Source organism: Elephantulus edwardii, unplaced genomic scaffold (assembly GCF_000299155.1).
Source record: "Elephantulus edwardii isolate Elephantulus edwardi_28Jun2011 unplaced genomic scaffold, EleEdw1.0 scaffold00055, whole genome shotgun sequence".
Taxonomy (NCBI): Eukaryota; Metazoa; Chordata; class Mammalia; order Macroscelidea; family Macroscelididae; genus Elephantulus; species Elephantulus edwardii.
In genome coordinates this window covers 12123035-12175925 of record NW_006399805.1, presented here as the reverse complement: position 1 = coordinate 12175925, position 52891 = coordinate 12123035, and the positions used below count along the sequence as shown (strand labels likewise).

At 42.4% G+C, this 52891-nt stretch overlaps 1 protein-coding gene and 1 pseudogene across 1 annotated transcript; both read right to left on the bottom strand.

Moving 5' to 3' along the window:
* Positions 1-17916: 17916 nt before the first annotated feature.
* Positions 17917-26091, bottom strand: PIP (prolactin-induced protein). The gene is made up of 4 exons (XM_006887249.1): positions 25997-26091; positions 23187-23295; positions 18449-18566; positions 17917-18044 (listed from the first exon to the last, which is right to left on the bottom strand). Exons 1-4 carry the CDS (start codon positions 26089-26091, stop codon positions 17917-17919), a joined length of 450 nt encoding a protein of 149 aa, XP_006887311.1.
* A 7445-nt stretch (positions 26092-33536) lies between these two features.
* Positions 33537-33850, bottom strand: LOC102872952 (annotated as a pseudogene).
* Positions 33851-52891: the final 19041 nt, after the last annotated feature.

The following is a 52891-nucleotide window of genomic DNA, read 5'->3' as shown; positions in this document are numbered from 1 at the left end:
AGATTGTTAATAGATCTTCCACCAATCCTGATGCCACACTTCTCCTCATAGAGCCCAGCCTCTCGGATAATCTGCTCTGCATACAGGTTGAAAAGATATGGAGATAGGACACATCCCTGGCGTACACTCTTCCCAATTTTGAACCATGCAGTGTTATCCTGCTCTGTTCTGACGACTGCTTCTTAATAAAAAATCAGAGAGTTACCTGGATACCCTATTGACAGTCATACACAGGCTAGATAGAAGAAAGGAAATGAAAAAATAAATAAATATATATATAGTAACAAAGTAACCACAATGTCCTGGAAGCAGCAGACATCAAACTCCACAAAGAAACAGAACAAGATGCCACCAAAAAAGAGAGACCAAAACACAAAATCAGTATTACAGAGACAGGAAAGCAGATGGAATACTTGGAAGAAGCCTTCAGACCGATGGTAATCAAGCAGCTAAACAGGATGGAACAAATGTTTGGAAAATGGAAAGAATACACAACCAAAGAGCCAGAAGAATGAAAAAAGAATGTGAGACAAAATTTATAAAGCCAACAGATTATTAGAAACTATGGAAAAACCAGAAACTATAGTCCAAAATAATAAGATCAGTGCTTTAGAAGCTATCAACATGTTTTTGTTGTTGTTATGTGCCATGTAGTCACTTGTAATTATAGTGACCCTATGTACAACAGTGCTAAACCCTGCTATATCCTGTGCCAACCTTATTGTCTCTGACACATCTACCCCTACCATCCTAGTGACTGAATCAATTCATCTCACTGAGGGTCTTTCTCTCTTGTGCTGTCCCTCCACCTTTCCAAGCATGATGTTCCTCTCCAAGGACTAATCCTTTCTTGCAACATGTCAAAAGTATGTCAGACAAAGCTTCAGAATTCTTCCCTCTAAGGAGAAGGCTAGTCTCATCCTCTCTAGGACAAACCTGTTTGTTCTTCTAGCAGTTCATGGTATATTCAATACTCTTCCTTAGCACCACAGCTCAAAGGCATCAGTTATCCTTCTATCACCCTTAGCCATTGTCGAGCTTTCTGATGCATAGCAAGTAATTGCAAAGACTATGGCTTGGATTAGGTGCATCTTAGTATCTAGATGGACATTGTTGCTCTCCAGTACTCTGGAGAGGTCCCTGGAAAGCAGACTTCCCAATGCAATTCATCTTTTAATTTTCTGGCTGCTGGTACCAAGAGTGTGGATTATGGAGCCAAGCAAACTAAAGCTGATAACAATCTCAATCTCTTCACCCTCTATTATGATGCTGCCAATTGGCCCAATGGTGAGAATCTTTGTCTTCTTGATGTTGAGCTTCAATCCATATTGAAGGCTGCAGTCCTCGACATTCTGTACCAAGTGCATCAGGTTCTCCTAAGTTTCGGCAAGCAGGCTTGTGTTATCTGCATAATGCAGATTATTGATGGAGTCTTCCTCCAACCCTGATGCCACATTCCTCCTCACAGAGCCTAGCCTCCCAGATAATCTGTTCTGCATATAGATTAAAAAAGTATGGAGATAGGACATATCCCTGGTATACGCCCTTCCCAATTTTAAACCATGCAGTGTTTTCTTGTTCTCTTCTGATGACTACCTCCTGGTCCAAGTATAGATTTTGTATAAGCAAAATCATGTGTTCAGAGATTCCCATTCTTCTCAGAGTCAGCCACAGTTGTAATCCACACAGTCAAATGCCTTCATATAGTCAATGAAACATAGATAGACATTCCTCTGGTACTCCCTATTTCCAGCCAAGATCCAGCTAACATTAGCTATACTATCCCTAGTACCACGGCCTTTTCTAAACTCAGCCTGCACTTCTGGCAGTTCTCTATTGATGTGTTGTTCTAGTTGTTTTTGGATAATTTTCAGCAGAATCTTGCTTGCATGTGATACCAATGATGTTGTTTGATAATTTCCACACTCTGTTGGGTCACCTTTCTTTGGAATGGGAACAAGCATGGATCTCTTCTAGTCACAGGTGGGAGGGATAAAAAAAAGATCAGAATTGAAGAAATGGAACATAAAAAGGGGAAAAAAGGAAATGGAACATAGAATCTGCAAAACTGAAGAAAAAGTCCTTAACAATAATCTACTAATGGAAAAGGAGAAACAAGAATGAAGGAAAATGAAGAAAGCATGAAATCAGGCGGGATACCATCAAGAGAATAACATGTATGATTAGAATCCCAGAACAGGAAGAGGAAAAAGGGAAAAAAATTGCACCAAGAAAATTGTGATTTATCAGAAGAAAATTTTACAGGTATCATGAAAACCAAGAAAATACAAATTTAAAAAGCTGAGTGAACTCCAAACAGGATAGACCTCAAGGAAAAAAACACCAAGACATTTCATAGTCCACCTCTGAAATAAAAGACAAGTACTGAAAGTAGCTTAAAAACAAAACATGAAAAAAAAAAAAACCAAAACAAAACATGAAGAGTTACCTATAAAGAAGAGCCAATAAGTTCCAATTTCTTAGTAGAAACCATGTGAGCAAGAAGAAAATTGGATGGTAGATCTAAAACTCTAAAAGAAAATGACCGCCAGCTAAGAATCCTGTATCAGCAAGACTGCCCATCAAATACGATGGATAATTAAGGGCATTCTCAGAAAAACAGAGGCTAATGGCATTTGTGAAAACAAGACCAACTTCACAAGAAATTATAAAGGAAATTATTTACACAAAGAACACAGAAATGTGGATGAATTAATCAGCAAGACCACACAAAATAATACAATACAATGGAGCAACAAAACCTTCCCTATCAAGAATCATACGGAATACGAATAGATTAAATGCACTAAAAAAAAAAAAATCAAAGGGAAAATATATCAAGCAAAAAGAAACAAAACAAAAATGGAATGGCAATATTACCCTCTGATAAAACTTATTTCAGGGTAAAAGCCAGCATAAGAGACAGAGAAGCACATTTATTACATAATGATTAAAAAGTCAACAGAAGGGGAACTCTGGTGGCCTAGTGGCAAGAAGCTGCAACTACAATCCCAGAGGTGCACGGTTCGAATCCACCAGATGCTCTGCCGGGGAAGGAGGGGCAATCTCCTCCTGTACCAGTCAGATCTGATTTGGCGGTACACGCGCACAAAAATAATAAAAAATAAAAAAAATTTTAAAAAAAGTCAACAGAACAAAAGGACATGACCTTGCTTTCTATCTACACAACAGATGATACAGCTACAAAATACACAAAACAAACTCTAACAGACTTGAAGAGTGAAACAGACAAAGCACAATAGTAGTAGGAGACTTCAATATGCCACTTACATTGTAGGACAATATGCCTAGAAGGAAACTCAACAAAGATGCAGAAGAACTAAGCTGCACAATTAACCAGGTCGACCTCATAGACACATACAGAACACTCCATCCAACCAAAGATCAATAGACAATCTTCTTCAGTGCACCTGGAAAATTCTCCAGAATAGAATGTAAGCGAGGTCACAAAACCTCAAAAAATTAAAAAATGTTAGAATAAGGCAAAACATCCTCTTAGATCACAATACTATAGCATTAGAAATCAACGAGAAGATAGAAGAGGTAAAAACTATGAACCTGGGAGCTAAATAACACCTTGCTTTATCACTATTGATTGGGTAATAGAAAAAATAAAAATGAAAGTTTGAAAAAAATCTTAAATGAGAATTAAAATACAATATAAGAAAAAATCTTAAATGAGAATTAAAATACAAAAACCTTTGGCATATAGCAAAAATAGTACTCAAAGTTCAGTTCATAAAAATAAGCAAATGCATCAGAAATGAAGAAAGAATGAAAACCTACTCCATAACCCAACAACTCCACAAATCAAAAAAGAACAGCAAGAAAACCCCACACCCTCTGGAAGAAAAGACATTATAAATATAAGAGCAGAAATAAATGGAATAGAAAATAGGAAAAATAATTCAAACTCTTGACAAGACAAGGAATTGGTTCTTTCAAAGGATCAACAAAATTAACAAAACAAAAAAAAAGAGAAGACACAAACAACTATAATAAATGAGACATGTCACATAGAACCAAGTGAAATTTAAAAAATATAATAATGTAATATTAAGAAGAGCTATACTCCAACAAATTTGAAAATCTAGAGGTAATGTATAAATTCTTGGAAAATCACACCCTACCTAAACTAAAACAGACAAAAGCATAATACTTGAACAGATTAGATCTATCACAAAAAAATAAATTGAAGAGGTTTCAAAAATACTCCCAAAGAAAAAAGTCCCTATCCTGAAAGTTTCATTTGTGAACTGTATAAAAAATTCAGAGAACTGTTACAATTCTATAAAAATTATTTCAGAATATAGGAAAAGAGGAAACACAGATTCCTACTATGACACATATATATCCTTGATACAAAAAAGGGAAAACTGTACACCAATATCACTCATGAATATACAAGCAAAAATACCTGACAAAATAGGTCATACATGTTTCCTATTGCCAAAAGGGCCCTTTCTGGTAGTGAGAGAAGCTCTTCACCCTGAAACCTACAGAGTCTCTTTTTAGCAGGAAGTAGCTAAGAGAATACGCCATCCCCTTTTCCTTATGAATCAGGGTGAAGTCTCTCTCAGGGAGGAGTAATAAGGAACGGGAAAGGACACACTGACAAAGGAGATTAATCAGAACTGGCTTTGACAAGCACTGTGGCAATTGGACAATTAAAACAGACTTTCGGGGGGAAGAAGAACGAATGGGGGAGGGGGGTAGAGAAAACAGTGCAACAATGAATGAATGAAAACCCAAAATCTCTGTAAATGTTCATTAAAACTAGTAAAATTTAATAAAAATAAAAAAAAAGACTTGCCCAAAAGAAAAGTCCTGGACCAGATGGCTTCACAGCTAAATTCTACAAAGCATTCAGAGAAGAGCTATCACCATTTATACTTAAAATATTTTAAAAAAATAGAAAAAGAGGGAATACTGTCAGAGTCATTCTATGAAGCAAGAATAATCCTAATATCAAAACCAGGCAAAGATATTACCAAGAAAGAAAACTACAAACCAATATCTCTCATGAATATAGATGCAAAAATCCTGGCCAACAAAATCCAAAAGCACAAATCAAAATATACAAAATACAAAAGCATCATGACCAAGTGGGATTCATAACAGATATGGAAGGTGGTTCAACTTAAGAAAAACACAATGTAATTGACCACATTAACAAAGCAAATAACCAGAAACATATGATCTTAACAATTGATGCAGAGAAGGCATTTGGCAAATTCAACTCCTCTTCCTGATAAAGACACTGAGCAAAATTGGAATAGAAGGGAATTTCCTCAACATAGTGAAATGCATATCTGCAAATCCAAGAGCGAATATCATTCTCAATGGAGAAAGACTGAAAACATTTTCCTTGCAAAAAGACCGAGGACAATATGACAAGAGAAAGAAATAAAAGGCTTCCAAATAGACAGATGCTTAAACAATCCCTTACAGTACGCACAGAAAACCCCAAAGACTCAACGAAAAAACTGTTAGAGCTAGTACACCAATTTAGTAGAGTGGCAGAATATTAGATCAATATCCAAAATCAGAGGGATTCCGCTACAGGAACAAAGAGAATTCAGAGAAGGAAACCAAGAAAGCAACACCATTTATAATAGCCAACCACAAATTGAGATACTTGGGAGTGAACCTAACTAGAGACACAAAAGACCTGTGCACAGAAAACAGAACATTTCTGTGAGACACAAGAAAAGACCTAAATAAATGGAAAAGTATTCCTTCTTCATGGATAAGAATACACAATATTGTGAAAATGTCAATCCTATCAAAAACAATCTACGTGTTGAACACAATCTCAATCCAGATACCAAATTCATTTTTCAAAGAGGTTGAAAGAGAAATTGTCAAATTTATTTGGAAAGTCCACAAATAAACAAAACACTTCTGAAAAACAAAAATGAAGTGGGAGGCTTAGCACTCCCTGACCACAAAACCTACTACACAGTGGTAGTAACCAAAACAGCATAGTATTGGTACAATGACAGGCACATAGGCCAATGAAACTCAATTGAAAACTCAGAAATGGACCAAGCTCTCTATGATCAGCTGATATTCAACATGGATATAAAACCTATCAAATGGGGAAATGATGACCTTTTCAACAAAGTTGACAAAACTGGACTGCTACTTGCAGAAAGCTGAAACAGGATCCACATCTCACACCATACACAAAAATCAGCTCAAGGTGGATCAGAGACCTGGAAGTAAAGCCCAAAACCATAAAGTTCATCAGAGATAAACTGGGCTCAAGCTTAGACAAGCTAGTCTATGATATAAAGAGACTGCCAAATATAGCCAGAAATGCAATCTGGAGAGGATAAAATTGATAAAAATTGATGAATGGGACCTTCTAAAGATTAAATCATTGTTTACATCAAAACATTTTGCAACAGTTAAAAGAAAACCTGACTGGTAAAAATATCTGGTGATATTTCAGACAAGGGTCTCATATCAAAAGCTAACAGAATCTTACAGGGCCTCCATAAGGAAAAGACTGATAACACAATTACAAAATGGGCAAAAGACATGGATAAAATTTTCACAGAGGAAGATATTTGGATGGCAAATAGACACATGAAGAAAAACCTCAAAATCACTGGCAATAAAAGAGATGCAAATTAAAACCACAATGAGATACCATCTTACTGCTTTAGCAGTGGCAAAGTTTAACAGGACAGCAAGTAATACATATTGGAGAGGATATGGAGAGATAGGAACTCTTATACATTGTTGGAAGGCAGTTTGACATTTCCTCAAAAAAGCTGACGGTAGAAATTTCATATGAATATACCCTGAGATCATGAGAACTGAGGCACAAATGGAGATCTGTACACCAGTGTTCTTAGCAGCATTATTCACCATAACAAAAACATGGAAATGGCCCAAATGTACAACCACAATCAAATGCACTGAGAAATTATGGTATGCTCACATGATGAAATATTTCTCAGCATGCAGGAGCAATGATTTTGAAAATAACTAACGTGGAGGGACTGGCAAGTATTTTGCTAAGTGAAATAATTCAGTCCCATAAGGACAAATACTGTATAAAACCATTATTGTAGAAATAGAAAGATAATTAGTAAAACATGTATGATGATCCAAGAGAGGAAAGGTAGGAGCAGAGGGGTGAGCAAAGGCAGGGAGGTAATCATAGGGTCACACAATTTGATGAGTGGAGGGAGGGGTGAGTCAAGGAAATGGGAAGTAGCTGGTGTGAAAAACAATGTATTAAAACTTAGTAAGCAAACCAGTATAAGATACAAATTTTATTTAAAAAATACTTGACAAAATCCTTAGCCAATAGAATACAATAGTGTATCAACAGAATAATTAATCATGACCAATGGAATTTGCATCTGGCATGCATGAATGGTTCAACACAAAAAATACAATCAATGTAATCCTCCACATTAATGAAACAAAGGGCAAGAATCACATGATCATCTCAACTGATGGAGAAAAGGCATTTGGCAAAACCCAATACCCTTTCTTGATTAGAACACTCAACAAAATAGGAATAGAGAGGAATTTCCCCAACATAATTAAGACTTTATATGCAAAACCAATGGCTAACATCACTCTCCACGGAGAGAGATTAAAAGTATTCCCTTTGTGAACAGGGTCTAGGCAGAGATTCCCACTATGGCCATTCCTATTCAATATTGTATTAGCTCATTTAGAGCAATAAGGCAAGAGAAGGAAACAAGAGGGATCTGAACTTGAAAAGAGGAGATAAATGCAGATTGGTATATCCAAATGATATACATAGGAAATCCTAGACTCAGCAGGAAAAGTATCACACCTTGTTGACCAATTCAACACATAGAATAGCAGGATGTGAGGTCAGCAGACAATAGTCAGTTGCATTTCTCAATAGTAACAAAGATGAGTATTGAAAAGAGATTTAAAAAACCCAATGCCAACTATAATTGCTAAGCATAAGAAGAAATGCTAAAGAATAACCAGAGACACACAAAAAAAATCTATGCAAAGAAAATTACCAACTACACTACAAGAAACAAAAAAGATTGACATAAATGAAACAATATACCATGTTCATGAATAAAAATACTTTATCATGTGAAAATAAAATTCTACCAAAGGCAATTTACAGGTTTAGTACCATCACAATATAGATTCTAAACCATTCTTTAAGGAAATTATTTATCTGGGAAGGAAAAGTACCTATGAATAAGTAAAAATCTACTGGAAAAAGACCAAAAAAAGTAGGAGGTATCACACTCCTTAATTTCAACATCTACTGCACAGCCATAAAAATCAATACAGTGTGACAGTGGTACAGTGACAGACATATAGACCAATGGAATATAATTGAGAACCCAGAAATCAACTCATTCCACTTATGGTCAACTGATCTTTGAAAAAGGGATAATACCCAGTAAGTGGGGAAAGGACGGCATCTATAGCAAATGGTGCTGGGAAAAGTAGACAGCTATCTGCCAAGAATGGAAACAAGATCCACAACTCATACCATAACAAAAAGTAACTCAAAGTGGATCAGTGGTCTAGGATTAAACCCCAAGTCTATAAATGTCATCAGAGAAGAATTAGGAACAAAGCTATGAGCCTTTATTTACACCATAAATGGGCTTTTAAACATTGCCAACATGCACAATCAGGAAAGGATAAAATGAATGAATTGTTTAACCATCCCTGTGTGCATCCAATAATTTCTTCAAAGAGAGCCCACCAATGGGGTAGAATATTTGTCAGTGACACACCTGATAAGGGACAACATCTAAAATGTATGAAGAGCTCAAACATCTTAAAAAGATAAAAGACAAACAATACAATTATAAATGAGCAAAAGATATGCAAATTCTCTTCACCAAAGAAGACATTCTGATGGCCAACAAATGCATAAGAAAATGCTCAGAACCACTAGTTGTTGTCGTTGTTAGGCATCAAGAGATGCAAATCAAAACAACAGTGAAATACTTGCTCATCTCAGCAACAAAAGCAAAGTTCAACAGGACAGCAAACAACAAATTTCTATCAAGGATATGGAGAAATTGGAACTCTCATGCACTGCTGGTGGGACAGGAAAATCTTAAAATCACTATGGAAGATAATTTGACTTTTTCTTAAAAAGTGGAAATAGTAATTTATTTGATTCATCTATCCCATTGCTAAAGATATGCTGTCTTTGTTATGTGCTGTTGAGTCACCTGTGGCCCATAGTAACCTTATGTACAGCAGCTCTGAAGCCTACCCTGCCCTGCGCTGAGCCAGTCTCACTGATTCCACTGAACAAACTCCCATTGCCCCAGTTATTGTACCAATCCATCTCATCTGGAGTCTTTCTCTCCTGCATTGTCTCTTCAACCCTTCTAAGCATGACACCCTTCTCCAAGGATCAGTCTCTCCTGGCTACATGCCCAAAATATGTCAGATGAAGCTTCAGAATTCTAGCCTCCAAGAAGAACCTTGGTTTTATCCTCTCCAAGACAGACTTATTTGTTTTCTTGGTGGTCCATGGTATGTTCAAGACTTCTCCAGCGCCACAACTCAAAGGCACTGATTCTTTTTCTGCCATCCTTAGTCATTGTCTAGCTCTCTGATGCACAGCAAGTAATTGTGAAGACCATGGCCTGGATTAGAAGCACTTTAGTCTCTAGATGGACATTGTTGCTTTCCAGTACTCTGGAGAGGTCCCTGGCAGTAAGTTTTCCCAATGTAATTAGTCTGTTGATTTCTTGACTGCTAATACCAAGAGTGTTGATGGTGGAGCCAAGCAAGCTGTAATTGTTAACAGCCTCAATCTCTTCTCCATCTATCATGGTGCTGTCAATTGGCCCAGTGGTGAGAATCTTTGTCTTCTTGATGTTGAGCATCAATCCATATTGAAGACTACCATCCTTGATCTTCTACAAGCACTTCACAGCAAGCACCTCAGGTCCTGCTCAGTTTCAGCAAGCAAGAATGTCATCTGCATAACATAGGTTGTTGACAAGTCTTCCTCCAATCCTGATGCTGCATTCCTTCTTATAAAGCCCTGCTTCCTGAATGATCTGTTCTGCATAAAGATTGAAAAGGTATGGAGACAGGTTACATCTCTTACGCATTCCTTTTCTGATTTTGACCATGCAGTGTTTCCTTGTTCTGTTCTGAGGACAGCTTCCTGATATGAGTATAGGTTTCATATAAGCACAATCAAGTGTTCGGGATTCCTGTTTTCCTCAAGGTTAGGCATAATTTGTTGTGATCCCCACAGTCAAATGGCTTTTCAAAGTCAATGAAATACAGATATACATTTCTCTGGTGCTCTGCTTTCTGCCAAGATCCATCTGACATTGGCAATAATGCTTCTAGTGCCATGACCTCTTCTGTATCCAGCTTATATTTCTGGTAGTTCTGTCAATGTAATGTTCCATTCATTTTTGGATAATCTTTAGTAGGATTTTGCTGGTGTGTGATAGAGCTGCAATACCAACAGATGCATGCACACCTGTGTTTCTTGTAGTATTATGCACAACAAAAAAGAGACAGAAGTGACACAAATGCCAATCAACAGGTAAATGGATGAAGAAACTATGGGACATTCACAAAATAGAGTATTATGTGGCATTGGAAAACAATGAAGAGCTCATGAAACACTACACAATGTGGATGAGTTTAGAGGACATTATGCTGGGTGAAATAACTCATTCATAAAAGGACAAATAATGTCTATAAGATCACTATTATCAAAATAGGACAGTTACAGGGAGAAGAGGAGAGCTAGAAATGATTGGATAGACAATAAACACTTAATTGAAATAGGTGAAGGGAAGACCATCTGAAATAAAGAGATGATCAGATATTTTATGTGTTGTAATTCACAATTTGTAACAGGATATGTGTAACTTATTAATTGAATGTAGATGATAAGGAAAACTTCATACACAGAAAAAAATTGTGGGAAGTTGACAGGGATGGGAGGGAGGAAAGGAGCTGAGATTAACAGATGGATGCAGAATGAAGAAAGAGAGGGTACATGAAGAATTTGATAAGATGTTGTAATAAGTGGTATTGATAAATTGTAACAAATACAGTAAAATAAAGTGTATAGGAATGATTGGATGTAAAAAAAATCTTAAAAAGTAAGGGCCAACGGTAATAAAGGAAGAAGTTCAAGATGTGCTGAAGGCATTGGCAAAAAATAAGGTTCCTGGATTAGTGAGACAATACTTAAAGAGCTTTAACACAGATGCAGCCCTGGGCCTCCTCACTAGTCTATGCCAAGAAATTGGAAGCCTTGGTGCTGGCCAACTCACGGAATAAGATGCATGTTTGTTCCCATTCCAAAACCCAGGGTGTATAAATTATAAAACAATAGCATCGTTAATAACACATTCAAGATAAATCTTGCTGAAGGTTATTTTAAAACAGCTGGAACACTACATCAACAGAGAGAATACTATAGAGAGGTATATTTAGCTTGTGAATCATAGCAAATGGCTACATTGAGAGGAATGGGTTACTAGAATACTTAATTGTGTTTGTGCAAAATCTATACATAAATCAAGAAGCTATTGTCCAAACAAAACAAAGGAAAACTGCATGCTTTAAAATCAGGAAAAGTTTATGTCATGGTTGTATCCTTTCTCCATAACTATTAAATCTGTATTGTGAGAAATTAGCTCAGGAAGCTGGGTTATAAGAAGAATGTGACATTAGGATTGGAGGATGTCATAAAAAACCTGCATTATACTATCACCTCAGGCATGAAAAACTCTACCAAAGCAATGCCATGAAAGAAGCAGGATACATTACACCCTACACAAACCCAAAGCAAGATGTCATTCCCCAAAAGTGGCACATTATCAATGGATTTCCTGAAGCCAGAAAGTCTGATGGAACTTTCTGACATAGAATTTAAAAGAAGAATGATTGCATATTTTCAATGGGTGAAAGAAAAAGTTGAAGAATTATAGGAAAATGCAAGCAAAAACCAGGAGGAGCTTAAAAAAAAATCCAAAACAATGCAGATAAAACAAGGCAGTAGAGGCTCTGGAAAAACAAGAAACTATGATCTAGAATACAGGGTCCAATGTTTCAGATGCTATCAACATGATGGAGGGACACGTGAACAGAGTTGAAAAGACGGAACATAGAACCAGTGAAACAGAGAATAGAATTGTCACCACTGATCTTCTGGAGCAAAAAGCAGGATCAAAAAGGAAGGAAAAAGAAGAAAACCTAACAAAAATGTGGGATACCATCAAGAGAAGTAACATTCACATCATTGGAATCCCAGAACAGGAAGAAGCACGTAAAGGCACTGAAAAAGTTGTGGAAGAATTACTAGAAGAAAACTTCCCAGGCATAATGAAGAATGAGAGAGTATATTTTCAAGAATCTGAGAGCACACCATATAGAATAGAGCCCCCCCAAAGAAAACCCCACCAAGACATATCACAGTCAAATTTGCTAGAATCAAAGATAAGGAGAGAATTCTGAAAGCTGCACGGGAGAAACAAAGAGTAATCTATAAGGGAGAGCAGGTAAGATTAATTGCCAATTTCTCAGCAGAAACTGTGCAAGCAAGAAGACAATGGAATGACATATATCAAACACTCAAAGAATACACTGTCAACCAAGAGCACTGTACCCAGCAAAATTACCCATCAAATGTGAAGGAGAGATCAAGATATTCCCAGAAAAACAGAACCTAAGGGAGTTTGTAAAAATAAGACTACTGTTGCAGGAAACACTGAGAAATGTCCTTCTTCCAGAGGTACCACAGAAAGCAGGATAGACCAAAGTAACTAGCAACAACACGAAAAAGAACTCAACAAAATTATAACAATAAAACTTTGTTTCTCAATAATCACACTGAATGTGAATAGTTTGAATACACCACTGAAGAGAAAAAGAGTAACAGATTGGAAAAAAAAAGTCAATCAGTATGCTGTCTACAAGATACATTGAGGTTGGGGGGGGAAACTAAAAAAAGATGGGATAAATAATGTATACTGCATTAAAACAGACAAGGGATATATGACTAAAAGGGATATATGATTAGGTATTATTGTTAAGACAAGTGTCCAGAATGAATGCTATGCAGTGGAGTGGACTGGGGTGGGGAGATTTTATAACAATGAAAGAATTTCTATTTTAATTTTTTTTTTTTTTACTTTTCAAAGCAAAAAGTGAACAGAGGGGGAGAGGTGTGCAGGGGAGAAGTATGCAACAATGAGTGAATGGAAATTCAAAGACTCTGAAACTTTCATTAAAATTAATTGAAAAAATTAGAAGCAAAAAAAAGTACCATAATTTCTCAATCTATTTGATTGCAGTTGGATATTTGGGTGGTTTTCATGTTTTTGCAATAATGAATAATGCTGCTATGAGCAGTAGTGTACAAATCTCCATTTTTGCCTCAGTTCTTGGGGTATATTCTTATGTTATTGGGGTATACTCCAAGCAGTGGAATAGCTGAGTCATAAACAATGTTTACATTCAGCTTTTTGAGGAAACACCAAGCTGTCTTGCAAAGTGGTTGTACAATTTTATAATAACACTAACAATGTATAAGAGTTCCTCTCTCTCCACATCCTCTCTAACATTTATTACTTACATTCCTTTTAACATTTGCCACTGCTACCAGGATAAGATGGTATCTCATTGTGGTTTGTTTGGTTTTTTTTTTGTTTTGGCGCTTTTTATTTTTTAATCCCTTTTATTGCCAGTGACTTTGAGCATTTCTTTGTGTGTCTGTTGGCCATTCAAATCTTCCTCTGTGGAAAGTCTTTCCAAGACATGGTCTTTTCAATGACTTAATATGTAAATAAAATCTGGACAATGAATGAGGATGATGAAGAGTATTGTGGTGTTGGTGAAGAGTATTGATTATCCCATGGACTGCCAAAAGAACAAATATTCTTTGAGCAAGTACGGTCTGATTTCTCCTTAAAAGCAAGGATAATGAGAATTCTTATCATATACTTTAGGTATGTTGTCAGGAGGACATCAGACAGTGAAATAGAGGGTTAGTGAAGGAAAGAAAATCCCTCAATAGGACCAATTGACTCATATACTGCCTAAAAGGGTTTAGCACAGGGGAAATTGTGAAGATAGAGCAGGATCACATAAGATTTCCCTCTCTCAATATAGACAGGGTTGACAAAGGAATGTCTATCTGTGTTTCATTGACTATGCAAAGGCATTTGACTGTGTGGATCACATAAAACTGTGTCTAACTCTGAGAAGAATGGGAATCCCAGAACACTTGATCATGCTTATGTGAAATCTATACTTGGACCAAGAGGCAGTTGTTGGAGCAGAGCAAGGAAACATTACATGGTTCAAAATTGGGAAAGGTGTCCGTCCATACCTTTTCAATCTTTATGTAGAACAAATTATCCAGGAGGCTGGGCTCTATGAGGATAAATGTGGCATCAGGATTGAAAGAAGACTCATCAATAATCTGTGTTATGTAGATGACACAACTCTGCTTGCTGAAACTGAGGAGGACCTGAAGCTCTTGCTGCAGAAGGTTTGAGGACTGGAGCCTTCAATATGGATTGAAGCTCACCATCAAGAAGACAAAGATTCTCACCACTTGGCTGATTGACAGCATCAAGATAGATGGGGAAGACATTGAGATCCTTAACAGCTTTAATTTGCTTGGCTCCACAATTCATACTCTTGGCGCCATCAGCCAGGAAATTAAAAGACTAATTGCACTGGGAAAATCTGCTGGCACAGTACTGAGGAGCAATTATGTCAGTCTAGAGTCTAAGGTGCACCTGATCCAGGCCATAGTCTTTGCAATTACTTGCTATGGATCAGAAAGCTAGACAATGACTAAGGATGATAGAAGAATTGATGCCTTTGAGCTGTGGTGCTTGAGAAGAGTATTGAATATACTATGGACTGCTAATAGAACAAACAGGTTTTTCCTAGAGAGGGTGAGACCAGGATTCTCCTTGGAGGCATGGATTCTAAAGCTTTGTCTGTCATACTTTGGACATGTTGCAAGGAGGGTCCAGTCCTTGGAGAAGAGATGAATGTCATGCTTGGGAAGGTCAAGGGACAATTCAAGAGAGGAAGACTGTTAATAAGATGGATTGATTCAGTTACTGGGGTAATGCGAGTAGGTTTGTCAGAGACAATTAGGGCTGTTATACACAGAGTTGCTTGCTTGATGGCACATAACAAGAAGAACAGCAAATGTGTCAGAACCATCTCAAAGGCACATAATTTTTCTATATTCCATGAGATCACTCTCATGGACAATTTTTTAAAAAAGAGTGTTATAATTTGAAATAATGTTGTTGTTGTTAGGTGTTATCAAGTTGACTATAACTCATAGTGACCATTTGAAGAACAGAACTGGACCATGATGTATCCTGTGCTATCCTCACCATCTCTGACAAGCTCAAGTCTATTGCTATAGTCATTTTGTCAATCTGTTTTGTTGAGGATCTTCCTCTCTTTCCCTGACTCCACTTTTCTCCGCATGATCTCTTCTAAAGAGTGGTTTCTTCTAACAACGTGCCCAAGGTGTAAGAACAAGTTTCATGATCCTTGCCTCTGACAGGTACCTTAGTTGTGCATTCTCCAAGACAGACTTGTTTGTTCTTTTGGCAGTCCATAGGAAAGTCAGTATTCTGTGTCAACATCACAACTCATAGATGATTCTTCTTATGTTATTCATAGTCCAACTTCCAGATATATATAGCAAGTAATTGAAAAGATCATGGCTTGGATCAGGCACATCTTAGTCTTTTAACTGACACCTTTACTGTTTAGCTCTTTTGAGAGGTCCTTGACCTCATTGGAACATGTTCTTTGGCTTCCTGACTGCTGCTACTATGAGAGCTGATTGTGGATCTCAGTAAAATAAAATCATTGACAACTTCAGTTTTTTTATTCATCTATTATAATGTTGCCTGTGGGTCCATTGATGAGGATTTTTATTTTTTTGATGTAGAGATGTAATCCATATTGAAGTTTATAGTATTTGACCTGTTGTAACGAGTGTTTCAAGCCTACTTTACTTTTCGCAAGCTAAGTTTTGTTATCTGCATAATGCAGGTTTTTTATGACGCCCTCCAATCCTGATGTCACGTTCTTCTTCTAATAACCCAGCTTCCTGAGTGAATTTCTCACAATACAGATTGAATAGACACAGACTTTTCCTGATTTTAAAGCATGCAGTTTCCCCTTGTTCTGTTTGGACAACAGCTTCTTCATTTATGTATAGATTTTGCATGAGAACAATTAAGTGTTCTAGAAACCCATTCCTCCCAATGTAGCCATTTACTATGGTCCACACAGTCAAACGTCCCTCTCTATAGTATTCTCTTCTTTCATCCAAGACCTATCTTTTACATCAGGAAAGATGCCATGGCCTCTTCTGAATCCAACTTGAATTTTTGGCAATCACCTGCCAATAAGCTGTTCTAGCCTTTTTGAATAATCTTTAGCAATATTTTACTTGAATGTAATATTGACGATATTATTTGATAATTCCACATTTGTTCTTTGAGAATTGGAACAAATAAAGATCTCTCCCAGTACGTTGGCCAGGTAACTGTTTTCTGAATTTCTTGGTACAGACTTGTGAGAACATTCAAGAAATTATTTTTTTTACTGAAACATGTCAGTTGATATTCAATCAATTCCTATGATCTTATATTTGATCACCTCATCTAAATTGATTGTGTTCATGCAAAACCTATACTTGGGCCCGGAGGCAGTTGTCAGAACAGAGCAAGGAAGCACTGCATGGTTCAAAATCAGAAAAGGAGTGCATCAGAGATGTGTCCTGTCTTCATACCTTTTCAATCTATATGCAGAACAGATCATTTGAGAGACTGGATTTTTTTGAAGAGGAATGTGGCATCAAGAATGAAGGAAGACTCACCAACAGCTTGTGTTATGCAGATGATACAACCTTACTGAAACTGGAGGGCCTGAAGCATTTGCTGCAGAGGATCAAGGACTGTAGTTTGCAATATGGATTGAAGTTCAACAATTTCAACTTGTTCCATTCCACAATCAACACTCTTAACATCAGCAGTCAGGAAATCAGAAGATGAATTGCACTGGGAAAATTTGCTGTCAGGGACCTCTCCAGAGTACTGAGAAGCAGCAATGTCAGTGTAGAGACTAAGGTGCGCCTGATCTATGATCTTTGCAATTACTTGCATCAGAGAGCTGGACAATGACCAAGGATGATAGAAGAAGAATAATTGATGCCTTTGATTTGTGGTGCTGGAGAAGAATATTGAACATACTATGGACTACCAGGAGAATGAACAGGTTTGACCTGGAGAGGGTGAAACCAAGCTGCTCCTTGGAGGCAAGGATTTTTGAGATTCTGTCTCACAGATTTGGGCATGTATCCAGGAAAGACCAGTCTTTGGATAAGGATATCATACTTGGAAGGGTGGAGGGGCAGCACAGAGAGCAAGACCCTGAATTAGATGGATTGATGCAATAAGTGGGGCAATGAGGTTGGCTCAGGATAGAGCAGGGTTCAGAGCTATGGTGTATGGGGTCACTCTGAGTCATAGTCTACTTGATGGCACATAACAACAACCAAGAGTTACACTGCCAACACAAAGGATGTGGTTTGAATCCACAGCTGCTCTATGGGAAAAAGATGGACAACACCCTCCTGTGAGATTTATTGCCTCTGAAAACCCACTGCATGTTTAGCTATGAGTCATTTCTGGCTCAATGGAACACAAACCCAATAACTGTCGATGTGGTAGATAGAGTCAAGGTCTCAAAACTTCCCAATAAAGACATTAAAAATGTTGGGTGCTCTGGAGCTCCAAGCACAAGGACACACAGGACAGAGAGATGCTTGAAGTTTATTTTCTCCTTCTCACAGGGGAGGAGTCAAGATGTCTCTTAAGATGTTATCCACAAGGTCTCAGAAATGTAAAAACGGTTCGCCTTGATTGGTATGACAGCCCTGTCTTCAGGGCAGATACCTGTCTGCCGAATAATGTCAGCTACTGCCCAAATGGTCACCGTGGCTGGAAGAGAACAAAGAGGAGCTCTGAATAACCCCTCCTCACATTCTGACCTGGTCTTAACTCCCCACTGGGCAACTGCCTTCTTGGTTTCCCCCTAAAACTCCTTCCTTTTAGAATCAGGGTGCAGGTCCTCCCCAGTCCCCCCACTCTCCTCTCCTTCTCCACTCCTAACTTCCTTCTCCTTCTGCTGCAGTTTTCTTGCCCATGAATGCTTGTAGCTCCACTGGGCATGGACACTGACCCCTCTACGGACCCTGTAGCCTCCTCCTCGTGTACACTGCTCTTGTAGTTTCCTTTTGTGTACACTCACTACGCTTTGCTGCTCTCCAGCCCCATGCACGCTGAGTTTTGTAGTTGTTCTTCCTGTTGGAAAGCCCTCTCCCCTGGTCAGTTTCTATACTTACTGTTGCTGCGAATGTCCCAGAACAAAGTTCTTGGGTAATCATCACACAGACAGGATGTGTAGGTATAAGTGTGAGAACTACCTTCCAGTTGCTTGTCGCTTCTGAGATATGTTTTCACCTGATGAGAACAAAGTGGAGTCCTCAGGGTCAGAGGTGGGAATGGGCCAGTGGGACCAGCCGGGAAAGGGAAGAGGTGCAGGCTCTCAGAAGGCAAAGGCAGGTGCTATGTAGGCAAAGGTGCAGTGGGCAGTCTGTTGCATTAACATTTCTGCCTTGACCTGCATCCACACACACAGCCAGACACTTTGCCAAGGGTCTCCTTTCAAGGGCAGGATGACTTCTCCTGTCTCTTTCTCTGAACATCTGTCCAGGCAGCTGAACGAGCTGGTTGTGCAGCAGGAGCTAATAGGCCCTGACTTTTATCTGATGAGCTGTAAGCTGTCCACTACTTTGTAGAAGCAAAAACCTGTAGCCCCCAAGGGAGAGGGCTCTTCACAGCCTGTGAGCCTGGTGGTTAACGTGACATCTGACCAGCTCACTTTCCTCACCTGCAAGATGCACCAACCACCTACCCACCCTGGGTTTGGAGAAACAGATGGAATCTGGAGCTGACTGGTGACGGCTCACTGCAATTTCAGATCAAGAGGATTGTCTCAGGGGCTCTGTGGTCAGGAAGCTGTGGTCTGCGGTGTGTTCAGCACAGGAGTTTTCTTCTGGAGCCCAAGGAACCTGAGGGGTCTGTGAAGAGAAGCTCTAACAGGAGACACAACATTGCATCTATACTTTACTTGTCTCTTCTTGGTATGATCAGTCTTTCCAATCAGAATGTCTTCAAAAGACCACAGTAGCTTTGGAGGACATGTGACGTGGTTCCCAGGAGAATCATGTTTGCTGTCACATCACAGATGTAGGTATCTGGAGATCTGGCCAGCAGTCGCCACTGCCTGGAATGTGTGGTGGTTAATCGGAGGGGCTGCGTGCTGCACAGCTGAGACTGTCTACCTGTTTCCCTCTCTATCTCTCCAGCTGAGTCCTAGCTCTCAATCAGGGAACAGGCCAGTCTACCCTGGCTGTGAGTTGACTTGTTCCAACAGTTGGGATGCTACTCAAATGCTTTGGAAGATCCCAGTGTTGGGTGTTACTTGGGAGAAGCCTATCTTTGTCGCCTTTACCTTTCCATTACATTTGCAACAGCATATCTTCATGAATAGTGATTTCAACACATGTAGAATAGAAACAAATGCAAACATGTGACATAGGTGGTATGTTATCCATGGGAGTCATGTGCTCACAGGCAGCAGTGATGACCATCACACAGAAGTCTTCCCCCCAAAACATGACTTTCCTGTAGTCATCTTACAGGTGGTGTTTTAATAAAAAATCACATATGTCTTGGTAGCAGTGATTTGGTTTTAATAATGTTGTTTGTTGTTTTATGTGCCGTCAAGTCACCTGCAACTCATAGCAACCCTATGTACAACAGCCCTAAATCCTGCTCTATCCTGTGCCAAGCTCATTGTCTCTGACATAACCACCCTGATTACTCTAGTCACTGAATCATTCTACCTCTTAGAGGGTCTTTCTCTTCTGCACTGTCCCTCTACCCTCCCAAGCATGATGACCTTCCCCAAGGACTGGTCCCTCCTTGCAACATGTCCAAAGTATGTCAGATGAAGCTTCAGAATCCTTGCCTCCAGGGAGCAGCCTGTTTTAACCCTCTCCAGGATGAACCTGTTAATTTTCTTAGCAGTCCATGCTATATTCAACACTCTTCTCCAACACCACACTTAAAGGCATCAATTCTCCTTCTATCTTCTCTAGCCATTGTCAATTATTATTATTATTTAATAATGTGATCACTTTTAATAAATATTGTAGTTTTCCTTTGTCATCCAACACATTTTATTTGTTCAGTTAAAAGTAATTTTCAGAAAGTTCCTGTAGATGTCATGGGATGAGCAAGGTGGTCCGTGGAAGGAAATGGCTTCATTCCTGCGCATTCTCCAAGCTTTACCTCAGCCTAAAAGAACGTTATCATCTAGTATTCAAATACGCAGTTGAGTCTCTAAAAGCAAGAAGAGTCCCACTGTCACTGAATCAACGGCAGCTCACTGTGCGTTGGGTTTCCAAGTGGGTGAAACTGTACAGGCCAATTGATGCCATCAGGGCTCCTCTCCATGTTATTGGGGCTGTGGCACATTTTGATTTTGTAATTGTGATTCTACACTCTCACTTTATAAAAAATTAACTACAAAACATTGCAATTAATGGAAACTAAGGATTAAATAAATGGTAGAACTTTTTATTCTATAAAAATTACATATTTTTAAAAACTCAACGTATGAAAGCATTTTTATATCTATATATTTTTGTTGCAATCTCCAAATAAAAACCCATTGATCAGAACTTACAATATTTCTTTCCTATAAATTCCCACTTGTTTGCAGTATTTTTGTGTTCATTGCAGTTTTTCTGATCCTTGGGTGGCATTTGGAAAGAGTGCTTTATTTTATTTATTTATTGTGCTGACATTATTCTTACAAACTTAGTTTTATCAATTTCAGGTGTAGAAAATCATCTCATGTGCCATTTTTTGTCATTTCCAGAGCAGCTTCTCAGCTTAGCATTTTTTCACATTTTGATCACCTATCTCAAACGACCTTGGCATAAAGCTCTATGTACCCATGCTCTTTCCTTCCGTCCCCCAGGTCAGTTCCCCAATGAGCACTCAGGGCTTGGGTTCCAGAAGAAGAGGAGAAAGGTTTTTCAGAGTTGTTGTGTGGTTCTCTGCTCAGTGCCCTGTTCGCTCACTCACGCGCTTGCGCTCTCTCTCTCTCTCACTCACACACACACACACACACACACACACACACACACACACACGAGACAGACCATCTCTAAAATGAATTTTAATTGGCAACACTGTCCGTGGCTGTTAATTCACGTTTTCACATGTGAATTGGAATGTAACTCAAATGCCTTAGAAGATTCTGGTGTTTTTTGAGAGAAGCCTGTCTTTGCCTTGGTAACTTCACCATTATGTTTGCAACCACATGTAACATACCTTTCTTTTCTACTTAGTATCTCCTGGCCCCTTATTTGAATCACAGACTATTACCATGGAAATCTTTGTGTCACCTGAAAGGGGGTCCCTCATGGAGGAAGGGAAGGAAGATATGTGGGGATTCCACTCCCCAAATCAAAACACTGTCACTGAGTTAATTCCAGCTCCAATTAATTCTGCTCTAAGTGGTTTTGGGATAGAAGGAGAATTGATGCCTTTGAGCTGTGGTGCTGGAGAAGAGTATTGAATGTACCATGGACTGCCATGAAAACAAACAGATTCATCCTAGAGAGGGTTAAACCAGGCTGCTCCTTAGAGGAAAAGATTCTGGGGCTTCGCCTGACATACTTTGGACATGTTGTAAGGAGAGACAGGTCTTTGGAGAAGGACATCATGCTGGGTAGAGTGGAGGGACAGTGCAGGAGGGGAAGACCCTCTATGAGGTGGATTGATTCAGTGACTGGGGTACTCGGGATGGGTGTGTCGAGGGCAATGAGATTGGCACAGGATAGAGCACGGTTTAGGGCTGTTGTACATAGGGTCGCTATGAGTCGCAAACGACTAGACGGCACATAACAACAAGAACAAGTGGTTTTGAGCCCCAGAGTTTCTAAGGCTGTAAGTTTTTCTCAAAGCAGACTCCCATAGAGCAGCTGGTAGTTTCAAACCGCTGACCTTTCAGCTTCTTTTTTTTTTTTTTTTAAATTTTTGTGTGAGTGTACCGTCAAATCAGATCTGACTGGTACAGGAGGAGATTGTCCCTCCCCTTCCCGGCAGAGCATCTGGTGGATTTGAACCGTGTGCCTCTGGGATTGTAGTTGCAGCTCCTTGCCACTAGGCCACCAGAGCTCCCCACCTTTCAGCTTCTAACTATGCTCGTTAAGCACTGAATCATCAGAGCTCCTTGGGACTTGCATAAGTACTCCTTCTTTACCCTTTCACAACTTCTGGTCTGGGGAGAAGCAGGAAGGAGTGTGGTTTTGTTAGGAAGGAAAGTCAGGACCAGATTCAGAGAGTAGAACAGAGGGAGACACAATGTAGATGTACCTGCTGTGGTCTGAATGTGGAGAGGAGCAACCGTACCACGTCCTCAGCGTCTCCATGACGTGGCCCTTCTCCCCACCTGCCTCAGCCTGTTCTAAAGAGCAACTTCTGAGAAGCCCCTCCCACTTCCTCCCAACCCTCTTGTCCTGGAACTTGGAGGGACTGACCAGCCCCCTCAGCGCCTACACTCCAATCTCTTTGTTTTTCCTTCATTACTCCTGACACCTCTTTCTCCTCCTCTCTGCATCTCAGTTTATTTGTGCAGTGAGAATGGCCACCTGCCTGAGCTCGTGCATTTCTTAAACTCAGCTGGTGTGCCATGGGTGAGGTTTATCAGTTATACAGTGCAACAGAAAAGTGAGATATTCATACTCAGGGAACCACACCTTTCTTACGTTTACTGCCCTGGACCTCTACGTAACGCCACACTTTTACCAGTTGTGACGGAGTCAATGAGTCATGTGCTTCTGTGTGTATCAGAGACCTGTGCCCTGTAGAGTTTTCGTGGTGTTTTTGGAAGCCAGGCACCATGAATTTCCTCTGAAACATCGCTAGGTGGGTTTAAACCTCCAGCCTCTATGTAGTAGCTGGGCCCAGTCACTGTGTGTACCGCTCAGGGGTTCTACTTACCACCATACACTCTTTCACGTCCGTACTCAGCCGCAGGGTCAAGGGGACCTCCTCGTTCACTTTAGCTCGCTTCTGCAACTGCAGACTCATATTCATCACACTCCAGCTGCTAAGGGAAGAGAGAGAAGCAGGTCACTGTCATCTGAGTGTCCACAGGAGAGAGAGCACGAGGTTGAGGACGGAGGGCTGGGAAGGCATAGGGAATGCCGAGGAAGGTACTGGAGTCGGCATCAGAATCTCTTGGACATGTCTGTCGATTGTTTTGAAGCATTTAGCTCCATTTAATTAAACAAGTTATGCATAAAAAAATATGGATAGCATTGGTAAGGATCAGAATTTCAGAACAATTAATTGTGGTCATGTGAAACCTATACATGGACCAAGAAGTGATCATTGGAACAGAGCAAGGGGATGTACGTGGTTTTAAATCAGGAAAAGTGTGCGTCTGGGTGGTGTGTTTTCTTTATATCTATTCAGCCTGTATGCTGAGCAAAGAATTTGAGAAGTTGCACTATATGAATAGGAGCATAGCATCAGGACTGGAGGGAAACTCATCAAGTTTACATTATGTAGATGACAGAACAGAGCTTAAATTCCTCACTGAAAAAAAAGGAGAGACCAGTCTTCCATACGGTCTATGCCTCAACTTGAGGAAAATGAAAATCCTCACCAGTGGGACAATGAGGACTATCAGGATAGGTGGGAAAGTAGAGTGTAATAATCTGCTTCATTTTACTTGGATTTACAAGCAACACCCATGACAGCAGAGATCAAGAAGTCAAGAGACATATTACACCAGGCAAGACTGCCTGCAAGGGCCTCTTTAACGTGCTACAGAGCAGTGTGCTTGTTTAGACACTAACGTTTGCCTGACCCAAGCCGTAGTATGTTTCACTTGCTTTACATTCATGAGAAAGTGAGCAAATAATAAGGAAAACGGAAGAAGAATTGATGCCGTGAACTGTAGTGTCGGAGAGGAGCACCAAGTAGCTCATGGACCGCTGAAAGAACAAACACGTATGTCTGAAAGGAGGTGCAACCAGGGTGCTCCTTAGAGGCAACCCGGGGACATTTCCTCTCAGATACTTTGGGTGTGTTGTCGGGAGGCATCAGTCCATCGGAAAAAGATCTCAGTTATGGGAAAAGTGGGAGACCAGGAAAAGCTCAGAAGACCTTCAACAAGAGAAATTGACACCGTGGCTGTAACAATGGTTGGACAGTGAGGACAGAGCAGGGCAGGGCAGGGCAGAGCGCCAGTAAACACAGGTTTGCTATGAGTTGCAGGCGTCTCAGTGACACTGTTAATAACGACAAAACAAGTTGGGATTTTTAAATGTAAAATTAAGCATGTTCTTCCAAAAAGAGAAATAGGATGCCTCCTAATTTCCAGCTAAAACCCTACATGTTGTGATGTGGATCTGCCAAGTGGGAGAGCTTGGGTCACACTAGGAGGAGAAAGCTCTATTAGCAATAGAATGGTCTTTGATAACTTTGGTAAATAATGAGTTGAAGGCTCTGTGTTAGAAGGAAGAGCCAGCCTCCCCGTCTTTGGCATCAACGTGGATGCAGGGGTTTGTATGTATTTAGCCCTGGAGAGAACTTACTCACAGATATGAGAGCTCTTTTTGCAACACCCCTGCTTCCCCGGTTCAGACCCTGTACCACTGCCCTGGGGAAGAGACGAGAGCCAAGGAGGTGATGGAGGATGAGACTCATCATCGAAGGGTGCTGAAGTCAGACCAGCAAAGCTACTTTCCTCCAAGAACCTCCCACATCCTTTGGTATTGGAAGAGATGAGATGGTTCAGTTCCTTGAGTTACAGATCTCTCAGCTGTAAATACACCTCATCCCAAGCCCAGCAGACTCCATTTCTCCTGCCATTGCTCTAGGAAAAAGACTGGACTGCAGGACAGGGTACCTCCAGCATGCCTCCTTAGGATGGAGGGATGTCGGACTAATAGGATGGCCAGCTTAGCTGGGGTGAGCTACCTCCTGCTTTGCTGGGAATTGACTGTTTTCCTGAATGATACCTTTTCTTGCTAAGATTGTGTAAGTCCTAGCAGATGATACAGCTAGTCCCCTCATCAGCACAGCTTGTTCTCAGCATCACGCTGCCTCTCATACCATGAGAGCGGACCTGGGCTACCACCCGCCCCATCTCCTGGCTGGTCAAAGTCCCACATGGTTCCCTCTGGACACTGTCAACTTCCCCATCCAGAAACACGCACCTGATGCTCTGCTCCTCTAGAGAAATCGATAGGACTTGGTGACTACTCTTATCACCTGGCCACATACCCCAAGAAGTTCTAGTTTCCCAACTTTGCTGCTCCTTCCCTGTTCTTTCCCTCCCTCCCCAGGCCCATGTGCTCACATTCACTCAGGCTTCAGGACAGGAAGGACGTGGACCTGGACCCTGCTGGCCTATGAGCCTCATGTAACCAGCAGTGCAAGTCCCTGACGGAATCCCAGCAGGACTGTGAGCTATTGGCAGAGCTCAACATTCTCTCCCAGGAGCCAGTGTGAGAAAAGGGTGTTTGTACAAGGGAATAGACATCTGAACAATGGGGCAGGTTTCAGACAAGACAGGACCCCTGTTACCGCAGCCTATATACATTCCGAGGACCTCGTTCCCAAAGAGCCCCATGGGGATGAGAGGGTCGTGATGAGTTCTGAAGGATGGAAGGGGGTCAGACGAGGCTCCCACTGAGCTTTCTAGACTGGAGCTTGGGAAGGTTTTCTGGGAGGGACGAGGGTCTGCAGGCAGGAGACGACCCCCACTGGGTGTTGGGGGGAGGGGAAATATGGCTCACGTGCTTTCCTGTGAATTGATGGCTCCCAGCTGCAGACAGAGAACCAGGAACAGGGAAACAGGGCCAGCCCCGAACTGGAACAGGAGCGAGGACATGGTGGCAAGTGGAGCGCAGCCTTGGGAGGACAGGGTCACGGGCGTCCTGAACGCTCCTTATATATAGACATCAAAGAAGTGGGCAGGCTGTCAGCTACTCAGCCCTCTTGCCCACACCTTTCTGTTGGCACCTGTTTGTTTTTCTAGGAAGAAAGTCGGCATTCAGCTGAGTGTGAGAGTCCCGGACAGGACTTCGAAGTCCTTCCTGTTGCTTCCTTATCAGGTTCTTAAAGGACACGGGCCCCACTCCCCATGCCTCCAGCCTTTGCCTGCTGGCCTCCCCATTGGTTCTCTCCAGAGCCCCTCTCGGTGGCAGGGTCCCACCAGCTGGCACACCTGCCCACCCCTCACAGTTCACTGGGAGGTGCTGAACCAGGAATTTCCTAGGTGCCAAGTGAGGAACGTGGTGCTGAGGGAAGAGCCCAAGAGAAGAGGGGCCACCATGCAATATCGGGAAGGGGTCTTAGGGCTCAGGGAGTGACATGGTGTCTGAACCCCCATGTTCATATATACACACTCAGTCACACACACACACACACACCATGCACACTACACACATGTTCACATATACATGCCTGCAGAGCTCACACATGCACCTACACACATACACAGTCACACACATTTTCCGGTACATTCACACATGCACACACACCCACACAAGCCTGCACACACAAACACACAACATACTTCCATGAATGCATCCCCTCACACACACTTATTCATGTGCATACACTCACACATATGCATGCACACACACGTCCCTCACAGAAGTGCAGGCATCCTCAAGCCCACACTCACACTCTGTCACATATTAGTACTTCCACACTCACACCCGCCCACACGTGCATCTGCACACAAGCTCACACATGTGCACACACATGCTATCATGCATGGTACACACATGTGTGAACATGTATGCACACTCTCACACTCACATGTGATCACATGTACACACACACAAATACGCATTCTCACACCCAGGAAGAAGGATGCTCCCCAGACCTCCCAGAGGCTCCGCAGGAGATCGCCAGGCTGCCTGAGGCACCTTGAAGTTACATGGAGTGGGAGGAAAGAGACTGGGACCTCACGGGCCGGGGGGCATGCTTGTGGATTTATCAGTTATGATTTGTAAAAGTTACACATGGAATACAGATATGGAGGCTCAGAAAGGATGTTTGGAACATGTGACATCTGTGTTTCAGGCTCTTGGGGAATTTTTGCTAGCTCTTTGGTATTACCGGCTAGCTCAATACCTCAGAGTAAAGTGTATACTCCATAGGATGGAAATGCTCTGCAATCTGTGGACGTGGACTGTGCAGGCAGCATATGGACCCCTGGAGTGATGATTGTGTTACACATCAGGGGAATGCTTATTCTGCATTTATCAGACATAATACTCCACATAGTAACCGTTACTAAGTAAACTTTCTTTTGCTGCTCACACAGTCTTAACTGTTAAGTCAGAAATTCTGTCAGTCATCTAAGACAATTTTGTCAAAGTATCTTTATTGTTGTTGTTGTCAGGTGCATCAAGTCAACTACAACTCACAGCTACTCTATGAACAACAGATTTGAACCTTGTCCTGTCCTGTGACACCTTTATTGCCTCTGCCCTGCTTACACCCATTGGTTCAACCACTGTGTCAGTCTGCTCACGGCTGAGCGTCCTCTGTCTCAGACCCTCTCCCTTTGCCAGCATGATGCCTTTCTCCAAAGACTAGTTTCTCCTGAAAACATGCCCAAAGGAAGTGAGATGAAGTTTCACCAGTCTTGCCTCTAAGAACCACTCTGGATGTACTTTCTTCAAGACAGATTTGTTTGTTCTTTGGAAGGCTGTGCTATATTGAATATTCTTCACCAATCACAGTTCAAAGACGCCAATTTTTCCATTGCTGTCCCTTAATTGTCTAACTTTCAGGCACATGTGACATAATAGTACCCTGACTTGTATCAAGAGCACCTTAGTTGTTGCTAAGACATCACACCAACATCCTTGCTCTTTAGTGCTTTGATAGGTCCTTGACAGAAGGTTTCCCCACCGCCTTTTCATTTATTGATTGCTATACCATGAGAATGGTGGACAGTGTTGGCTGGAGCTTCCCGACTAAATCAAGCCTGGAAGCAGAAGCGGCATCCATTTCCGAGATGACTTGCCTCTGGAAACTCTATGTACGAACAGTGCTCAGGCTGTTCATTCGTAGGGTCGTCTATGACTCGACGGCATCAAACAACAATAACAATGACGATGACCAAGAGAGAGCTACATTGGCCTAGTGGAAAGGAAGCTATGCTACCAAGCCAAAGGTGGGTGATTTTCATCTGTGGCCCTCGGCCAGCTTCAAATTGTTTTCCTGTCAAACATTCTTCTAGGTGGTATAGCACTGGTCTGTGTGTTGCTGTACAGAGGTAACTCGTGGTTGCTGTGATGCTGAAGACTGTGACAGTGATGTGCCAATTGTGGTAATGGGCACCCGTGGTGGACAGTGTTGGCTGGAGCTTCCTGACTAAATCAAGCCTGGAAGCAGGAGCAGCATCCACTTCTGAAATGGCTTGCCTCCAGAAACTCTATGTAGGAACAGTGCTCAGGCCGTTCGTTCATAGGGTCGCTATGAGTCATCTACAATTTGACGGCATCAAACAACAACAACATACCATGAGGAACATTCATTGATAGCATTCCTCTGTCAATTTGCTGCACTGAGGTAATCGTGGTTTGCTGTGATGCTGAACCTAGTACCACTGGGGTCTCAAATGTCATAATGGCTGCCCAGGATCAACAGTGTTTGGTGGAGCTCCCAGGTTTTAAGACAGGTTTGGAAGCAGGAGTGATAGCCACTTCCTACACCACATGCTTCCGGAAACTCTAAGAACTTGGAGAAACAATAGTTATAGAAAGGCTTCAGGTGTTTTGTTCATGGAGTTACTATGAGTCATGGGCCACTTGACGGCAATCAACAACAATATACTATGAGGCACTCTGATGACCAGTGAGAAGCTGTGCTGCAATCCTGAAGGTACGTGATTTGAGGCCACCAGCTGCTCCGTGGGAGAAGGATGGGCCATCTCCTCCCATGTGATTAACTGCCTCTGAAAACCTGTCAGAAGGTCAGCTATGGGTCATTTCCAACTCTACAGTACACAACAACAATTATTGACTGTAGATCCAAGTAAAATGAAATAATTGACAACTTTAATCTTTTCTCCATCTATTATAATGTTACTATTAGTCCAATGATAAGGATTTTTGTTTTCTTGATATTTAGATGTAAACCATTTGAAGACTATAGTCTTTGATCTTTCACAGTAAGTGCATGAAGTCTTCTTCACATTCTGCAAGCAAGGTTGTCATCTACCTAACACAGATTGTTAATGAGCCTCCTTCTACTCTGGACACAACATTCTTCTTCATAGAATCCACCTTCTCAAATATCAGCATACAGATTGGAAAGGTATGGAGAAAGGATACAACCCTGACACACATTTTTCTTGATTTTAAATTGTGTAGTGTTTCTATGAGGAGAAATGTGGGGTCAAGATTGGTGGACGATTTATCAACAACCTGCGTTATGCGGATGACACAACCCTGCTTGCTGAAAATGAAGAGGACCTGAAGCGCCTGCTGCAGAGTGTCAAGGACTGCAGCCTACAATATGGATTGAGGCTCAGTGTCAAGAAGACAAAGATTCTCACCACTGGACCAATTGGCAGCATCAGGATGGATGGTGAAGAGATTGAGGTTGTCCACAGCTTTAGTTTGCTTGGCTCCACAGTCAACAGTCTTGGCACCAGCAACCAGGAAATTAAAAGGCACATTGCCATGGGAAAGTCTGCTGTTAGGGACCTCTCCAAAGTACTGAAGAACAATGGTGTCTCTCTGGAGACTAAGGTGCGTCTGATATAGGCTATGGTCTTCGCAATCACTTGTTATGCATCAGAGAGTTGGACAATGACCAGGGAGGATAGAAGGAGAATTGATGCCTTTGAGCTGTGGTGCTGGAGAAGAGTATTGAGAATACCATGGACTGCTAGGAAAACAAGCAGATTTGTCCTTGAAAGGGTTAATCCGGGTGGCTCCTTGGAGGCAAGGATTCTGAGTCTCCATCTAACATACTTTGGACATGTTGTGAGGAGAAATCGGTCCTTAGAGAGGGACATCATGCTTGGGAGTGTGGAGGGACAGCGCAGGAGGGGAAGGCCCTCTATGAGGTGGATTGATTCAGTGACTGGGATAATTGGGATGGGAGTCAGAGACAGTGCGATTGGCACAGGACAGAGCGGAGTTTAGGGCTGTTGTACATAGGGTCGCTATGAGTCGCAAGCGACTCGACGGCACATAACAACAACAACAACAGCAGTGTTTCCTTGTTCTAGTTGGACTACTGTTTCTTGGTCTATATGCAGATTTCACATGAGTGCAATTGAATGTTCTGGGATTCTTATTCTCCTCAGTGGTAGCTATAATTTGTTATGATCCACACAGTCAATTGTCTTTATATAGTCAGTAAAACACAGTAAACATTTTTCTGATAGTTTCTGGTTTTAGTCAAAATGAATCTGACATCAGCAAAGATATTCCTTGTGCTTTGTGCTTTGGGCTCTTCTAAATCCAGCTTGAATTTCTGGCATTTCCCTGGAGATGTACTGTTATAGCCAGTTTTGGATAATCTTCAGCAAAATTTTACTTGTGTTTGATATTAATGATGTTGTTGTTGTTAAGTGCCATTGAGTCATAGGTGACTCATAGAGACCCTGTGAACGAAAGACCTGGACACGTGTATAACTTTCATCCTTTCTCCAGGTTCATAGGGTTTCCAGAGGCAAGCTATTTCTGAAGTGGGTGCCACTCCTGCTTCCAAGCTTGTTTTAATTGGGGAACTCCACCAAACACTGTCCACCATGGGTAACCATTCTTATATTTGACACATCAGTGTCACAGAGTTCAGCTTCATGGAAACCATGAGTTACCTCTGTACAGCAAGTGGACAGACCAGGGCTATACGACCTAGAAGAATGTTTCACCAAAAACAATTAAAGACAGACGTGAGGGGTGCAGGCTTGAGGGCCCTACAGGAATTTAAGCTACCGCCTGGAACAGGTTCCACAGGCTCCACCCTTACTGACCCTTAGTCTAAGGCTCTGGGCCATGCACCCACTTTTAAAGGGCAAAAAGAACAGAAACACACAACGAAAAGGACCCCAGAAACTTCCCTTTCCTTACTGCCCCCAAGACGAGCTACCATCGAGACACCAGCCATCCCGCCAATCAGCCAACCAACTTCCAGAGTGGAGCGATATTAATGATATTTTATAATTTCCATAATCTGTTGGATTAGCTTTTGTTGGTATGGGTATGAATGTGGATCTCTTTCAGTCAGTTGGTCCGAGAGCTGTCTTCCATATTTCTTGGTAGACACTAGGGAGCATATCCAACTAGGGCTGCATCGTTTCCTCAAACACCTCAATCGATTTCTAGTAATTCCTGGGGCATGATTTTCTGCCAGTACCTTCTGTGCAGCATAGACATCTTCCTTCAGTACTATCTCCATCACATGTTACTTCCTGAAATGGTTCTTTGTCAACCAGTTCTTTGTGGTATAGTGTATTCTTCCCATCTTCTTCTGGTGCTTCCTGCGTCATTCAAGATTTTCCCCACTGAAAACTTTAGTTGCAATCTGAGAGTTGAACTTGGTCTTCAGTTCTTTCATCTTGAGAAATAGCAAGCTCTTCTTCCTTTGGTTTTCTAACTCCAGCTCCTCACACATTTCATTATAATATTTTGCTTTATCTTCTTGAGCTGCTCTTGGAAGTCTGATCCACTCTCTTATCTTAGTATTCTTTCTTTCTTTTTCTGGTTCCAATTAAAATTTGAGTCTCTTCTGACATCCACTTTGGTCTTTTCTCCTAGTTTTTGAAGTTACCCTTTTCTTTCTACATGGATTATATCTGTGATGTCATCCCATAACGCCTCTTGTCTTCAGTCATTGTGTTCAGTGTATTAAATCTATTCTCAAAATGGCCTTTAAATTCAGCTGCAATACAGTCAAGGTTGTATTTTGGTTCTTGTGGCTTATTTTCGTTTTTTTTAATCTTCAGTTTGAACTTGCGTATGAGTAGTTGGTGTTCCACAGTCAGCCCCTGACCTTGATTTCTGCCAATACTGAGCTTCTTCTTTGCACAAATGCTGTCAATCTGATTTTTCTGTAGTCCATCACATGAATTTCATGTACATAGCCACCATTCATTTTTTAAAGAATATATTTACCATGAATAAATCATTCATTATACAAAAGTCTATCATTCAATCTTTTTTGTTATCTAAGTGATATTTTTTTGTTTCCAACTTTTGCATTCCAATCACCAATTATTATTAACACATGTGAATTGCATTGTTTTCTGATCAATTTCAACTGCAAAAGTTGGTAGAAATTATTTTTCCTACCAATTCCTAGTTTCTTTTACTTTTTTTGTATGTATATTTGAACAATAGTTTTATCAACACGACTTTCTTGTATGCATATGGATAGTATCCTGTCACTCAGAACTTTGTGCTGCAGTATGACCTTGAAGCTCTTTTTGATGAAGAATTCCATACCATTCTTCTTCTAATTGTTGTTCAGCATAGTAGAGCATGGGATTATCTGAAACAAAATGGTTCATTTCAGTTCATCTCAGCTTGCTACTGCTTGGATGGCAATCATTACACAGCCCATTTAATTTTTTACAACTTCTAACTTTCCTAGGTTAATATTTCATGCAACCCATGTTCCAAATATTAATAGATGTTTGCAGCTAGTTCTACTTATGTGCATCTTGTCATATCCCCAAAGAGGTGTCCTTATTTGATGAAAGCTTTACTTTCTCCTTGTCATTATGGTAGACTCTACATTCAGGAAGTAGCTTTTCGCAGTCACATTTGAAATGCCCTCAATCTGAGAACCTCATCTTCTGGCACTATATTCAACAATGTTCTTCCTTTGCTCATAGAGTTTTTTTTCAGACCTGTTCTTTCAGAAGGATGGCCAGCCCTGCGTCTTAGTCTGTTCTACTCTAAAAGCTCCACTGAAACCTGACCACTGGCCCGGCATTTGAAATACCAGTGTCACCATGTCTAATACCATGGAAACATACAGGCCACCCAACTACGGCAAACTCACAGAGGAGTGGGGAAGCCTCTTACTACCATCTTACTACCATTTTAAATTTGCCTATTTCTCCTTTGAAAAACGAAACAAAACAAGACAAAGTCACTGCTGCTATTTTCTTTCATTGGCTCTGAATCACAGTCATGCTATTTTATTTATTCTTAATTAATTAGTTAATTAATATGTTTGTTTATTTACTTTTTTGTGTGTCTCTAAACCATTTATTTCTCCTCACAGGGAGGTGGGCTGGCTTGGGACCTGAAGGTCAGGGCCACTACAGACCAAGGCAGGCAAGTGTGGCCCTCAGGTGAAAGTGGAGTTGCTCCAGCCCACATCGGCCGCGTTCATGTCACAGCAGTTGATGTAGACCCTGTCGGGGCTGATCTGCAGCCGCTGGGAAAGCAGACACACAGCAGCTTGGCGTAGGTCCGCCGATCGTGCCGATGCTGTGCGGGCTGCAGAGCCACCAAGAGCCATGAGTTGGTGTGGACCACGCGCACCGCGATGTCCTGGGTCGGTTTGCCGGTGGCCTGTGCCAGCTGCTGGGTGAGCTCAGAGGGCAGTCCGCTGGGCACGGATGCGCGAGGCACGTTAGTGTGGACCACAAACGCGGGCATGATGGCAGAGATACTCTGATGATGAGGATACTCACTCCTCTTTTTTGAGGCTGTAAATTTAGGATGGATATCCACACACACAGAGCGTGTTTCCAAAGCTGTGACTTTTTTTAGGTTTTTACTATGATTTCAGTGAAAGTTTAAAAAGCAGACATGTGTTTTGTTTTATTACATTAATTGTAATACCCACAACAGAATTGCATTCTATCCATTTTATGCTGTGGTTCTGGTTTGCAGTCATTCTTCCATCCTTCTTCCTGGATGCTAAACTTTATCCTCTGGGCAAATTCTTTTTGATCTTATGGGATGGACTATTCTAAGGAAGGGATGCCTCCCTGGTGGGATGGGCATAGTTTTAAATTAATTTTATCTTGCGAATCGATTTACACTTTCATTTACATTTTCTTCCTTTACTGCTTCTCTTAATGTCTACCTTGTTTGATAGAAATAATGATAATAATAATGATCATAATAGAAATAATTTTCTTTTGTATACTGTTTACATGATACCTGGTTTTGGTATTTCAATATACATATTTAATATACATAATTATGCACAAAATGTATCCTCTCAATACTCAATATAACATCTATCTCATTACATAAGACTTAAAGTGCATTTAGAATTAAAATGCACGTGTATTTATGGGAGGGACTGGAGAGCATTATGCTAAGTGAACTAACCCAGTCTCGTAAAGACTGATACTGTATAGGACTATTATTGTACAGTGTGTACGAGGATCCAAGGGAAGGTTTAAATATAGGGTGGTACAATTTGATGGGTAGAGGCAGGGATTGGTAAAATAAAGAGGAAAGGTCCAGTGTGAAAAACTAAGGGCCCTTAAAGGCAGTGCCCTCTCTAGCACGCCAACTGTGAAAGTGAGTCTCTCACCTGATTGCAGGCCCCTCACCCAAACTCTCTTGTCCTCTCTGGTCCCTGGGATGGATTTGCAGTATCAAGAATCCTCAAGGACAGGAATTTTCTCTAGGGGAGGCCCTCCCTCCCGAGGCCCTCCCTCCCCAACACCTGAGGTGCTGGCTCTGGGGTTGATTCTCTCACCTGACGGCAGCCCTCTCTCCCAAACCATATTGTCCTCTTTGGTCCCTAGGATTGCCCTGCAGACTATTTTAAATTGAAAATATATGCTAGAATCTCAGGTGCCAACTCTAAAAGAATGTGCAAACACCAGCAACAAGCTGAGGTCGGAAAAACATAGAATCACAGCATATAATCAATCCACAAAAGACAAGACAGAGAAACATAAGGAACAATGAAGAGAGGTCTTGAAGAAAAAAAAAATGATAGTTGCTTTAGCTACAGATTTATAGTATTTATATTTTATATCATGTCTTTGTAAAATCTTTTTAAAAAAACTCTTCTAATAATACAAAATTTCAATAAGTCCAGGAATCCAAAGAAACCAAGGAATTTTCATGTAGCTCAATGTGAGGACAGATAGGGACTTGTTCAATAATGTTCATTGTAGCGTTATCAGTGCTAAAGAGTCCCCAGGGGTCCACTGTCTGTGTGTCCACAGTGGGAGAGTGGATTTATTTTTTATTATTATTAATTTAAATGAAAGTTTACAGAGACTTTGGATTTCCATTCATTCATTGTTGCATTTTTCTCCCTGCCCACCCCTCCCCCTCCAGTTCACTCTTCTCTTTGAAAAGTAAAAGAAAAATTCTTTCATTGTTATACAATCCCTCCCGCCAAGTCCACTTCACTATGCAGCCTTTGTTTTGGACTCCTATCATGACAATAATACCTAATTATATATCCTTTTTAAACAGTTCTCTCCCTCATCTGTTTCAATGCAGTATATATTATTTATCCCATTTTTCTCAGTCTCCCCCTAAGCCCTATGTCAATTCTCTTTTACAACAGCTGCACTGTGCAGTATTTGTCCTTTTGTGACTGAGATATTTCACTCAGCGTAATGTCCTCCAGGGTCACCTATTTTGGGTAATATTTCGTGAGTCTTTCAATGCATTTGTTTTTCAATGCTGCATAGTATTCCATTGTGTGAATATACCACAGCTTCTCTATCCATTCATTTGTTGATGGGCCCTTAGGTTGTTTCTAACTCTTTGCTACTGTAAACAAAGCAGCAATAAACATGGGTGTGCATATATCTGCTTGGGTGGCAGTTATGGTTTCTTTGGGGTATATTCCCAGTAGAGGAATTGCTGGGTCAAATGGTATTTCTATTTCCAATTTTTTGAGAAAGCGCCATACCGCCGTTCCACAGTGGTTGTACCATTATACCCTCCCATCAATAGTGAATAAGGGTTCCAGTTTCTCCACAACCTTGCCAGCATTTGTTGTTTGTACTTTTGTTAAATTTTACTGTTCTTACTAGACTGAGATGATATCTCATAGTTGTTTTTATTTACATCTCTCTTACAGCTAGGGATTTTCAACATTTCTTCATGTGTTTGTTTGCTATCTGAATGTCTTCTTTGGTGAAGTGTCTGTTCATATCCTGTGCCCATTTTTCAATTGGGTTGTTTACCTTTATCTTGTTGTGGTGTTTGAATATTTTATAGATTCTAGATATAAGTCCCTTATCTGACATGTCATTACCAAATATTTTTTCCCAGTCTGTGGCTTCCCTTTTTACTCTGTTGGAGAAGTTTTTGGATGTGCATAGGGATTTGATTCTTAGAAGGTCCCATTCATCTATTTTATCCTCTCCTGGTTGTAGATTTTTCAGGATGCTTAGAAGACTGTTTATGTTGTGGATTAGGACTTCTAGAGTTCTTCCAAGCTTTTCTCTAATGAAGTTTATAGTCCTTGGTTTTAGTCCTAGGTCCATGACACACTTTGAGTTGATTTCTATGTATGGAGTGAAGTGTGGATCTTGCTTGAGTTTTCTGAAGATAGCTTTCCAATTTTGCCAGCACTGTTAGTTAAAAAGGCTGTCATTTCCCCACTTCACCGATTTCATCTCCTTGTCAAAAACCAGTTGACTATAGGTAGATGGGCTGATTTCTGGATTCTCAGTGGGAGAATGGATTTGTAAACTGTGGTGGACACTATGGTATAATTTAAAGCAACTGATTATCATGTGCACATTGCATTATATATGGTTGATCCCAAACTAGAGGGACAGTAACAAAGTGAGGGACTGAATAAGATTCACTGCAGAGCACATCCTACATTATAAAAAAATTAAATTCAAGTTTAATTTCTGTGCATATGAAACAGTTACATACTTTGAAAAACATGGGAAGGAGGCAACTCTGAAGGTAAAAGGAATAAGTACCATATTTAAATATCACTATGAAGGTAAAAGGTAAAGAAGTACTCTATTTAACAGAGGGTGCTCTGGTGGCTTAGTGGTAAGGAATTGTGCTGACAACACAAATGTACATGGTTCAAATCCACCAACTGCTTCATGGGAGAAATATAGGCAATCTCCTCCCGTGCGATTTACTGCCTCTGAAAACCCACTAGAGGCTCTGCTATGGGTTGGTTCCAACTCAATGGCACACAACAAACAGAATCAGGGATTCAGCATTTAGATGTACCATGATTTCAAGAAGAAAATATATCAGAGTATCTTATGTCATGTTGGAACCAGAAGAGTTGATAGGAGAAGAAGGTTTGGAAAGTTTTTTAGGCTTGGTGTGGATAGGCTTACCTGTATGGGATAATGTCTTTCTAAATAATATAAATATAATAACTATAAATATATAATATAAATATCTTTCTAAATTAAAAAGAAAGAGATAGTACTTTGAGGACTAAAGTGTATCTGATCCAAGACGTGGTATTTTTAATCACCTCACAGACATGCAAAAGCTGGAATAGAGAAGTCTGAAGCAGAGTTGCTTATTTGCATGTGGTGTTGGTGAAGCAGATGGAATAGCTCACAGAGTACTCTGGTGGCCCAGGGAGGGAGCTGTGCTGCCAACTTAAAGGTGGGAGGTTTGATCCCACCAGCTGCTCTGAGGGAGAAAGATGAGCAACCTCCTCCTGTTCAGATTGTAGAAATTCACCAGAACCTGCTGAAGAGTCAGCCAGGCGGCGATTCTGCCTTGATGACAATGAGTTTTTTTTGTTTTACCTGATCAGTGGATAAATCTGTCTTGAAAGAAGTACAATCAGAATATTCATTAAGAGTAAAGCTGATGCAACTTCCTCTCAAATACTTTGGCTATATCACAAGGAAGGAGCAGCCACTGGAGAAGGACATTGTGCTTGGCGGAGCTGAAGACCAGCAGCAGAGAGGAAGGTCCTCAACGAGATGGGTTTACACAGTGACTGTACCAATGGCATCAAGGATAGCAAAGAATACGAGGATGGCACAGGACCAGAAAGGGTTCCATTCTCTGTGCAGAGGGTTGCTATGAGCTGGAACCAGCTTGATGACACCTAACAACAAGATAAATAAATTTACAAAATTTGGACCAGGAGGCAGTCAACAAAATACAGCAAAGAAACACTGCATGGTTCAAAATTAGGAAAGGCGTGTGTCCGGAATGCGTCCTGTCTCCATACTGTTTCAATCTATATGCAGAACAGGTCATTCAGGAGGCTGGGCTTTATGAAGAATGTGGCATCAGGATTGGAGGAAGACTCATCAACAAGCTTCGTTATGCAGATGGCACAACCCTGCTTGCTGAATCTGAGGAGGACCTGCAGCACTTGCTGCACAAAGTCAAGGACTGTCTTCAACATCAAGAATACAAAGATATCACCATGCATGGCAAAAAGATTAACTTTGTTAGTAATTTCAGCTCGCTCAATTCCACAGTCAACACTCTTGTTGGCAGCATCAGGAAATGAAAAGATAAATTGCACTGGGGAAGTCTGCTGTCAGAGACTGCTTCAGAGTGCTGAGAAGCTATGATGTCAGTCTAGAGACTAAGGTGCACCTGATCCAAGCCCTGGTCTTCGCAATTACAGAGAGCTTGATGATGATGACTAAGAATTACAGAAGAAGAAGTGATGCCTTTGAGTTGTGGTGCTTTAGAAAGAGTATTGAACATATCATGGACCACCAGGAGAACAAATACGTGTTTCTTGGAGAGGGTGAAATCCTTGAAAGCAAGGGTTTTAAAGCTTTATCTCACATACTTTGGGCACATGACCAGGAGGGACCAGTTCTTGGAGAAGAATACCATGTTTGGAAGGATGGAGGGGATGGGGGACAGCACAGGAGAGGAAGAGCCTGGATGAGATAGATTGACATGGTAACTGAGGCAATGGGATTAGGTGTGTCAGAGTCACTGAGACTGCCTCAGGATAGGGCTGGTTTCAGAACTGTTGGGTCACTATGAGTTGCAGGTGTCTTGATGGCACATACCAAGAAAAACAACAGCAATTATGAATACATTCTCATGTACGCTTGTCTTTTCTATACAGCTGCTTTGATGTCAGCCACTCATTCCTTTCTGTTTAGGTCTGATTCATAGCGACCTTCCACTGAGTTTCCGATGCTGTAAATACAGTGTCAGAGGCGACTGCCCATCGTTCTCCTGAGGAGCAGCTGATGGACTTAAACGGCCTTCGGGTCAGCAGTGCGGCTTGCTACAGGCTAGTCCACAGGGCAGCCTTCTGGCTAGTTCTTTATACACAAATACCCCCTCCTTGGTGTGACTTGGCCCCGTACAGTTCACACAGCCGCGAGGAGGCCCAGGTTGTGCTCTGCTTTCAGGAGTCACCCTCTCCTGAGTGTGACGTGGGCACTGGAGGCTGCCCGCCGGGAGCCGGCTGGGAGCCGTGTACTGACTGCAGACATATGTCCCTCCTCAATTCCTAGAGAAATGTCGACTGGCATATGCTGCTGCGCTTACATCTGGGGTGGGTTTCAACCCTTCCTGTTTGTCCTGAGATAACAATAGTATCTGTTCAGATGGTGTTCCTGTGGAGCGAGTGATGCAAGCGAGGCGGAAGGAACCGGCGCTGCACCCGGCCAGCAAGGCTATGTCTGTGACGAGCTGACATTTTCTTCTCCAGGCCACTTGCTATTCCTGTATTCTCTGGCAGTCTGCATATTTCTCTGAAAATAGGACGTTTTCCTTCATCCTCAGGATAGAGAGAACTTCAAAGCCCAAGTTCTAGATGTCATCACACTATCACAGTTTTGATCAACTCGCCGGTAGGAGCTTAGTGTTTGTGGTTGTTGGGAAAACCTACATTGCTGCCGTGAGGTGTATGGTGGTCCCTGGTTCCTGGAAGGAGGACACGACCAGAGCTATGTCCTCTGGGGTTGGGAACCTGCAGAACTCCTTTATGATGGAAGCTTGGCAGGCGCGTGCTACTGGTGAGACAGTCAGGAAGGAACAAGCTTCTGTTGGCACCAGCTCCTTTCATAAGTCTAATAAAGAAGTGTATCGTACAGGAAACTCTGGTGACCAAGTGGTAAAAAACTGCTCTGCAATCCCCAAGGAAAGTGGTTTGAGTCCACCACCTGCTCCACAGGAGAAGGTTGGGCCATCTCCTCCTGTGGGATTCACTGCCTCTGAAAACCTGTTGGAGGGGCTGCTCGAGTTTGGCTCAGCTGTGGAATGGCACACAACGACAGCATCGTACAGACGAGGATAAATAAGCATGTGTCCACGCTGGCTTACCTATTTGTATGTGTCTGAAGGAATATGCTTCACTGCTGACTGGAGTGTCAGTGACTGGGACCTACGAGCTGCCCCAGGGAGCACACGAGGCAACTCCTCCCATCAGGCTGTGCAGCCCCAGAGACCCCGTCACCTCCAGTGGACAGCTGCTGCGACTCCTGTCTTTGTGCCTTCTCTTATCCTAGGCCGTTTACCTCAGGCTTCCTCCGCCTCCATGAACGTGCTTACACACACACTCCAGCCTCCGGGCCTTTGCACATGCTGCCCCCTCTGCCTGTCCAGGTGTGTAACAAGTGCCCCTGAGTAGACAAGGCCAAACCACTGGCCAGAGGTCCTGCTCTTCCCACTGCTCTACACTGCCCCTCCCAATCGACACCAGCAGATGGATTTGTGCCTGGGGATGAAGATGCGTCTCTGACCTGGCAGGCCAGCCAGGCGGACGTGGGTGAACAACCACTGTCCACTGGGTGGGGCAGCTGGGGTTGGGGCAGGACAAGGCGGTCAGTGGCCCCAGGCAGTTGACTGGCTTCCACCACATCCTCTTGTCATTTGCAGATGCCCTCTGCTGCAAAGCCAACAGCACCCACACAAGGACACACACACACGTGCCCCAGAGGTGCCCCAGGGCAAGAGGCAGACTGTCCTTCCTTACCCTACACAAGCACACACACACACACACACACACACACACCCCGGAGGTGCCCCAGGGCAAGAAGCAGGCTGTTCTTTATCCTGTTATGTGCCGTCTTTATCCTACAAACCAAATAAAGTCCTTGTGTCACTGGTCAACAGGATCCCGTGTCCTCACTCGCCTGCCATTCAGCTATTTTAATCACCAGAAACCATGGCCCCAAGCCTATCACCCAACCCATCTTCTTGACAGGATTCCCAGAGATAGGACCCTGGTGCTGCCTGAGTGAAGTCTTGGTGCTTTGGTCTGTTGGGAAGTGGTTGCTGGTAGAAACCCTATATCAAGCAGCCTGGGCTGAGAGCTCCCCACGATGTGGTTCTTCAGAGAATCTAGAAACAAAGCTGATGACAGAGCTCTGGCCCCAGGCTGTCATCTTTGTTCCTCCTCAGCAGGGGTGACCACCATCCACAACAATAGTTTCAGCATGAAAAGTCTTGAGTCCAGGAAGCCCTGATGTCCTGGGTCCCCCTCTCCACTACAACTCAGTTTCTAGCCACTCAGTTTTTCAGCTCATAGGGGAATCCCGGGAACTCCTGGGTTGGGAGTTGGGGTGCCAGGGCAGTACTGACATGATTTGGTCCAGAACTTCTCTCTCCTTTGGGCAAAATGCTGACAATTACCATCGGAATACTCAGATGGGGACATCCAGCTCAGGGTGGCACAGGTGGCCCTCTTACTGACTTGGTCCCCTCTCCTCCCTGAAGTCCATGACAGGATGGACGAAAAAATGAAACAGCAAGACAAAAGCTTCATCATAGCAGAATGAGGCAACCACACTTTTGCAGGGTCCTTTCCTTTTCTGTCTCTACCCTCAATTCCTCCACAGACTTGTTTACTTAGGCTTCCCTGCTTCAAGAGGCACCCTGCTGCTGAAATACCTCTGTCTCCAGCCCTGCCGTCCATCCACAGCCTTGGCCCTTCTGGCCCTGGTGTTGACGCCGCCGTCTGGACAAATCACTATTGGCACTTGGACTTCTGCATCTAAACCACATATTGCTCAAATAGCTCTCCCCACTTTGTCTGCTCATGGCCCATCAGAGTTGGCTGACTCTCCCCCCCTCCATCCCACCCACCAATCTCTAGATAATTCCTTCTAGATTGCATTTGTTCCCAAGCTGAACGCTTTACTGTGACGACCAGAACAGCTTCTGACCTGCGGTCTTTAGAACTGCTCATGTTCTCCCATCTCTTAAATTCCTCTTTCCACTTTACCCTCTCTGCCCCCAGTCTCATTATTTTCATGAGATCAGCACTGACTGTATTGTAATAATAAACGTTTCACTCAATGTGAAGTTGAATAGGAAGCCTGTGGCGGAATACCTTCTCTTGGGGAGGTTTTTGACTGTACTAAGTTAAAGCAACTTTTCCCCCCCATTTGCATGAACTTCCATGTCTGTATTTGTAATCTGCCTCATGTGTTTGGCTGTATCACATACAGTGAATCCTTATTTGTTCTGGACCCAATACTTTCCACCTTCCTTCTGTAGTGGCTTTTGACTCACTCACTGAGTGTTAGGTGGTGTTATGTGCTGTCGAGCTGGAAGCGAATCATAGCTGACCCTCCAGCGGGTTTTCAGAGGCAGGAAATTGCATGGGAGGAGCCTGAAGGTCCTTTTCCGAGTGCTAAGTGGAGGGTCGTTTACTGCAGGAGGGTTTTCAGGACGACCAAGTGGACAGGAAGGTGAAGTGAAGCCTTGTAGGGAAGACAGTGCAGTCCGTGTGTGTGCTCTCAGCGTGGCCTGCTGCTCGTGGACCCCGGGCTTTCAGTACGTCCTGTTCCCGTGAGTCTCCTGTTCACAGCGCAGAGCTCGGTGTGCCCTGCTCTCATTAGAGGTGACCAGGACAATAAGGGCATGTCTAATCTTTGAAGGCCTGAGTCATGCTTGCCCTCAACCCATGACCATATGGGCCTTGGAGAACAGGGATCCAGTAGCAGAAGTGGACAGAGGAGATACGTGGGGTCCAAGTGGAGAGCTCCCCACCAGAATCCTGCTCCTTTCTAGGCTTTGGGCATGTGGTCTGGCCGTGGTCCTACCCAGGGAGGCACGAGAACTCAGAGGGCTAGTGTACATGGTCCTACAAGCCTGCGGCAGGGTGGAGAGAGGACATGCCAGACCTGATCCACAGAGGACTGAAGGACTGACCTTGTAAGCTGACCAGTGTGAACAGCAACCGGACAAGGCCAGAGGGATTGGGGCAGGACTCTGCCTACTGGGAATTCCGGATTGCCATGGAACAGCAATGCGAGTGGATAACTCCCTCTTTATCCGAGTGTCCCAGCCCTGCTCTGCTTGACTGTTGGGCTGGCTTTTCCCATGCCAGTGGGACCCTGTCCTTGCCCACCAGCTGAGCCAAGGGCAGCTCAAGGTGCATACCTCCTTGCAGGCAGTGACTGAACCACAGTCCAAGGATGACCCCAGGTGCATGTGGCGGAGCTCTCGGAGGGGGCAGTCAACTGACTGTGTGTGCCTTGGACCACAGTAGTTCAGGCACTGAGAGGGCACAGTGGGATCCCAGTACGGGTGTGTGCAGGCTGGTCCAATGCCCTCTGTGTGTCCATGTGGTGAGAAGTCCTTTCAGCCACGGGCCAAGCATAGAGCGTGGTGTCGGAAGTGCACGTCCGAGCAGTGACACGGCTTCACCTCCCTCCGCGTGATGTCCCCGGAGGCTCTGACCAGCATCCGCGTCCTGCTGCTGCCGTGCCAAGTGATCTTGGGAAAAGTCACTGGTGACGTGAAGCATGTTCCCAGTGTTGATCTTGGAAGACTCAGGAGGTGGAGATGTCTGGGACAGAGCATTAACCTGTGCTTGCTGGTCAAGACCAGCTTCTTAATTAGCTCTTTCTCCTAATATTAGGTTGGGCCAACAACCCAGCCATAGAGAGCGCCCCTTCCAATCTCTGGATGAATAGCATGGGTAGACTTAGGCAAAGGCATGGTCTTGGCTGAGAGTTGAGGGAACTGGCTCTGAAGGAGAGAGAGGTGAGTGCAGGTGGGGATAGGGTGTGGTCTGCCATGGTTAGCTTTTCCAGATCACATGAGTAACAGAAAATGCGAAGGTTTGGAAGCAGGTGTGGCATCCACCTCCTTAACAGCATGCCCTGGAAACTCTATGAACTTTGATAAATGTCGATAGTTATAGAAAGGTGTCTCAGGCCTTTGGTTCATAGGGTCACTATGAGTCATGCTCGACTTGAAGGCAATCAACAACAACAAGGAACACTTTAGAGAAATGAGCTATTGTTGTGTGCCATTAAGTCTGAACCAGCCCATAGCTGACCCTCCAGCAGGTTTTCAGAGGTAGTTAATCACATGGAGGAGATTGCCCGTAGCTCTCCTGCACAGCAGCTGGTGGGTTTGAACCATGTGCCTTAGAGATTGCAGCACAGCTTCTCACCACTAAGCCACCAGAGCTTCCAGAGAAAAGGGTGGAAAATCCAATGAAGTATAGATCTGCCGTTCTCCTGCGACGTGGGGTCGCCATGCATTATGCTTGGGTTTATTGATTTGAGACTAGTGGGAGCTGATGGGGAGAGAGAGGACAAAGCCAGAGCCATTGGAGAAACAAGAGGAGGTGGGCGAGTCGTAGGAGGTGACCATGCCCAGGGTTCCTGCAGGACTAACATGCAGGCAGTCAGGGTCAGGTGACGTGCAGACACGTGCTTTCAATTCCCAGCCTCATTCAGGCTGTTACCTGGGTGGCTGCTCACAGGATTGGGCTCACATTCTCAATGAGGAGCTCCTAAAAACCGGTGCTCATGTCCTGTCTGTGGACACAGACCAGTCCCTTAGTCCTGAAAACACCCTGCTCTACTCTCCAACACTCACACGCCTGCTCCTTCGTGAGGAGCCATCTGGGTGCCACCCTGCAGGGCTTCCCTACAGCCCCTAAGATCTTCGCTCCTATCTTTATTACTTTCCACAGAAATAGTCATTTCTTGTTCATTGTCTCCTCTGTGGGTTTGAACTTACTGGGGAAGGTTATAAATACAATCTCTGATTATCAATCTCTGTTTAGAAATCTCTGATTTACATTTTAGCCAACATCTAACACAGATGTAAAACAATGCCTCACATCTCTTGCCTTTTAGTGGATTCTGCTTCACAGTGACCCTTCGGGGCAGACGGCCGGTCTCAGGGGGGTTCCAAGCTCTGGTGGAGAGGTTTACAGGGCACTGTGGCGCTATCCCAAAGGTGGTACCTTCTGGAAGTCTGAGTCACTAGCAGCTCCAAGAGAGAATGACGGACCTCACTTCCCGTGTCGTGGACATCCTTGGAAAGGTCGCTGGAGGGCAGCTCAATGACAGTGTCGCTTTTTAGTTTTTTAACTTTCATGGAAGCAGATTGTAACGTCCTTCTCCAGCCGAATGGCTGGTGAGTTTGAACTACTCACCTTTCTGTTAGCAACTGAGCCCTTCAGCTATGGCACCGCCAGGGCCCGGCCTCTAGGGTGTCTTGGTGTGTGGTGGTTTTTCGATGATGTTGGTTTGACTCCCCCCTCATAGAACAGAACCAAACACCGCCCGGTTCTTCAACACGTCCATGGCGAGCTTCTAATCAGAACACTGTGCTTGGTCACAGGATTTTCACCTGCTGACACCTGAGAGTAAACCACTGAGTCCTTTCTTCTGAGGCCGTCCCAGCCTGGAAGCTCTGTTGGAACATCCTCAGCGTCCTACTCAGGTCTCACTGAAGGCTGGTGGGGGCTGTGGACGCAGAGCATTGTTGGAAATCAAACGTAGGTCTCCCTAGAGCTGAGGAGTCCTCCCAGAGTGACCTGCTTGTTCCCCACATTTAGCACTTGCTTGGTGGAACTTTGTTAACTGAACATGTCCGTACTGATTAACTAGGTCTGGTTTTGCCACCTTTCTATCTTCTCACACCTGAGAATAGAGTAGATGATCTCAAAATTGGATCTACGGTTTCCTAGAGGTTTCCTCTCTGTCTCCATGAAACTCTTGCCGACTTTATCCTCTTCTGCCTTTTGACAGCATGATTTCACAAAGAATTTAATACGAGGCCAAAAGCACATAAAAGTGGTGAGGTAAGTAGTCCGTCCACCTGATGCTGTGCTGCTTTTTAATGGTCACATACCTTTGCAAATTAATGACTCCAACAATCAAAAGAAGCCAGTCCGTGAAACCACCCCACCCATGGGGTGTTGAAAGGTAGAGTAGGCCGTTGCTATGGCCAGACCGTTGTCTCCATGAACAGTGATCAGCGAGCCTCAGATGACTCCTGAGAATCTGACACTGGTGTCAGAAACCCATTTGCACACTTCGTTGAGCCAAATATGTGATGTCTGTAGCTGGGCCTCCATGGGCATCATGGAGACGTCATTACATAAAGGGATGCTTTAGACCCTCACCTGTGACCTTGGGATTGCTCATTAGGGGGCAATGGAGTCTGTGCTATTCTCACGACTACTGTCAAAAGCCAGAGATGACCAGCTCGATCGAGTATGTCTTTTAATTGAAATTTAAAACATTCCCTTCTGTTAGCAAAGGTGTGGTAATCCATTGGGCATTTTGCTGCTAGCCTAAAGGTATGCCTCTCTGGGGGTCTGAATCCACCAGGGGCTGCTCCAGAAAAAGATGGTCAATCTCTTCTTGTGTGACATACAGTCTTGAACTCTGGAGGGTCCGCTATGAGTGCGTGAGTGTCTACTGACAAAACACTTGTGTCCTCATTCTCCACTCTGAATCCCCTCCCCACCAGCAGGCTCCACTGTGCAGGTTTGAGTGTCCACTTTCTTGAACACTTTTCTTAAAAAACATATACTGATTCTTTAATATAAAAACTTTGTGTATAATGGCATCTTGTGGATTCCCCATTATAGTGACAGCCGAGGGGCCACAGCTGAGAGCACAGACCAGACACTCTCTGCAAACAGAGAATTCCGCACAGCTTCCCACCTGAGGAGATGCCGTGTCTGAACTTTGGTCTTAGTTTAAAGATTAAGCTTACCCATTGTTATGTTGGCAACACTTAAGTATAAGGAAAATATAGTCTCCGGAGAGTGAACTTTTTTAGGAGGATTGGCTTAAACGAAATAAAAACCATAGAGAGACTAAGAAGAGGGGCTTTTTCACAGTGCTCAGCTGTGGGAGGACCTCTGCCTCAGCCTTCCCTCTTTTTCAGAATTCATTTCCCAGTGTCCTTGTTTCGTTTCTGCATCCGGTTTACAACAATATCTCAACCTAACTGTACTCCTGCCAAATACAATCCAACTCACCTGAGACCTAATAGGACAGAGGAGAACTGCTTCAGGGTATTCAAGGCTGCGATGACCTCTTCTTCCTTCTGGGAGGCAGTGACCAGTGGATTTCAACCACTCATCAGTCTTCTATTTTGTTTAGTCTCTGAATGTTTTAACCATTGCATCAGAGGGCTCTTTATAGTAAGGGCTAAGGATGTAGTACAATGTTTATGTGTAATACTTGGTATAGTGTAACACATTGTAATATTTATAACTAATATCACTTGTAATACATTGTGAAATTGCTGCTGTGTAACATCAACTCAGAACCAATTTACAGTTGACTCTCAAGTGGATTTGAAGGAGAGATTGCCCCTCTTTCTCCCAAGGAACAGCCGTTGGATTCAAACCCTGTACCTTTATGTTGGCAGCACAACTCCTTATCACTAAGCCACCAGAGGTCCCTGTAACACGTTATAAATAATGTACAAAAAAGTGTATTTCCTTTATTCTTTGAAATCATTACAGGCTCACATGAAGTTGTAAGGAATAACACACAAAGTTCCCACGATCCCATTAGCCCAGGCTTCCCCAATGGTGACATCGTCCAAAAGTACAGGACAAAGTTACAATAGGAAATTGACATAGATGTTAATCTGTTTTCCATTTTATTTTGGCATCTTAAAGATGCTAAGTAGAGAGACTCGTATAATATAAACCCTTTGGGAATTGGCTTTTAATCCCCCGCAGCCTAATTCTTGGACCGCTCAGCCAGTTGTATGTATCAACAAGTCATTAATTTTCTACTGCTGAGTAATAATCTCTGGTATTTGTAAATGAAAGTTTGTCTAACCCGCTGAAGGACCTTCACATTATTTCCAGTTTCTGCCTGTTAAAAATAAAGCTACTATAAAAATATTTATGTGTATGCTTCTGTGCAAATTCAAGTCTGTATTTCTCTGGGAAAAATGCCCAGGGGAGCAATTGCTGCATCATGTGACCATTGCATGTTTATTCTTCTGGGAATCTACCAAAATATTTTCCACAGTGACTGAACCCTGCTACCTTTCCAGCCATTTCCCTGCATTCTCCTAAGCCTTAGCTTAGACATTCTGATAGTAGCTGCCTCCTGCAGTCCTTGGGATTCGGGCATGCATCTCCCCAGTGACTGATAACATTCAACAGCGACTCATGTATGTTTCCTCCCTCCAGCTGTACGCCTTCTTTGGTGAAATATCTCTTCATGGATTTTCTGGTCCTGTTTTGTAACTGGATTTTTTTTTCCAGAGTTTTTCTTCAGTATTATACTTACAAGTGCTTTTTTAGGTACATAAGTACAAATATTTTCTAGTCTGTAGCTTAACTTTAAAAATTTTTGTTGTTGTTGTAGCTTGAGTGAAAATCACACAGCATGTTAATTTTTCATTCCAATATGCATTTTGTTCTATAGCATTATGACATTCATTTCAGCTTCCACAGTTAAAGCACACTTGACCCGGTATTCTGATTTCCTTCTATACCTTCCTCCCTGTTCCCCACCTTTCTTTAGATACTGACAGACACTGACTATCCTTTCATTGTGGATTGTGTCTCCCATTTTTGTTGTTGTTATGTGCCGTCGAGACGCTTGCAACTCATTATGAATCTATGTACAAGAACGTTAAATCCTTCTCTATCTTGTGCCAACCTCACCGTCTCCGACACACTTGCTCCACACACCACCCCCAATCACAGAATCGATCCATCTCATCGAGGATCTTCCTCTCCTCCTTCCTAATAAATGTCTATTACATACTGACTGAAAATTTGTGTCTCATCTTGGGACCCTATATTTTGCCAGTGTCTTCAACGCAGCTTAAACTTCTTCGTTACCATTGACTCTTGATCATATGGTACTTCCTGACATTTTTCAGTGTGGATCAACTCTTTTTGGCAAAGTGATTCGGTGTATTCATTTCATCTTCCTTTGATCCTTCCTGTATCATTCAAAATTTTGAATCTCTTAGTACTGTGACTGTTTTTGCTGTTGATTGCCGTTGAGTCGAGCACGACTCATAACGACCCTATGAACAAAAGACCTGAAGCCTTTCTGTAACTATCGTCGTTTCTCTAAGTTCATAGAGTTTCCAGAGGCTTGTTGTTCAATACTACAAGTAGAGGCTTGAATTTCTTCTTCAGTTCTTTCATCTCAAGAAATGCTGAGCGAGTTCTTCCCCTTTCATTTTCCAGCTCTTGCACTTTGCACTTTTCATTATGCTACTTTGCTTTTTCTTCTTGAGGTGCCCTTTGAAATCTTCTATTCAGCTCTTTTTTAAATGTAAATACAATTTTTATTTTATACTGGTTTACTTACAAAGTTTGTATATATTGTTTTTCACACCGATCTTTCCCGTTTACTATTCAGCTCTTTTATTTCAGCATCTCTTCCTTTTGTTTTGACTTCTCGATGCTCGAAGGCAATTGTCACCATTTCTTCTGACATCCATTTTGGGTTTATCTTTGTAATGACCTTTTGCTCCAGAATATTCCAGGAAGTTTGGAGGACAGCTGCCTGGTCAACTGATTGGAAGACATCCATATTTATTTCCATTCCCAAGAAGGGCAGTCCAACACAATGTGAAAATTATCCATCAATTTCATTAATATTCTATAAAAGCAAAATGTTGCTGAAGATCATCTAAAAATGAGTAGAATAGTACATTGTCAGGGAACTTCCAGAAGTTGAAGCTAGGTTTAGAAGAGGTCATGAAACCCAAGATATCATTGCTTATGTCAGATGGATCCTAGCCAACCAGAGAATACCAGAAGAATGTCTGTGTTTTATTGAGTATGCAAAGACTTTTGATTGCGTGGATCATGACAAACTATGCTAACATTGAGAAGAATGGGAACCCCACAACACTTAATTGTGCTCATACATAGCCTATACCTAGATAAAAAAGGGAGGAAGACCCCCAATGAGATATACTGACACAATAAATACAACAGTGGGTTCAAGTCGATCAGAGATAATAAAGATGGCACAGCATAGGAGAGGGTCTGTTTTTCATCAGGTTGCTCCAAATCATACTTGACAACACCCAACAACAACAAGAACATACAGTGACTAACTCTTACGCTCCTCTTACTCTTTTCCCATCCCTGATAAACATCAGGAATGATCGTATCTGTGTGTAAATCTTTCCTTTGTTGTTGTTGTTATGTGCCATCGAGTAGCTTGTGATTCATAACAATCCTATGTACAAGAGCCCTTAACCCTGCTTTATCCTGTGCCAACCTCACTGTCTCCGACACACTCACTCTCATCACCTCAATCACAGAATTGATCCATCTCATAGAGGGTCTTCCCCTCCTGCGCTGTCCCTCCACCCTCCCAAGCATGATGTCCCTCTCCAAGGACCAGTCCCTCCTTGCAACATGTCCAAAGTATGTCAGACGAAGCTTCAGAATCCTTAACTCCAGGGAACATTCTGGCTTCACCCTCTCCAGGACAAACCTTTCCTTAGCTTTTTATAATACTATTCTTTTATGACATTAGTAATTTGTAATTGACTTATTTCACTCAGGATAATGTCCTCTAAATTCATCCATCTTATATAATGTTTTAGAAATTTTATGGTTTTTTTTAATGTTGCGTAGTACTTTATTGGGTGAACAAATCTCAGTTTCTTTAACTATTTGTCCATTGATAACTCTTGACTTGTATGGGTCTCTTTGTTATTGTAAATAATGCTGAAATGAACATTGTTGTGTACCACTGAGTCGAAAGTGACTCATAGCTGACCCTCCAGCGGCTTTTCTGGGACGGTTAATGGGAGGAGATTCCCTATCCTTTCCCCTCGGAGCAGCTGGTGGATGGGAACTGTGCACCTTCGGGATTGCAGTACAGCGTTGAACCACTACGCCACCAGAGCTCCGTGAAATGAACAGAGGTGTGCATGTATCTGACTGTGTGACAGCTCTGATTCCTTAGGATATATACCTGGTAGGAAGATTGCAGGACATTTGTCATTGTTGTTGCACCATTTCACGTTCTTGTAAGCAATATATGAGACCTTCAATCTTTCCACATCCTTGCCAGAATTTATTTACAGACTTACTGAACTTTACTGCTGTTTCTGGGTTGAGATCATATTCCATTGTTGTTTTGATTTGCACCTCTCTAGTAGCCGATCCAACATTCATACGCTCCATATTCCATGTTCCGAATATTAAAGGGTGTTTGCAGTTGTTTCTCCTCATTTTGATTGACTTCCAATCTGGTCTCTACCTCTCACACTATACCTACCCATGTTCCTTTATTGTTCATACAGTTTTCAGAGGCCAGTTATTGCAGACGTGGATGGCCCATCCTGCTTCCTAGTCTGTCTTAATTTGGCAGCTCTATCAAAACCTGTCCACCACGGGTGGCTCTCTGGCATTTGATACACTGATGACACAGCTTTCAACAAATTGACAGACAAGTGCTGTACTATTTAGAACAATAATAAACAATCAAGAATACAGATATCCAAGCTACAAAGTAATTAGGAATGTCCCTAAGAAGAATAATGTGGTGTCAAGATTGGAGGAAAACTCATCAATAACCTTCATCATGTGAATCACACAATCTTTCTTGATGAAAGTGAGGAGACCTCAAAGCACCTGCTGAAGAGGGTTAAGCATCACAGCCTTCAGTATGGATTGCATCTCAATGCCAAGAAAACATAAATCATCACCACCGGACCGATAGACAGTATCATGATAGATGGGGGGATGAAATGGAGGCCGTCAATGACTTCATTTTACTGGGATTCACAATTTATTGACTGTGCAAAGGCATTTGGCTGTGTGGATCATAACAAACTAGGGTTAATATAGAAAAGACTAGGAATCCCAGAAGACTTAATCATGCTCATTCAAAACCTATACCTAGACCAAGAAGCTGTCATCTAAATAGAGCAAAGGACAATGCACGGTTTAAAGTCAGGAATGGTGCATCAGGGCTGTATCCTTCCTCCATACGGATTCAATCTGTATACTGGGCAAATTATTCATGAAGCTAGACTCAGTGAAGAAAAATGTGATATCGGGACTGGAGGAAGACTCATCAACAATCCATGTTATTCAGATAATAAGACCTTGCTTAAAAAAAACTGAAGAAGACGTAAGGTACTTACTAAAGAAAATGAACAACTACAGCCTTCACTATCGATTGCATTTCAACATCAAGGGAGTAAAAATTCTCACAAGTGGACCGACAGGCAATATCATAATAGGTGGAGAAGCAGAGCATAGTCCACTTCATTTTGCTTGGCTCTACAATCAATACCCACAGTAATATCTGTCAAGAAACGAAAAGATGTGTTGTGTTGCATTGGGGAAATCTACTCTCAAGGACCTCTTTAAAACTAAAGAGTGCTACAAAGATGGCACCGAAAGTGAAGAAGGAAGCCCCTGTCGCTCCCAAAACTGAAGCCAAAGCAAAGGCATTAAAGGTCAAGGAGGCGTCCTGAAGGGCATCCACAGGCACAAAAAAAAGAAGATCCGCACGTCACCCACCTTCCAGTGGCCTAAGATGCTGAGACTCC

Bases quoted from the DNA above. Each gene is read 5' to 3' on its own strand.
- PIP (XM_006887249.1), bottom strand. From the start codon at position 26,091: ATGTCCTCGCTCCTGTTCCAGTTCGGGGCTGGCCCTGTTTCCCTGTTC. The intron at 23,296-25,996 runs GTGAGCCATATT...CTCTTCCCTTAG, and splicing joins ATCAATTCACAGGAAAGCAC to CAGCTGGAGTGTGATGAATA. The intron at 18,567-23,186 runs GTAAGTAGAACC...TGTTCTCATCAG, and splicing joins ACGTGAAAGAGTGTATGGTG to GTGAAAACATATCTCAGAAG.